Here is a 72,089-nt window from a genome sequence, read left to right as displayed (position 1 = left end):
ACTACTTATACTGCAGGTGAGGGGTTACTTACTTCCTGCGCTAAATTTTCTTACAATCCGATCGCTGGGTTTCCGGAGAAGAGATCTTTTCGGCGATCCTCTTACGTCTACGCTTTCTTCTCGCGGAGGGGAGCGTCCTCGTATCGGAGACGTCGTCGGAAGGTGCTCCTACGATCCTAGGGATGGAACCCTAGGTTTCTTGGGACTTGTGCGCCGAGAGGGTGCGGGAGAGAGAGAGAGAGGTCGGCGGTGAGGGTGAGGGGAAAGTTGTTGATCAATAATAAATCCCCACTTAACTTCCCTATTTATGTTAAGTGGTTAATACGTCCCAACTCAATCATAAATATAATTTCTCTCCTTTTCTTTCAGCACACCCCTGCTGGGGCCCCTTGGTTACTAGAATCATCTATAAGTCGTAGGGTCTAATAGGTCTCGGGTTCAATTCCCGCTTAGGCTGTTTTATATTTTTATTTAATTTTGCTACTTCTGCTACTCCAAAAATTCTATAAAAATATTCTAAAATTCCATAAAATAATAGAACATTTCTAAAATTTATTTGAGAATTTTTGGGCCTTATAGCATGAAACCAGGTGTGCCGGGACAACAAAGGAAGCAAGCCAGATGGTTGCACTAAACGCAACCAAGAAGGATGAACCCGAGTCAGATTCAGAAGACGATCAGGAAGCATACATGGTAAGAAACTTTAAAAAGTTTTTTAGATCTAATAAATTCAAAGAAATGCAGAATAAAAAGAATCCAAGAAATAGAAGAAGGATGCGTTGCTACCAGTGTCAAAAGGAAGGACATCTAAAAGAGGATTGCCCAGAACTAAAGAAGGACAAAATCAAAATTCCCAAGAAGCACAAGAACCTAAAAGCTACTTGGGACGACACTTCATCATCTGAGTCCGAGATTCAAGAATATGTCAGGCTAGCGCTGATGGCAAGCTACGAAGGGCAAAACACATCAGAACCTAGCATCGATGAAGGGGGAGTGACCTCAGATGAAAGCAGCGAAGCAGGGGGAGATTCAAGCTTCAAGTCTGATATGGTAAGTGAGGTATGCCTCTTACCCCCTGATCAACTTTACTTTGGTATTAAGGCAATGGCTAAATCCATGTATAAATTAGAAAATAAAAATACCAAATTAGAAAATGAAATTTTAGAAACAAAAAGAATTTTGGCAAAATCATGTCTTATAGAGGATTTAGATAAATCGAAAATTGAAAATGAAAAACTAAAAGAAGAAATAGAAAGATTGAAAAAGTCTAATGGTTCAAATATTTCTACTTTTAAAAATTATAGAGGACTAAAATGGTATTATAGATTTCACCAAAATCAAATTAGAAAAATATCAAAGGCCTATGCACCTAGAAAATATTTAATTAACCCTGTAGGAAGGAACCTCTATTGGGTTCCAAAAACCTGTTTAATTTAAAATTAAAATTAGACTTAGTATTTTCAGCAAGGAAATTAAACAACTAATTTCTTTATGAGCCTTTGTCTAAGGAAGTGGTTGTTGCTCCAATAACTAAGAAGACCTAGTGCCTCGCCACGACCTGGAAGGCAAGTATAGAAATGAAAAGTTTAATTGACTAACTGAAAAAGCATTAATTTAATTTACTTAATGCTTTAAAAGAGTTATTCAATTTGTGTTAGAAAATATTTAAAATTGATTTAGAATTGTTTTTTTACCTTAGACTTGTTTAAGAACCCCTATTTTTTTTATGTGATCAAAGAGGGAGAAGGATGTTAAGTCTAGGGGGAGGTAATATATTTTTTAATTGAAATATCTTTAGACTTATTTACAAATTAATTGTAAATTAACTGTTTTTATTGCATCTGTTTTACCCTAACTTAACTTGGGTTGCTCACATAAAAAAGGGGGAGATTGTTGGAACCCCAAGGTGTTTTGATGTGATCAAACAAGTTAAGTTAGGTCCTGCTTTGTCTAACCCTTATGTCTAAGTGTGTAGGAGTTTAGGAACACAGGAAGTCGAGCGGAAGACGCGGCTAGCGAGAAGGACGGCACGGGAGAGAACCGACGGGCTCGATGCGTCTGAGGGACGAGGTGACCGCGGAAGAGTACATCGGTGGAAGAGAAGAACGTGCGTGGCGTTCGAGGGACGAGAAATCGGGAAGGAAGGCTGCTCGAGGAGAAGGTCGGAACTTGGGTTCGGGTGAGCCCTATTCCGGATGGCCGAGATCACCCAAGCTAGCGGAGCTAGAGCGAAAGACCCGGACCGAGACGAGCTGAACCGGAGCAGAGGTCCGGACCGAGAAAAGTCAACTCTGTTGACTTTCCTGGTCCGGCACTCGGAACCATTCCGGGCGCCCGGACCAGTCTGGGGCGCCCAGAACCATTCCGGGCGCCCGAACCCGGATTTTGACCAGGATCGCATCAAACGCGATCTGATCATTGGGGGATAAAATTTTATCCCCCCAGGGCGCCCGGAACCCCTTCGGGGCGCCCCGACCAGTGCTATAAATATAGCACTGATCAGCACAGTTAAATCAACTCACTTGTAATCAGTTTTCTCTGTGCTTTCATTTATGTTCTTCTTACTTGTGTTGTCAACGCTGTAAAGAGGCTACTCTGCCCGAAGGAGATCATCAGATAGTGCGCTTACTTTCCTTGGATTAGCAATCCCCTGATTGCAAACCAAGTAAACCTCTGTGTCTGATTTACATTTTATTAGTCTCTCTATTTTGATTACAAGTTCTTTTAAATTAGTTGAATATCCGAAAAAGGTTTGTGGTTTTTTTTGTAGGGCAATTCACCCCTCCCCTCTTGTCGGCCTCCAAAGGGACCAACAAATTGCACCAATAGTTTAGTGTTACCTGGTTTAACATTTTTTTTAGAGACAAACAAGGGTGGTCGAGTTGGTATTTGAGTGACTACTTCATTGAGCAAGGGTTGATTCTCATAGGGTGGTCCTGTCTAGAAGCGGTGAGAGGTGAACTATCGGTGAGTTAGCTTAGAGGTTGTCAACGTGAGAAGATTTCACCGGGCAAGTTACTTGGGTTGATCTACCATGGACTTGAACTGGCACCTATCCCGGTCTGTTAACCTTCGGACCCCGCCTAGGGATTCTCACCATTCATCGTATCACAAGGTTTATTTCCCTAAGGATTAAATATTCTCCCACCTAGGAGGTCATTTGATATGTGATTTACTTTCTTTATTTTCACTATGAGATCGACAATGAGGAATATTCAAAGTGAGTGAAATCACTTTTTGTTTCATTAGAGATGACTAGTGGCTACAATAGAGATGGAAATCAAATTACTTTTCTATAACCATATAGAACTCAGAGTTGAGAGCATTCATAATGGGAGCTCCTATTGTTGATGTAGCCATTGTGAGGGATCTCTCCCCCATGGGAGGGAGCTTCTTGCACTCTTTATTTTTTTAAAAAAATAATTTTTTAATTTTATTTTTTAATTTTTTAAAATAAAAATAATAAAAGTAGTTGAACAATGACTAATTTTTAATTCTTGTTTGGTTATTGTTTTTAATTTTTTTATTTAAAAAATATCTATAAATATATTTTCAACCTTTTATTTTTTCATTCATCCTATCACTCTCTACTTCTTTTTTACTTTTATTCTCTATTTATATTCAAGATAGATGAAAATTTCAATACTTCTTTTACAAATCTTTGAATTCTCCAAATGTGAAAGAAAATACATCTTCCCAAAATATTTGCATTCATCCAAATGTCCAATATCTTGATTTTTTTTTTCTCTTACACACAATACCCTCTAAATTTTCCAAATAATTCATATGTTCCATAATATCCTCCAAAATTTTCAAATTCCTAAGTTTTTAAAAAATTTTGACGAATCAGAGTAATGTCGCCCTAACTCCATTTGGTATATATCCATCCCAAGATTAGTCAGTCATGGGCAATCAATTTAGGATGTCTTCTCCGTTTTACGTATTTTCTTCTCCTCAACCACAAGTCATATTTTCGAATAAATCAAGAAGGGTTATTGTCAACACATCTATTAGCAATAAAGAACTTGCAATGTCATCATCTTATCTAGCAACTCAATGACCACCACACTCAACACAAGAAGTGCTTGAAGTTAAACCAGAGAAAGATGATTCAAAACAAATATTTTGGTCTCCTGATGAAGATGTGGTTTTTGCGAAGTCATGGACCACTATCAACAATGACACAGTTATTGGTAATGACTAGGAGGATCATGCTTTTTAGAAATGTATAACTGATTACTACAATAGGCATCGGCTTGCTAGAACTATGTCGAGAAGCTATCAGTGGCTAAAATCACATTATTATAAGTTTGCGGTTATGGTAAATGGATTTGCTATAACCTACAATAATTTTTGTGCTCATTGTCAAAGCGGTTGGAATGACGAGAATATGTTAGAGAACACACTGAATATATAGAAAACCAACGACAATAATAAGGACTTCAAGTATATGTATATGGAGGGTTATCAGAGAGCATGAGTAATATGCTTTATAATCAAGTGATCATTACTCTAGAAAGAATGCAAGGATATCCGAATCATAGGGGAACAGTTTGACATCAATTCTAAATATGAATGTTGATGTGGATGACTCTAAAGTCCCCATTCATTCGATAGAACAAAAGACAGTGAAGATGAAGGGCAAATCCAAAGTTAGAGAGGGTGACACAATGGAACAAAGCATCGACAAAAATTGGTAAGATATTAAAGAATATCAAATGCAAAAAATGATTTTGCAGGAAGCCAGGATCTTTCATAAGGATTATGAAATTTTTATGAAGAATACTAGTGAGATGACAGTAGGACAACTTCGTATACATGAGGAAATGATTGAAAAAATTAAATAGATATATAAGCTAGTGTAGATGTGTTTAAGTTGATCTTTATACATTATTATAATTTGTGTCTTTTATTTGATGTCTTGTAATATTTATGTAATTTATTTTGAAATTATTAATATTACTCAATATTAATAATTTATGGATTTAAATTTTATAAAATTTTAATTATATATAATATAAATATAATAAAAAAGTGTGAACCCCATAAGAGTATTGTTGAGAGGTTTTAAATAGTGAAGAGATAGTGAAGTTTTTTTTTTTTTACTTTTGATGTGATAGTGATATGACAATATGGAACACTTGGAGAGCTCCCTCCATTAGAGATGCTCTAAAGCACTTAGGGCATTTTTAATGGTTAAAGCTCTATATGAGTTTTTTTTATAGTCTCTAATATATCATCTCAATGTAATATCAAAAATATAAAAACCTATCACTCTCTCTACAATAAAAAAATCTCCCTATGACTTTTTTGTGGACCCTACATTATCAACTATTTTTGCAATATTAATTATTGATCTCACCCATATTATTAATTTTGATATCAAAGAGCAAGTTTAAAATTTCACTACCGCTCTTAAACTACAAACCTCAAACCTCCAATGGTTAGAGTTCTATATAAGCTTTTTTGTAATTTTAAATATGACACTTCAATGTCTCATCAAAATATAAAAACTTATCACTCTCTCCACAACTAAAAATCTTGCTATAACTTTTTTGTGAACCCTACATTATTAACTTTTCGATCCATAATTAATTACTTGTCTCACCCATATTGTTAATTTTGAGATTAAAAAGGAGGTTTAAAATTGTTTGATTATGATCTATGTATAATCTTTTATTATTTGAATGTAAATAACCACTTTGTTAAATTATGGAAATAATCTCTATATAGTCTTTTATTATCTAAATAACTATCTTAATTGTAGTCTAATAACACTCATGTACTCTTGTATATATTTCACCCAGATGAATAAGAATATATGCAAGATTTCTTACATGGTATCAAAGCTTAGTTGCAACCCTAGCCATGTCAACGCCCTAGCCATACCATCAACCTTCTTCCTCCTCCACCTTCCCGTCCTTCTCTCTCCTCCTCATATCAATGGCCCAACAAACCAAATTTCATCCTGCTGTAGTTGTTAATAATGTCAAGAACTTCATCTCCATTACTCTAGAGATGGAAAAGGAACACTATTCTTCATGAACAGAGTTGTTTAAAATCCATTAGCTAGCATACCAAGTTATTGATCATATTATTTCACCGAAATCGAAACCAACTGAGACGGAACAAGAAGAGGTTGTCGAGACTGAGAAAGCATTATGGTCGCGCTTGGATGCAATAGTCCTTTAATAGATTTATGATATGATCTCCACCGATCTCTTGCACACCATCTTGGAATCAAATTCAACTACACAGCAAGCATGAGAACGATTGCAAAACATTTTCCAGGATAACAAAACTTCTCATGTTGTTTACCTAGAAAACCAATTCACTCATGTTCAGATGGACAATTATCCTAACATCTCAGCCTATTACCAAGAACTCAAAATGTTTGTCGATCGACTCTCTAACGTTGGTGCACTGATTTCAGATCAATAATTAGTTCTTTAGTTAATTGCAGGTTTAAATGAGAACTACGATGGTGTTGCTATATTCATTCAACAGAGTGATCCTTTACCGCCATTTTATGAGGCGTGATCAAGGTTAATCTTTGAGGAAACCCGAAAGGCTAAACAAGTAGCTGTCGTCGCCAGCGCAGTCAGCACCGCCCTCCTCACCACCAACGATTCCATTGATGCTACATAAATATAGCCGAAGTTCGATATCACGTTCTAGTAATACATCAACCCACAATATTAATAGTCAGAAACGTGGTCAGAATCACCATAATAATCAGGAAAAGCATGGTGGTAGTAGAGGAAAAGGTCGTGGTAGCAGTAACCATGGCGGTGGACAGCAACAACAACGTCCAAGGTAATAGCAACAATAGTCGTACCAATGGGTACCATACCCATTGTCGGGGTCTTGGGGACAACAAGCATGGGCTTCTTCGCCTTGTCCTTACCCCACCTCATCATGGGCTCGTCCACCTCCTATTTGTTAGCTCAAAATTCTAAGCAATATTCCACCACATTCATTTAGTATCCTAGTGCCACCTCCTTCGAGCTAGGCACCTACTAACATTGATGCAATGATGCACAATTTGCCTCTTAATGTTCCTAATCAAAACTAGTGCATGGATACCCGTGCAACCTCACACATGACTGGATTTCAAGGTACTCTCTCGTCTTATTTTAATATGAGCAATAACAAAAATATTATTGTTGGCAGTGGACAAGAAATTCCAATTTGTGGTTATGGACAAACATTTCTTTCCCCACCTCATACCCCTTTAACTCTAAACAATGTCCTACACGCCCCTAACCTTATTAAAAACTTAATCTCTATGTGTCATTTCACCATTGACAATAATGTTTTCATTGAGTTTGACCCATTTGATTTTTCTGTGAAGGATTTTCATACAGGGATGCCACTAATGAGATGTGATAGCATCGGGGATCTATATCCTCTCACCACCACTACCAGACATCAATCCACCTCTCCATCACTTTGCAGCTCTTTCTTCCGTTTTATGGCATAATCGTTTGGAACATCCAAGAGCACTTGTTTTACTCTCACTTAGGAATAATAAATTTATTGACTATAAACCATCTTCATGCCTATTTGTCAATCTTGTATTTTTGAGAAACATGTTAGTTGCCATTTCTTGTTTTGAATTCTTGCACTACAAAGCCTTTTGATATAATATATAGTGATTTGTGGACATCACCAATTTTAAATTTTGTAGATCATAAGTATTAGATTCTTCTTTGGGATGATTACACTAATTTCTTATGGGTGTTCAATATTGGAAGAAAATCACAAGTCGCTTCCATTTTCTTATCTTTTAGTGCACTCATTCAAACCCAATTTGAGAAAAATATTAAATGTTTTCAGTGTGACAACGAGAGGGAATTTGATAATGAGTCATTTAAGCAATTTTGTCACACTAATGATATAATGTTTCATTTTTCTTGCCCTCACTCTTCTCAACAAAATGCCATAGTTGAACGTAAAATCTGAGCAATCAATAACGTGATTGGAACTCTTCTTGCTCACTCTTCTATGCCACCATCATTTTGGCATCATGCCCTCCAAATGGCAACATGCCTCTTAAACATTCTCCCTAGCAAGATACTCTCCAATTATTTCCCAACTTAATTTCTTTACCATCAGGATCCTTCCTACATACATTTATAAATTTTTGAGTGTTTGTGTTATCCTCTCTTTCCCTCTACCACAATACACAAGCAACAAGTCTGTTTCACCCCTTGGATTTTTTTGGGATACCCACTCAATCATAGAGGATATAAGTATTATGATTTGTCTAGTCTAAAAATAATTATCTCTAGATATGTCATTTTTAATGAGTTCAACTTCCCGTTTGCCATTCTGCACATTCTTTCTTTCTACTCCTATGATTTTTTGAGTGACGGTCTACATCCTCTTTTACACCATCATCTTCACAGTCTATTAGGGTTGCAAGGTTGCAAACATAGTCCCATATTGAAAAACACATGGGAAAGATTATGGGTTTATAAGAGGAAAAAGATATCTCCATTGGCATGAGGTCTTTTGGGTAGAGCCCAAGAGCAAAACCATGAGGGCTTAGACCCAAAGTGGACAATATCATACCATTGTGGAGATATCTAAATTCTTTTCGATCATACAATTGGTATCAGAGCCCTAATGTCTAAGCATAAGAAAAATTAAAATCAAGCACTTAAGTTCTTGGCCACATGTCTAACCATCTAGCTACTAGCTGATTGCCTAGAGGGTAACAGTTTTCACTTGGTTAGTCAAGTTAAGTTAATGATCTAGTTAGATTTGTCTAAGACAGGATTACTTAACCTGATTGATATATTTTTGGTATTTAACGCCCAGACTTATATCGATGTACTGATATAAGCATTCTTAAGTCCAGCCAGTACCCTATGTACCTCACACATTTCTAAATATTTTCAAACACAAGCAAGGTAGTCCTAGTGTGCTTGTGAGATGCTCTAGCTGAAACTAGGGGTACAAGATTTCTAGGAGGAAAATCCTATGCTAAACCAGATTTTGAAAAACTAACAAAATTTGGAACTTTGAAAATCGTTTTTTCCTAAGATTTTAAAGTTAAACTGATTTAAAGACAAAATTTTCAAGAAAAGATAAGTCCTATTCTACTAAGCACATCCCTATTTGCCTTCTAAGTGAGCTGAACTCAAGTTCAGGTAAGGGCTTTGTGAAGATGTCAGCTATGTTTGATTTTGACTCAACATAGTTGAGTACAATATCACCCTTAGCTACGTGATCTCTTACAAAATGGTGCTTCACTTCTATATGTTTAGTTCTTGAGTGATGAATTGGGTTTTTTGTTAGATTTATTGAACTTATATTATCAATTGAGATTTTTGTTTTTTGATATTCTAGTTGATAGTCTTTAAGGGTATGCATCATCCATAGTAACTGAGATGCGCATTCACCTAAGGTTATATATTCAACTTCAGTAGTAGAAAAAGCAACACAGTGTTGCTTTCTACTTGACCAACTACCAACTGACAGCTCCGGCAAACAACTACCATATGAGGACTGGGACGCAACACTGATAAAGAAAGTAGAAGCAAACGCAAAGGCTACCTGTATACTCCAGTGTGGTCTGACAAAGGAAGAACTCAACAGAGTAGGACCTTTCTCAAGTGCAAAGGAGCTATGAGAAAAGCTAATCGAGCTACATGAGGGTACATCAGAAACCAAGGTGAGTAAGCGAGATCTGCTTTTCAATAAATTATATAACATTAAAATGCAAGAAAATGAGATGGCTAGTCAACTCCACGCCCGGATTCAAGATCTACTCAACGGGCTTCACGCTATCGGACAGAAAGTGGAGAACCGTGATATATTGAGGTATGCTTTAAATGCCTTCCCAAGAAATTCTTTTCATGCCAAATGGAGATATTTAAATTCTTTTCGATCCTACAATTGGTATCAGAGCCCGGACTGCCAGAAGGTTTAACCGCCGACTGTGCATAAGAGCTATGGTCTGATTGAACCATGTGGGTACAATATTGACCTTGAACAAAAAAAGTGGGGGCTCCTATGTTCGGATCAAAAGGACCAGACACCAGGCAGGAAGTCCTAGTTGCGATTAGGCAAGAAAGTCCTAATAGGTCGAGTGGACCGAAGGGCAGGAAGACCTGGTGGGTCGAGGATCGGACGTGGGAAGCCTATGATCCTTTGTTTAAGGGGGGATTGTTAGGGTTCCAAGGTTGCAAACATAGTCCCATATTGAAAACACATGGGAAAGATCATGGGTTTATAAGAAGAAAAAGATATCTCCATTGGCATGAGGCCTTTTGGGTAGAGTCCAAGAGCAAAACCATGAGAGCTTAGGCCCAAAGTGGACAATATCATACCATTGTGGAGATATCTAAATTCTTTTCGATCCTACACAGTCAACTTAACCAGTACACCAGCAAGAACAAGAGTCCACTATCATCCAACCTCCTCAACTAGCTCCATTCACCCCCACATCTCAGCATGAGTCCAACAACACTTCCCCACAGCCAATCCCACCTAGCCCACGCCATAACCAAACAAGTCAAGCTTTGTCTCAGTCCATTACACCCCGCACCATGCATGGGATTATTAAGCCCAAACGTCAATTTAATTTGACGTTATTGGTTACGTCATCGCCTGCTCCCCATAACCCGAAAGCTGTCTTGTCCGACCCAAATTGGAAAGCAGCCATGTCAAAAGAATATGATGCTCTTATTAGCAATAAGACATTGGAGTTGGTGCCCCGCCCTACTAATGTTAATATTATTTGTTCAATATGGATTTTTCATCATAAAAAGAAATTTGATAGTTCTTTTGAACGGCACAAAATCCGTCTTGTTAGTGATGACAAGTCTTAACAAGTTGGTATGGATTGTGATGAAATATTTAGCCCCATGGTGAAACTAGCTACTATTCAGACTATTCTCATTATATTTCTCAAAATCTTGGCTCAATCATCACTGGATGTTAAAAATGCATACTTGCATGGTTAGTTACATGAAATCATCTACATGCATCAGCCATTGAGTTTCAAAGACCTCGTCCATCCAGAGTATGTGTACCTATTGAAGAAATCTCTATATGGACTCAAACAGACCCCTCGTGCTTGGTATCAATGATTTGCTGAATCTATCTCCACTATTAGTTTTTTTATAGTAAATCTAATCACTCTCTATTTATTTATCAACAAGGAAATCACATGACATATGCTACGGATGTATTTGAGGGCCCAAGGGAATTAGCGAGAAAGGAGAGGGCATTTTGGTCATTCTACGATGGTAGGGCTTTGTAAAAGGGAGGGCTTCGATGAGGAAAGGGGGCTAGGGTTTTTGGCCGCTGCCTCAGAGAGGCGCTTGCTCGCCTCACACCGACAAACCTCCAACACCTTATCCCTCATGTCGATGGCACATAGTGCACGTAGCCTCGTTGTCTTTGGCTACCGTTGCCTCGTAACAAGCCACCACCATCGATAAGGCACACCTCTAACTCCCCTTCCTGCTAAGTTCTTGACGCCCTACACCTCCTCATCGGCAAGCCAATAGCCCTACGACTATGTTGTTGCCTCTCTCTCATGACAGACGTTTTCTTCTCTATTTACCACCTCATAGGTCGATGCCACTACACCACCTTCACCTCTCCACCTCCAAGGGCACCCCCCTCGTGCCACTGTCGGTTGACACTGCCCTTAGGAGCGCTGTTATATGATGCTGACTCCCTTCCCTTTCACTTCCTCACCACAGTGACCAGTCACCACCGTTGGTCATGATGCCCTGAGCCTTCTCGCTCTGCTGATCTCGTTGATTACATTGTCTTTCATTCTACCACAACCTTTGTGCGCTGTGTCCTCCTTCCACATTGCAGTCAACATCATCACTACTGGATCAGATCTTTCGACACCTTGCCTTCAAATGTAGCACCGATTCGACCTCTAAATGCCACTGTGATCCTCTCTCTCGACCGATCCAGCCCTCGATCCGCGTTGTCATACGCTTTTGATGAGAACCAGCCTTCTCCAAGTTACCACTGCCATGCACCTCGCTATTGTGTTCCAACTTTAGAGTCGATATGGTATTCTGGCCTTCGAGCCGATATTGTGTTCCGGCCTTCGAGCCGAGACTATGCTCCAATCTTCACGTCGTTCAACCTATGTGTCGTGTTCCGGCCTACATGCAGCTATCATATTTCGACCTATGTGTCACTTTTCGGATCTATGCCACATTCGGCTCCGTGTCGTTAGATCCAACTCCTCATCCGACTCACATTTATATATTCTTCTGGATCACGATATCTCAATGTTATGACCAGCTCACTGGTCTACTAGAGGGCGCCCTCTATGATAGGGTACATTTTCCATACTTATTCTCTATGTACTTCATTATTCTATTATTTATTTGGCTCCTTATGTATTTTTGGAACCTGCCTCTAGCATCGGGGTACCAAGGACTGGGATAACCCGGTCATTGTCTACAAGCAGCATTGACTAGAGACCTTCTAACAACTTGGTCAATATAGAAGATAGCTCATCATTCCCTCCCCCTTCGGGTCATGGCAACTCGGTCAACATTCCAGCCACATCATTTCGGTCGTTCCGTCCTCTCAGCTTTCGGATAGGATCAACATACATTCTTCTTTATGTTGATGACATTATTCTCACTATGTCATCTGATGCTCTTCGTCAGTCTATTATGTCCTTCCTTGCTGTTGAATTTGCTATGAAGGACTTGGGCCCTCTAAGTTATTTCTTGGACATTGCAGTTATATGACATGTCGGTTGGTTTTTTATTTGCCAACATAAATATGCTGAGGAGATTATTGAACGAGCCGACATGACCTCTTGTAAACTTGCAACCACGTCGGTGGATACTAAAGCTAAATTGAGTCTCTTTGGGATCTCTCTATGAAGATCCTATTAGTACAGTAAGCACCAATGATCAAACTTAAGTTTTAATTAATGACAAAAGAATTAAAATTAGATGTTGTGTTATCTAACTTTGTTACCAAGTAAACAAGACTTGACACCAGGGTGAAATCCAATTAAGTTTGTTGGACCTGATAGCTGATGAGAAGTCTAGATAGGTTAAAGAGTGATCCGATATCTAGTAAAGTCCGATTGGGTCTGTGAGACCTGACAGTTAGCCGAAATCCAATTGAGTTTGTAGATTTGATAACTGGAAAGAAGACCTGGTGGATCAAAAGAGAGTCAATCGATTCTTCATTGTAAATCACTAGAGGAGAGTGATCCAGTTAGGACGAGTCCTAGTTAGGAACTTTAGGCGGTGGTCAACTTAAATCCATTTTAAAAGTCTAAGCTGAGACCATGACTAGATCCTAGTTTCGGGAAGACAGAATCTAATTAATAATTATTTTTATTTCAATTGCAATAATTCTATTTTATAGGTTATTTTTTATATTGGGCTAACAAGTGTTTTGCAACTTAAGCATGTGCTTTACCTCGGATGAATATTGATCCGAGGTACCTCCATGGTAAGGGAGGTGCCTTGGCTTGGTCAGTTGAGTCTCTGTGTTCGAAGGCACGAAGGCGCCTCTAGAGTAAAGAAGGCGCCTCAATGCAAAAGGCGCGGAGACTCCTCCAGTGGGAAGGAGGCGCCTTATCTCGGTGGATAAGTTTAGAGGATAAGAAGCGAACTTCTCGTATTCGATCAACACTGATCGGAGGCGCCTCCAAAGGGATTGGAGGTGCCTTTATCGTCTTATAAAAGAAGCTGCCAAGTAATTATTTGAAGTAGAACTATTAACGTACTTTCTCAACCGTCTGACTACTCTGACCATGCAATACTACTTTGCCGCATTCAAGCCTCAACGACGCAAGAATGATACGACGCCGCTATGTGCTCAAACAATCCTAGACTTTGGTAACGTGTAGTTGTTGCTTGTTATTGTTGGTTGCTACTCGGAAAACCTAGAGGTTCCACTGTACAAAAATTTTGTACAAAGGTCTGAACCTTTTCCTAGCTACCATGCGTTCTTTTAAATTAAATTTTGGATCGCCTACGGAACTTAACACGTTTGATCCAAAACTTAATCTATTCGTTCTTTTAGGTTTTGACTTGGGTCTCCTGCGGAACTTAACACGTTCGACCCAAATCACCTTAAGTTATTAATTCCATTAAATATTAATTTTCATAATTGGTTCCCAGTACTGACGTGGCGAGGCACACGGCCTTCTTGGATATGGGAGCAACCACCACCGACTAGACAAAACCTTTTATGGAAAGCTAATATTTAATTTCCTAAAATAACTTTAGGTTAACCGAAAAGAACAATCAAATCACAAGGAAAAAATAAAACAAAAGAACACAACATCGAAAAACATATTCGAAATACTAGAATCATAAGCCTCTTGTATTTGGTATTATTTCCAAAAATAACTAGTATGATGCGGAAAGAAAAATTACTAGTTATACCTTTTAGAAAGACCTCTTGATCTTCTACCGTATTCCTCTTCTAACCTCGGACGTTGTGTGGGCAACGATCTTCCGAGATGAGAAACCACCAACCACCTTCTTCTCCTCCTAGCTAGGTTCGGCCACAACAAGGAAGCTTTACCAAGGATGAAGAACAAATCACCAACCAAGCTCCAAGGGATGCAAGCTTTCTCTCCTTCTTCTTCTTCTTCTCCAAGTAGTATCCGGCCACCACAAGAGCTCCAAGGGAGATGAAGAATTCGGCCACCACAAAGAGGAAGAAAGAAAGAGAGGATGGTCGGCCACAACACCAAGGAAAAGAAGGAGAGAACAATAGAAGTTGTGTCCCATGAAGGCACCCCTACCCCTTCTTTTATATTCCTTGGCTTTGGCAAATAAGAAAATTTATTTATAATAAAATTTCCTTAACTTTCTTTGATAATAATTAATTAAGAAAAATTTAATAAAATTTCTTAATCAACTAATCATGGCCGGCCACCTCAAATAGAAAAATTAGGAGAGTTTCAATCAACAATTAAAACTTCCTTATTTGTCTTTGGAAATTTTAAAAAATAAAATTTCCCTTTATAATCCCTTCATGGTTAATAAAAAGAAATTTCTATAATTTTAATTTTTCAATATGTGAATAATTTTTAAAGAGAAAAAATAAAATATCTTTCCAATCTACAAATAAGGAAAGAGATCTAATCTCTTTCTTTAATCTTTTGTAGAACCTTTTAAGAGAGATATTTTAATTTTAATTCTCTTTAATAAATTATATCTTCCACATAATAAAAAATTAAAATTAAAAAATCCTTTTTAATTTAATTATGGCCGGCCCTCTCTAGCTTGAGTTCAAGCTAGGGCCGGCCACCCTAAACCATGCTTAGGCCAGCCCTAGCTTGATTCCAAGCTAGCTTGGTCGGCCCCCTTTAGGTGGGTATAGAAGGTGGGTATAGGTGGGTATAGTACTCTATAAATAAGAGGCTACGATAGGGACCGAGAGGAGGAATTGGTTTTGGTCTCCCGATAAAATTAAGCATCCCGTGTTCGCCCTGAACACACAACTTAATTTTATCAATAATAATTCATTCCACTAGAGAACTATTATTGAACTACCGCACCAATCCCAAATTACATTTTTGGGCTCCTTCTTATTATGAGTGTGTTAGTCTCCCTGTGTTTAAGATATCGAATGTCCACTAATTAAGTGAGTTACTGACAACTCATTTAATTAATATCTTAGTCCAAGAGTAGTACCACTCAACCTTATCGTCATGTCGGACTAAGTCCACCGGCAGGGTTTAACATGACAATCCTTATGAGCTCCTCTTAAGGACATTATCAACCTAGTATCTCTAGGACATAGTTTCCTTCTATAATCAACAACACACACTATAAGTGATATCATTTCCCAACTTATCGGGTTTATCGATTCATCGAACTAAATCTCACCCATTGATAAATTAAAGAAATAAATATCAAATATATGTACTTGTTATTATATTAGGATTAAGAGCACACACTTCCATAATAACTGAGGTCTTTGTTCCTTTATAAAGTCAGTATAAAAGAAACGACCTCAAATGGTCCTACTCAATACACTCTAAGTGTACTAGTGTAATTATACAGTCAAGATAAACTGATACCTAATTACACTACGACCTTCTAATGGTTTGTTCCTTTCCATTTTGGTTGTGAGCTACTGTTTATAATTTATAAGGTACTGATAACATCATCTTCTGTATGTGACACCACATACTATATTATCTACAATATAAATTAATTGAACAACTACAAACAAATGTAGATAATTTGACCAAATGTGATTCTTTATTCAAAATAAATGTTTACAAAAGCTTAGGCTTTCAGTATACACTCCAACAATCTCCCACTTATACTAATGGCTAAGCTGCCATATCTTCTACCATACATCTGATTCCCATTCCTTCCACATGTCGATCGAACGCTTTCGCGGGAAGGACCTTAGTGAAAGGATCTACCAGGTTATCCGCTGATGCAATCTTGGCGATGACAACTTCTCCTCGCTTCACGATATCTCGTATCAGGTGGTACTTGCGTTCTATATGTTTACTTGCCTTATGAGCTCGTGGTTCCTTCGAGTTTGCTACTGCACCGCTATTATCATAATAAATTGTGACGATTTTGAGCAAACCAGGAATCACATCTAAGTCCATTAGAAAGTTCCTGAGCCATACTGCTTCTTTAGCTGCCTCAGAGGCTGCTACATACTCAGCTTCCATGGTTGAGTCCGAAACGCATTTCTGCTTAACACTCCTCCATGAAATGGCTCCACCTCCTAAAGTAAACACATAGCCTGATGTAGACTTACTGTTGTCCCTATCTGATTGGAAATCCGTGTAACCCACAGGGAGCAAATCGTCTGCTTGGTAAACTAGCATATAATCTCTAGTCCTTCTCAGGTACTTTAATATATGCTTTACCGCAGTCCAATGTCCTTGTCCAGGGTTACTCTGATATCTGCTGACCATGCCCACGGCAAAACAAATATCAGGTCTCGTACATAGCATTGCATACATAAGGCTTCCTACAGCCGAGGCATAAGGAACTGCTTTCATGTCTTCTATCTCCTTTGATGTCTTAGGAGACATCTCTTTAGATAGAGCTATTCCATGCCTAAAAGGTAAGAAACCTTTCTTGGAATCCTGCATGCTAAAACGAGCAAGGATTGTATCTATATATGAAGCTTGGGACAGACACAACATTCTTTTCTTGCGATCCCTTATTACTTTGATCCCAAGAATATGTGCACACTCTCCTAAGTCCTTCATATCAAATTGTTTGGACAACCATACCCTTACGTCTGATAATACCTTGACATTGTTGCCAATTAACAAAATATCATCTACGTATAGTACAAGAAATACCACCATGTTTCCGTTACACTTCTTATATACACAAGACTCATCCGGACTTTGAATAAATCCATATGATTGGATTACTTCATTAAACCGGATGTTCCAAGATCTTGAAGCTTGCTTCAGTCCATAAATGGACCGATTGAGCTTGCACACTAGATGCTCTTTGCCTTTTTCAATGAATCCTTCTGGTTGCTTCATATGGATGTTCTCTTCAAGACTTCCATTAAGGAAAGCTGTCTTGACATCCATTTGCCAAATCTCATAATCCATATGAGCAGCAATGGATAAGAGTATCCGGATAGACTTAAGCATGGCTACCGGTGAAAAGGTTTCCTCATAATCGATTCCCTCTTTCTGAGTGTACCCTTTCGCAACAAGCCTAGCTTTGAAGGTTTCTACCTTCCCGTCTGTCCCTCTTTTCCTTTTGTAGATCCACTTGCATCCAACGGCTTTTACACCATCAGGTGGTTCTACAAGCTCCCAGACCTTATTAGAGTACATAGACTCTATTTCAGAATTCATCGCCTTTTGCCAAGATGCTGCATCTATATCTTGGAGTGCTTCGTCATATGTCCGGGGATCAGGTTCATGTTTACCCGGGATCAAGTCCGAAGACTCTCCCAAAAACATGAATCTCTCAGGCTGCCTTACAACCCTCCCACTACGACGAGGCACTGTCTGTGGTTGTGTATCATGTGTGACACGTGTTGCAGTCTCTTGTGGTACTTCATCTTGTACTGTTGGTACTAAAGTAGACGTGTCCTCTCTTAGTTCTTCTAAAACAACTTTACTACTGGGCTTGTGATCCATTATATAGTCTTCTTCTAAAAACTGGGCATTGGTGCTAACAATGACCTTCTGGTCTTTAGGACTATAAAATAAACCACCTTTCGTTCCTCTGGGATATCCCACAAACACGCGAACTTCTGTACGAGATTCTAACTTATCAGCATCTGGTTTCAGCACATGTGCTGGACTACCCCAAATCCGAATATGTCTTAGACTGGGTTTTCGCCCATTCCACAATTCTGTGGGAGTAGAAGAAACTGATTTAGAAGGTACTAAGTTCAGAACGTATACTGCTGTTTCCAGAGCATATCCCCAAAACGAATTTGGTAATTCTGAATAACTCATCATCGATCTAACCATCTCCATAAGAGTCATATTCCTTCGTTCTGCTACACCATTCTGTTGGGGTGTTCCAGGTGCAGACAATTGGGATTGAATCCCGGCCTCTGATAAGTAATTCCTAAACTCTCCTAAGAGGTATTCGCCACCACGATCAGATCGTAGTGTCTTGATACTTTTACCTAGTCGTTTCTCCACATCAGCCTTGTATTCTTTGAACTTATCAAAGCACTCAAACTTGCGGCGCATTAGGTAAATGTATCCGTATCTTGAATAATCATCTATAAAGGAGACAAAATATTCAAAATCACCTCTTGCCTGGACAGACATAGGACCACACAAATCAGAATGAACCAATTCTAACACTTCTTTGACTCTATACCCCTTGGCCTTAAAAGGCCTCTTGGTCATTTTACCTTCCAAGCAAGATTCACAAGTTGTAAAATTTTCCAACTCTAATGAACTCAAAAGTCCATCGGCTATTAGCCTCTGAATTCTACTTAAGTTAATATGAACAAGCCTTAGATGCCAAAGATATGCTTGGTTCATTTCCAAAGGTTCTTTTCTCTTATTTGAGTTAGAAGATGAATTATAAATTTTCATGTTTTGCTTTGTGGGAGAAATTGGATTTAAAATATATAAATTGTCAACTAATGTACCAAAACAGATAATCACTTTATTTCTCTTAATAACTACATCGTTACTAAAGGAAACTGAATATCCATCTAAAAACAGTTTAGAAACTGAAATTAAATTCTTTCTAAAACTGGGTACATAAAGACAATTTTTTAAAACCAAACTTTTATTTCTACTAAAAGATAAGTAGACGTCTCTCACTGCAACAGCTGCCACCTTAGTAGCATTGCCCATGTAGACAGTAATCTCTCCTTCAGATAGTCGTCGGGTTTCCTGGAACCCCTGCAAGGAATTACAGACATGATCAGTGGCTCCCGTATCTACACACCAGGTGCTGGTAGATAACACCGCTAAACATGTTTCAACAACTAGAGATATACCTTTGTTATTCTGATTCCTACGAGGACAGTCCGCCTTCCAATGCCCTGACTGCTTGCAGATGAAGCACTTGCCCTTCGGCTTCTTCATTCCAGCTTTAGGTCCTGTACTCTGAGATTTATTCACTTTCTTTGCTGAACCAACTTGTTTCTTCTTCTTCTTTCCTTTCGGCTTAGAAGTAGAACCATTTTCAACATAGTGAATATGAGAGTTGTGATGAAACAATCCTTCTGCTGTCTAGTTCCGCCAATGAATATACCCTTTTGTTCATATTGTAATTCAGGCGGAATTGCTCAAAACTTCTAGGTAGTGTTTGGAGGATCATATCGATCTGGGTTTCCCCATCAATTTCTCCTCCAAGGATCTGTATCTCGTTCAGATAAGCCATCATCTTTAGGATATGATCCCTCACGGGAGTACCCTCTTGCATGGTGGCTGTCATTATCTTTCTCATGGCTTCTTGTCTAGAAGTCCTATCCTGATGACCAAAGAGTTCCTTGAGATTGTTCATAATATCATAAGCTGTTGGTAAATCTTGATGCTGATGTTGCAATACATTTGACATTGAAGCCAAAATGTAACACCGCGCCATCTCATCTGCTTTTATCCATTTTTTATGATATTCAATCTCCTCTTGGGTAGATTCACCAGTAGGTGCTTCAGGGCAAGGCTCAGTCAGTACAAATTTATAGCTTTCAGCAGTAAGGACAATGTCCAGGTTCCTTTTCCAATCTATGTAATTAGGTCCAGTAAGTCTATTCTGTTGAAGTATGATGGACAGTGGGTTGAAAATCATCCTAAGAATCATAAATAACTTTTGGTCAGAACTCTAAATTTAGAATAATATTGATTCATCAAACAATACTATTTTAAATTAACCAACACCTTAAAACACCGTGAATATTGTATGTCACGATAGTGTGGACGTATACAAATTCAGCATTTGTAAAAGGAGGGTTTAACCCATTAATTTTATTATCTTGTCAACCTAACTTTTTGACAAATAAAATTAATAGTTGGTATCTTTTGGTCACACAAATAATAGCAGTGACTCCGATGGGGAGGATACTATTAGATATGTCTAAGTGTATATACCATTATTTGACACTAAGTCCATTAATAAGATTATGCCCCTTCCGATGGGGAAGATCACACGCTCTTAATTAACTTCCTATAATCATCCGAAATGGAAGTCTGTTCTAGTGATCCACAAACAAGCTCATCCGATATGGAGGAAGGCATTCAGAGCCAACGCGCAAGCTTGTTTGCATCACTTACAAACCAGTAATGGAGACCATGAGATTTACTTAAAAATCCCTCTCCCACTTAGTTATTTATAAATGAGGAATTTTAACTATGCTAGCCTACTAAACATGTATACTAACATACACACACAGCACAATATAAAAGCAATAAATAGAAAATCTAATTTTCAACTATTATGGCTTTTATCTATGGTTGTCCTTCGTGTGTTGTCATCCCAAGCTGCTGCCATATTTGGCCACCGCCACCGGGTCTAGCTATGGCATCCATCTTGCTCCTTGTTCCGCTGTGCCTCTGGTCCTCAGAAGGTTCCACGCTTTGCAAGATTCGATCCGCGACATAAATAGAATTTTACAATTTTGATCCTATATTCCATAAAAGGAATGTACATGTATCTAGATCAAAATTAAAATCCTAATAAACTAAATACAGCCTCTGCTGTATTTTATAATACAATCATGCACACACATATAAATGCCCTTGACATGTCCAAGGGTCCAATCACACACATAAAACTATAAGACATAATAGTTAGATCATGCATCCATAAAGTTAGCACATCCTACTATTATCCTGCCTAAATTATGTATGGCATGTGCATAATTAAACTAATACCAAATACACAGAGGCAAAACCCTAGCTCTGATACCATTTGTTGGTTGCTACTCTAAAAATCTAGAGGTTCCACTGTACAAAAATTTTGTACAAAGGTCTGAACCTTTTCCTAGCTACCATGCGTTCTTTTAAATTAAATTTTGGATCGTCTGCGGAACTTAACACGTTTGATCCAAAACTTAATCTATTCGTTCTTTTAGGTTTTGACTTGGGTCTCCTGCGGAACTTAACACGTTCGACCCAAATCACCTTAAGTTATTAATTCCATTAAATATTAATTTCCATAATTGGTTCCCAGTACTGACGTGGCGAGGTACACGACTTTCTTGGATATGGGAGCAACCACCACCGACTAGACAAAACCTTTTATGGAAAGCTAATATTTAATTTCCTAAAATAACTTTAGGTTAACCGAAAAGAACAATCAAATCACAAGGAAAAAATAAAACAAAAGAACACAACATCGAAAAACATATTCGAAATACTAGAATCGTAAGCCTCTTGTATTTGGTATTATTTCCAAAAATAACTAGTATGATGCGGAAAGAAAAATTACTAGTTATACCTTTTAGAAAGACCTCTTGATCTTCTACCGTATTCCTCTTCTAACCTCGGACGTTGTGTGGGCAACGATCTTCCGAGATGAGAAACCACCAACCACCTTCTTCTCCTCCTAGCTAGGTTCGGCCACAACAAGGAAGCTTTACCAAGGATGAAGAACAAATCACCAACCAAGCTCCAAGGGATGCAAGCTTTCTCTTCTTCTTCTTCTTCTTCTCCAAGTAGTATCCGGCCACCACAAGAGCTCCAAGGGAGATGAAGAATTCGGCCACCACAAAGAGGAAGAAAGAAAGAGAGGATGGTCGGCCACAACACCAAGGAAAAGAAGGAGAGAACAATAGAAGTTGTGTCCCATGAAGGCACCCCTTCCCCTTCTTTTATATTCCTTGGCTTTGGCAAATAAGAAAATTTATTTATAATAAAATTTCCTTAACTTTCTTTGACAATAATTAATTAAGAAAAATTTAATAAAATTTCTTAATCAACTAATCATGGTCGGCTACCTCAAATAGAAAAATTAGGAGAGTTTCAATCAACAATTAAAACTTCCTTATTTGTCTTTGGAAATTTTAAAAAATAAAATTTCCCTTTATAATCCCTTCATGGTTAATAAAAAGAAATTTCTATAATTTTAATTTTTCAGCATGTGAATAATTTTTAAAGAGAAAAAATAAAATATCTTTCCAATCTACAAATAAGGAAAGAGATCTAATCTCTTTCTTTAATCTTTTGTAGATCCTTTTAAGAGAGATATTTTAATTTTAATTCTCTTTAATAAATTATATCTTCCACATAATAAAAAATTAAAATAAAAAATCCTTTTTAATTTAATTATGGCCGGCCCTCTCTAGCTTGAGTTCAAGCTAGGGTCGGCCACCCTAAACCATGCTTAGGCCGGCCCTAGCTTGATTCCAAGCTAGCTTGGTCGGCCCCCTTTAGGTGGGTATAGAAGGTGGGTATAGGTGGATATAGTACTCTATAAATAAGAGGCTACGATACGGACCGAGAGGAGGAATTGGTTTTGGTCTCCCGATAAAATTAAGCATCCCGTGTTCGCCCCGAACACACAACTTAATTTTATCAATAATAATTCATTCCACTAGAGAACTATTATTGAACTACCGCACCAATCCCAAATTACATTTTTGGGCTCCTTCTTATTATGAGTGTGTTAGTCTCCCTATGTTTAAGATATCGAATGTCCACTAATTAAGTGAGTTACTGACAACTCATTTAATTAATATCTTAGTCCAAGAGTAGTACCACTCAACCTTATCGTCATGTCGGACTAAGTCCACCTGCAGGGTTTAACATGACAATCCTTATGAGCTCCTTTTGAGGACATTATCAACCTAGTATCTCTAGGACACAGTTTCCTTCTATAATCAACAACACACACTATAAGTGATATCATTTCCCAACTTATCGGGTTTATCGATTCATCGAATTAAATCTCACCCATTGATAAAGTAAAGAAATAAATATCAAATATATGTACTTGTTATTATATTAGGATTAAGAGCACACACTTCCATAATAACTGAGGTCTTTGTTCCTTTATAAAGTCAGTATAAAAGAAACGACCTCAAATGGTCCTACTCAATACACTCTAAGTGTACTAGTGTAATTATACAGTCAAGATAAACTGATACCTAATTACACTACGACCTTCTAATGGTTTGTTCCTTTCCATTTTGGTCGTGAGCTACTGTTTATAATTTATAAGGTACTGATAACATCATCTTTTGTATGTAACACCACATACTATATTATCTACAATATAAATTAATTGAACAACTACAAACAAATGTAGATAATTTGACCAAATGTGATTATTTATTCAAAATAAATGTTTACAAAAGCTTAGGCTTTCAGTATACACTCCAACAGTTATTACTTTTATTTTCTTTCTACATATTATATTCTAAGATTGGTAGTTTTGTTACCAACCCATCTTTTGTAAAGAAATGATTTGATAGTGAATTACCCATCAGAAAGGTTCAAAGGACCTGAGTCTTAGAGTAGGAGTCAGTAAAGACTCTGAATCAAGTAAAATCGACTTGCATTCTTGTCTTTCAATTGTTCGCATTTTATTTTTCGTTGTGCACTTTATTTTTAAAACACAAAAAAGATAAGTTTTTAAAATATACATGATTCCCTCTCCCCCTCCCCCTCCCCCTCACGTGCCTCGATCCTACAGATCATACACATTATCCCAGTTTAGCGGGAGCATTGCAATATCTTACATTTGTGAGACTAAATATATCCTATGATGTGCAACAGGTTTGCTTACATATGCATGACCCAAAGGGTGAACATATGAATGCTCTCAAATAAATTCTGTAATACATTCAGGGTACTCTTGACTATGACTTACATTTTTACAAGTCTTCAATTTCTGGTCTCATCTCTTACACTGATGTTGATTAGAGTGGATGGCTCGATACCAGATGCTCCACCTCTGGATACTATATATTTTCTTGGAGACAACGTGATCTCTTGGTCCTTTAAACATCAACATACTTTGTCTCAGTCTAGTGCTGAAGCCGAGTATAGAGAGGTAGCTAATGTTGTCTCCAAATCCTATTGGATCTAAAATCTTCTCTTGGAACTACATTATCCAATTCACAAGGCCTCATTGGTTTATTGTGATAATGTTAGTGCGATCTATCTCTCAGGCAATCCCATTCAACATCAGCGCACTAAACATATTGAAATGGATATCCACTTCGTACTCAAGAAAGTTGCTCGTGGACAGGTTCGTGTCCTTCATGTGCCATCTCGTTATTAGATTGTCGACATCTTCACTAAAGGACTTCTGCACATACTCTTTGATGACTTTCGAGATAGCCTCAACGTACGATAAGCTCTCGCTTCAACTGTAGGGTTCCATTAGATTATGGAAATAATTTTTGTATAATATTTTATTATTTGAATGTAAATAAACACCTTGTTATATTATAGAAATAATTTCTGTATAACCTTTTATTATGTAAATAACCACCTTAATTGTAACCTAATAACACTCATGTATTCCTGTATATATTTCACTAGGATGAATAAGAATATTATGCAAGATTTCTTACAAAAATTTTACTACCACTACAAACCTCAAATCTTGCATCTTTTTAGGGTATCTCCAATGTAAGATCTTTAGAGAGTTTTGTGAAACCAAAAAGCTAAACAAAAAAAATTCAAATCATTGTGAGCATGAAGTCTAAGGTTTTTAGTTTAAGAGTAGTAGTGAAATGCAAACCTACATTTTTCTCTCGAAATTAGCCATGTGAGTACGACTAGTAATTAATTAACAATGAGGGGAGGGAAGTTTTTTTGAATGCGGAGAGAGTAGTAAGTTTTTATATCTTTGATGTGGCATATTAAAAACTACAAAAAAACATTATTTAGAGTTCTACCGATGGGAAATGACCTAATAATTAGAGCTTTTCTCTTCATCTTTATATTTCACAAACCTTTTTAAAAACTTTTCATGAGAGATGCTCTAATAGTTAGAGTTTTTTATTTAAAATTTTCATTTCACGAACTTCTTTAAAAATCTTCCATTGGATATGCCTTTAGTCAAAGGAAAGAAGTCAAGTTGAGATAATTTAATTATTTTTCTTATTCTCAAGGTATCTCTGATGTTTATAATTCTATATAAACTCTTTTTTTTTTTTTTTTATAGTTTCCAATATGTCATTTCAATATCACATTAAAGGTATAAAAATTCACCACTCTCTCCATAATAATAAAAAAAAGAAATCTCCCTACAGTCCTGAGGGAAATAGTGTAATGATTATACCCTCTAATGGATAACAAAAGGATATAAGATTCGAGTCTTAGTTATGATACAATGTAGGGGATTTTCTCTCTAGTGAGAAATGGGCTTAAAAATGCTGACCATTTAGATGAGCCTCTATGAGCACTTCCTAATTTATCCTGGTAACCAGTAGAAAACTTCCATGAGGTCGGACTGATCACCTCTAGGATTAGTAGGTTCGAACAGCTGGATACCTAAATCACCAAAAAAAAAAAAAACCTCTATAATTTTTTTTGAGTCCTATATTATCAACTTTTTTATGCATCATTAATTACTGGGCTCACCTGCAATTTTAATTTTGAGATGAAAGAGTGACTTTAAAATTTCACTATCTTTCTTAAATTATACACTTCAAACCTTATATCCATCCTGATTAGATTTTTTTCAGCATTTTATCGAACCACATAGGTAAGTTTTTGAAATTACCAAATCATGTAGGGTAGTTTCAAAATTACCAAATTATATACCCATTTTTCATTTTTACCCTTATTAGTCGACTAATTTTTTTATCAGTCGAATCGATTTTGCTCTTTGCCGAAACATCAAAATTTTGAGTAAATCAGTCGATTGATTTATTATTTTTTATATCAAACTCGATTTTAAGTAAAATCGACTAATGGATCAAACGACATTGGATTGACATAAAACTAATTCTTATGTGTTTGACTATCTCTCCTAATTATATTCATCCTCTAAAATATCAATTTGACTCAATATATTGAGAGTAATTATTTTTTTAACATGAATATGTTTGAAAAATTTAATTCATGTTCAAAAAATCATTTCTCTCAATATATTGGGTCAAATTGGTATTTGATGACATGAATATAATCAGGAGAGGTAGATGAACACATAAGAATTAGTTTCATGTCAATCCGAGGTCAGGTCTCTCAACCGATTTTACCTAATTCTGGCTGATGGATCAAACGATCTCGGATTGCCATGAAACTAGATCCTATGTGTTTGACTAGTTCTCTTGATTATATCCATATCCTTAAAAATCAATTTGACCTAATATATTGAGAGTAATGAATTTTTAAATATGAATTCAATTGCTCAAATATATTTGTATTCAAAAAATCATTACTTTCAATATATTGAGTCAAATTGACGTTTGAGAACATACATATAATCAGGAGAAGTAGACGAACATATATGAACTAATTTCAATCCGAGGTCATTTAGTCTATCAATCGGTTGATGTCGAAAATGGACTAAGAGTATATTTGACATTTAAATTTTAGTTAAATAATGATCTCATAATGTAATCGGATTACATGATATTAATATTATAATTTAGGTTATTAAACTTTATTATGATTATATTATATTATATTATATTATATTATAATTTTAAAATTATGCTAAATAAAATAATTAATATTATAATATAATCTTAATTACAGGCAGATAATCTCCTAACGTAGTCTTAGTCAAAAGGAAGGATGCGAGATAATTTAGTGATTTTTCTTGTTCTCATCACTTTTTCGTTCCAAGTAATAAATTTATCGTTTTACTCTCTCTAATTACTTATGCTTTCTTTCTCTCGTTTTCCCTCTTCTCCTTAACACTCAAAATACAGTTGTACGAGCCTATTATAGAAGAGATCCTGTTGTCTCATTTTCCCTCTTCTCGCTTCTACAAGAAAAGCTAACGGCAATTAAAAAAAAGGAAAAGAATATTTATCTAAATGTCGCCAAATAAACAATTAAAAAAAAAGAATAGTTCGAAAAAAAATCTAAATAATTATAATATGCAGAGCCCTTTAATTTTTGTAAGCACCAAATTAAATTTTAATTAAAACTTAATTAAACGTTATGAGGTATAAGAAGATGTTATTGGGCTGCAATGCAATAAGTGGGCCCGAGCAGCCCAGTAGTTATTGTGTGAGTCCGTGGACGCCGAGATCGGAAACGAGCGGATGCGAGGCGTTGGTGAGCTTTTTAATCCCCTCCCCTCTCGCCCCTCGACCCAACGATCTCTCCATCGAGTCGGTCCCAACCCTTGAAATCATCTCCTTCGTATCGCCGACTGCGCGAACCCCAGAAAACCTACCCGTCGCGTCAAGATCTCCGCCGATCTCCGTCGATTTGTCGGATTCCGATCGATCGACCCCGTAAAGCTCTCGCCTTTACCTTGCTTTATTTTTTGGGGGGCCTCAGATCGCAGATGCCCGCGGCCGATTCTTGATCGGCGCCGCCGCCTTGCGGCGAGGGAGGTTTTTCTTCTTTGTATGGAAACACGTAGCCGGAAGCGGGCGGAGGCCTCCTCGTCGGCGCCCTCTTCTCAGACATCACCCGTCACTCGCCGCGCCAAACGCTCCCGCACCGCCACTGCTTCTTCCCAGGCTCCCCCGGCTCTCTCTACGCGCTCACGCCGTTCCCAGAACCTTCCGTTGTCTCCTCCCTCCTTCTCGTCTTCTGCTGCTGCTGCCGCCGCCACTGTCACTGCCCCTCCCATGGACTCCTCCGCTGGAGATTCCGTCGGTCGTCGCCGTCGCAGCTCCGGCAAGAGTCACCAGTCCTCTGCTGACCGCGATCGGGATGCTGCCGACAGAGGGAAGGAGGCGGGGGCATCCAGGTCCAGAGACAGGGATAGGGACGCCGAGAGGATGTTAGGGTTGAGTTTTGATGGCGGAGGAGCTGACGATGATAACGATGGCGAGGGTAGTCTCGGTATCCTCCATCAGAATCTGACATCAGCTAGCAGCGCCCTTCAGGGGCTTCTTAGGAAATTGGGTGCTGGTTTTGATGATCTCCTGCCGCCGTCTGCCCTGCCAGCCTCTTCCTCACAGCAGAGTGGGCGGCTGAAAAAGATCTTAGCTGGTCTTCGTGCTGATGGCGAGGAGGATAAGCAGTTTGATGCCCTGAACCAGCTCTGTGAGATGCTGTCCATCGGAACTGAGGATTCTCTTGGGTCGATAGCGATGGACTCATTTGTGCCAGTGCTTGTGGGACTTCTTAACCACGAGAGCAACCCTGACATAATGCTACTCGCGGCCAGGGCCCTCACCTACTTGTGTGATGTCCTGCCTGCTTCATGCACGTCTGTTGTTCGATATGGTGCTGTTCCTTGCTTCTGCGCCCGCCTTCTCACTATAGAGTACATGGACCTAGCTGAACAGGTGAGTTTCTATGTTCCAATAGTATATGAGTATACTTGTCTACTGGCTGGACCATAATTTGTATGGACATATAAGGTAAATACCCTCAATTTGATTGTCCTTGATAACAAAGCATAGGGATGATGCCTAATGTGGTTCTGAAATCTTCATAGACACCCTTCTATTTAATTTTAGTGCTGATGGATTGGTTATGTTGCATGTAGCATCTACTTTGTACATCTGTTTCTCTGCGTATTAGGTCTAGGTTTAACATTTGATCTTCCTTATTAAAATGTGCATGAAGCTTAAACTTTGTAGTTTTTCATCTATCTTTTTTCCCTTTTTATACTTTGAAATGTTGGAAGCATACAGGTAGGATGAAGAACATGTGCTATGAACCAGATTACCTTTACTGCTTCCATTTAAGTTTCTCATATATTTTGCAGTCACTGCAAGCTCTGAAGAAGATATCACAAGAACACCCAACAGCTTGTTTACGTGCTGGTGCGCTTATGGCAGTGCTGTCTTACCTAGACTTCTTTTCCACAGGAGTTCAGGTAAAATTAAACCCTTTATTTCATACATTGATTACATTTTTGTTTAATTGCTGCTGGATTGTAGTGTTTCTGTTCCTTAAAATGTTTGTATTTTCTTACTTCTACATTCTGTCTATTTTTTATTCTTCTTGCTAGAGAGTGGCTCTCTCCACTGCAGCAAATATGTGCAAGAAACTCCCATCCGATGCAGCTGATTTTGTCATGGAAGCAATTCCATTGTTGACCAACCTTCTTAACTATCATGATGCAAAGGTAAGTTAAATATTTAATTTGTCATCACAAAAGAAAATAGTGTTGCTTCTAGGACCATGACAACTTATTGATGTTTATGTCAAAGGAGTGTAAGGCTCCCCCAGTTTTTTCATTTTGGTAAAATAGGTAATATAAGAAATATTATATTTCTCCCTTTTTGATAACGAAGAGAGTTCCAAAAACTTGTTTGGCACATCATTACAGAAGTTACATGGATATACATGTTCTGTGAACTTATTTGGTTTAGAAATGACTTACTTGATGGTCAATTAACATTCAATAAGGATTATTTAGTACCATTATGCATAAACCACAATAAAATATTATTTATTCTACTTCCATCAGCTCTTTATTTGTTATGTTTTACTTTCTTATCTTCTCATAATTCAAGATGTCATTTCAAAAAATTTAACCTACAGAATCCATTCTCAATGTGTTTTTTTGTTTCACTTTTTGAATGTTTCTATTTGCTGCTGAATCATTGCTAATTCTGATGGAAGGTTGTAGAACATGCTTCTGTTTGCCTGACAAGAATTGCAGAAGCATTTGCATCGTGCCCTGACAAACTAGACGAGTTATGTAATCATGGATTGCTTGCACAAGCAGCAGGACTGATTTCCCTCAGCAATTCAGGAGGACAAGTCTCTCTGAGTACTTCTACATATACGGTAGATATACTGCTTTGAATTACTAAGGAAGGCTTGATTCATGTTTATCTCACTATTATATATACTGTTTATTCAGGGTTTAATCCGTCTCCTTTCAACTTGCGCTAGTGGATCTCCTCTAGCAGCTAAAAGCCTTCTTCTTTTAGGAATTAGTGGTACTCTTAAAGATATTCTTCTGAGTTCTGCACTTGTTTCTGGTTCTTCTGTTTCACCTGCCATGACTAGGCCACCTGAGCAGGTATCTCTCATTCTTTACTTTTCTGAGAGCATTGCTGTTCAGTGTCCTTCACTGCTAATTCAGTTGACTAGAGCAATCAGCTGTTTATTTTACAAAATAAAGTTATAGAAACATGGCTAGACTGAAGAATATCAGTTACCAATGCTAACATAATTTCTCCATGTAGGATTATTGGAGTCTCTTTTACATTTAATATTGTATCGATTAATTTTTTGTGCAAATTGATCTAAGATCACAAATTTTTTTCTTTAATTTTTAAAGCACTTTTGTAATTTTGCCAATCATCTTTACTTTATTTTGATTTCCCACTCTTCAATTGTTAATTTGTATTGGTAAACTATGTAAGCTTGTTAAAGGTTGCTTATTTGCACACTTGGTGTTGGCAGTTAGGTTTAATTTGTGGAAAGTTATTCCTTACTGGCAAGGGAGCCTTGTGACCTCTGGCTCCAAATTCTGTAATTCTAGACCTGGTATAATTACCTCTGGTTAAAAATTCATAATAAAAGGTGCTTTGAGGGAGTTCAATCGTACTGACTTCTTTCAATTTAATTCCAGAGTATTGAAGCCCGAGAATTGACCATTTATTAATAACAACCAAGGTCTAAATATAGATTTGAAATGATCTAAGCATCACTGACTATTAACAATTTCCTATCTTGATTGAATTTCTTAGTGATTGGATTTTCTTAAAATTGACTTCTCTTTTGAGGAGAAAATACCTCTGTAGAAGAAACAGAAGTAATCCTTGTGACCTGTGGCTCCAAATTCTGTAATTCTAGACCTGGGATAATTGCATCTGGTTAGAAATTCATTATAAAAGTAATCAGTGATTTGAGGGAGTTCAATTGCACTGACTTCTTTCAAATTAATTCCAGACTGGCGTTTCCTGAGAATTGACCATTTATTAATAACAACCATGGTCTAAATATAGATTTGAAATGATCTAAGCGTCACTGACTAGTAACCATTCCCTATCTCGATTGAATTTAGTGATTGGATTTTCTTAAAATTGTCTTCTCTTTTGAGGAGAAAAAATCTCTGTAGAAGAAGACAGAACTAACAGATATCAATGCACAATAAACTATAGGGAAAAGGCAACACTTGAAAAGCCTAGATGGAAGATGGACAACATAATTTGACCCTTTGCTAGATTTAGTAGACATTTACATTTTCTCTGTTCTGATCTTCCTGAAGATAGATAGCATAGCTTGATTCTTTTTTGGACGTAGCCAAATCAGAACAAAATGTTTTTTATTCAATCTCTTGGTGGCTTTTAGGGGGAACATATGCAACACGTAATCATAACAAAATTGGATGTGTTACACAAATAATGAAAGCAAGAACAATGCCCAGAAGTGCCAGGACTCCCTCTCTCACAGCATGTCTGTATTTTGAGCTATGGATAGGCTGCTGGACTTGATGGAGGAGGGCATTGGCTTCTTGCACATTGGAAGTAGATTGAAACCCAATTTTCTACAAGGATATTGGATGAGTTCTAACTTTAGGTGTTCCAAGAACTTCTATGTGGTGAGTTTAGGTCTATGTCAATTTTTTTTTGGAAAGTTCAGTAAATTAGTATACAAAAGTTAGCTATGATTAGTATAACTTTTTGGGAGAACATATTGTTCTCTATTTTCTACTGATTGCTTTGGTTATCTTTGGAGTCTCTTAAGTATTCAAATGTACAATTGCAAAAATGGTGGAATTTTTTTGCTCTGTTTTCAAAGAGCTTCTAGGCCCTATAGTGCTGTCCAACTGGGCAGCCTTTATTAGTATCTTTCATCTTTTTTCATAAGTGATCGCTTAGTATCGCAATGGTGATGTTTTCTTTTTTCTTTCAGCACATGTCATTAACCTTTGGTTTGGATTTCTTTCCACCTTAGTTCTCCATTCTAAGGCCTCTATTCTAGACATTTTGGATATTAACTTAATCTAGTCAAATCATTTAGGTTTATGCAACAGTGAACCTTGTAGATGAACTTCTGCCTTCCTTGCCCATTGGAACAGTTTCTTTGCCAATGCTCTCTAATGTACTTGTGAAAGGAACAGCTACCAAAAATTCTCTTGCTTGCACTTCTAGCAAGCATGATGGATCTAGTGAAACTACTACAGAAGTATCAGCTCATGGGAAATTATTGCAAGAGCAACCTGAACTTCTGCAGCAATTTGGAATGGATCTGCTTCCTGTTATCATACAAGTACTGCCATTTTTTTGTCATTTGAACTATTTTTTAGAATCCTTTTCTGTTTCTCACACTTCCATTTGTTGTTGTTCAGGTGTATTCTTCCAGTATAAGCGGTCCTGTTCGTCATAAATGTTTGTCTATTATTGCAAAGTTGATGTATTTCAACTCAGCGGATATGATCCAGGCATTGCTTACTGTTGCAAACATATCTAGGTATAACTGTTCTTATGATTTAGTGTGAATATTGTATCTACCTGGAACTTTGAAGTTTTTCTCAAATATAGCCTAACCTTTAATTTTCTAAATAGTCGTACATACTCTTTTCATATTGTTACAATCATTGCCAAAAGTTGAATGCCACTTTAATTTTCCTTCCCTGTCATGTGACAATAGCAGATCACTTGGCTATCTGTCATCTTAAGTTAGAATATGTATCTTCTTCTCAAATATAGCTCAGCCTTTAATTTTCTAAATTTTTGTACGTATATACCTCTCATCATGTTTCAATTATGGCCAAAATCTGAATATCTCCTTAATTCTACTGACCTTCATATGAAGATTATTCACAATATGCAAGCAGATGACTTAGCTATTAAATCCTCTAAATTTAGAATATGTGTGACATTTGTGGCGCAACCTTCTATCCCCACATGTCATGCCACATCTAGATAACTTGTACATATTAGTGCAAGTCATGGAACACTATCCATTTGCTTACAATGAAATACCACATGGCAAATCCACATTGACATAATTAAGGTAACAGAGAGTTTTGGCCACAATTTTTAAGGCGCTAGTAATTTAACTTTTATTTTACTCAAGTGCCATGCCACAGAGTAAGTCCGCAAGCAAAGTAGGTGCACAATGAACAATATTTTTCTATAATTGAAATAAGATGGTAAGTATGTTTATCCAATCCAAATAATATGAAGGTTATATATTTAATTGGATTTTGAAAATTCACAATTATATGAAGTGGTTTACCTCTTATGATGTATTCTTAAACTTTCTTAATTAACAATTTTTCATATTTGCTAACTTGTTTTGAAAGTATAATAAATTTCATTCTACTCAATTGCAGTTTTATAGCTGGCATTTTAGCATGTAAAGACCCACAATTGTTGATTCCTGCTCTTCAGATTGCAGAGATTCTTATGGATAAGCTTCCTGGAACATTTTCCAAGATGTTTGTCAGGGAGGGGGTTGTTCATGCTGTTGATGCACTAATACTTTTAGAATCTTCAAGTGTTGTTCCTTCTCTTCCGCCAATCTCTGAAAAGGACAGTGATCCTTCTCCTGGAATACCTTGGCGTTCTCGTCGTAATCAACGACGGAATGGTGCTTCCAACACGGAAAATAACTCACCCTATGACTCAAAAGGATCTATATCAGAAGTTTCTAATTCTCCAACTACAAGCGAAGCGCCATTGGCAAATTTAAATTTTCGTTCTACAGTTAGTTCCCTCGCCAAGGCTTTCAAAGATAAGTATTTTCCAGTAGATGCCGATGCAACTGAAGCCGGATTCACTGAAGATCTCATTCGTCTCAAAAATCTTTGCTCTAAGTTAAATGCCATTGTTGAAAATGCAAAGAAAAAAACTAAAGGTAAAGCTAAAGCCTCTGGGGTGTACTCCTTTGATTTATCTGCTAGTAATGAGGAACAACTAAATGAAGTGATAGCAGAGATGCTGTTTGAACTTCAAAAAGGTGATGGTGTATCCACTTTTGAGTTTATTGGCAGTGGGGTTGTTTTGGCATTGTTAGACTATTTTACTTGTGGGACATTTGAGAAAGAGAAAGTTTCTGAAGCCAATTTGCCAAAGTTTCGGCAACAAGCTCTCCGAAGGTACAAATGTTTTGTTGCAACTGCTCTTCCTTTGGAACCCAAGGATGGTAGCAAAATTCCAATGAGCATTTTGGTCCAAAAGCTTCAAAATGCTTTATCTTCTTTAGAACATTTTCCAGTTGCAATAAGCCCATTGGCTAGGTCTAGTTATGGAAGTGCTCGCTTCTCCTCTGGTTTAGGGGCTTTATGTCATCCTTTTAAGCTGCGTTTATGCCGTGCACAAGGTGAAAAATCTCTTCGTGATTATTCATCAAATGTTGTGCTTATTGATCCACTAGCTAGTCTCGCTGCTGTTGAAGACTTCCTCTGGCCAAGAGTTCAGCGAAGTGATTCAGCACATAAGTCATCTTCATCAGCTGGCAATTCTGATCCTGTAGCTGCTGTTACTTCTGGATCTGCTGCTCCAACACCATCAACTCCTGGACACCGTCCTTCAACCAGGTCTAGATCATCAGTTACAATTGGAGTTCCAGCTAAAAAAGATGTTTCAGAAGTAAGTGCAAGTTCTTCTAAAGGGAAGGGTAAAGCTGTTGTGAAATGTAGTGCAGATGAATCAAGAGGACCACAAACAAGAAATGCTGCCCGCAGAAGAGCTGCTTCAGACAAAGAGACAGAAATAAAAACTTCACACAGCGAGTCTACCTCTGAGGTCTGTGCATTCTATCTGAAGTTGCAATATGTTTTTAGGGGACTTCACTTGGGACAGTTCACAATACATATCTAACATTTTTTACTCCCAAGCATAATCCCATACTAGACAAAGAGACGTAAATGTTAATGGTAAACTTTTTTTTTTATTATTGAGTTTCTTTGGTTTAATACAAATCTCAAATCAAATACATTAGCAAATGACTCTGTAGAAGGGTAAACCCGTAGCACAGGCATATAACTCTCTTAAAGCAGAAAAGGCAAATACGGGAGAAATGAGATTTATTAAATAATACCAGATTTTTGACCATGTGCACAAACCTTGTCCGAGCATTCACACAGAAAACATGAGCCATCAACCAAATAATGACTTACTAAATGAATGATCAACTCCTATCATTGCTGATCTGAAAAGAAAAAAAAATCAGCGATTCTAATCTGACACATGGGGTTTAGGTAACTGGCACTGTTCCCCCCTCCAGGGCAACAGAAAATAGAGATTAGGAAGCTATTGGGAAGGGGGTGTCGTGGGGAGAAGAGGCTGGTGAGCTGGATTTGCTCAAAGGGGTATAGCTCATGTAAGGGAGTGGCATAGAGAATCTCACACAAACTTATGAGGAAGAATTGTGATGGTTGGACTGCTTGGAAGGAGAAGCACAATTAAGAGATGGGATTGTGATTGGAAGCTCACGGAAATGTGATTGTCATTGTGGTTGCTTGTCGAGATGAGAACATAATCACTATGAGGAGAGGTTGGCTTATGGGAGAGATATGGAGATGGTACTGGGAACAAGATAAGGGTTAAAACCACCTTAATTTATCCCTTCAAACCAAACACAATCAGCTGGTCTCAAACTCAACCAAATAGTCAATAGGGCACTTGCTTATAATGATATTTGTTTAGTGCCAAGTTCAATCCAGTTCACTCTGGTCCCCTCTCATGAAGGTTGTTGTTTTTGTTGCTTTATGTTATTATCAATAAAGCTATGGAAGGAGGGACCCTCTGGAAGAACCACACCAGGGGAGATGAAATCACGAAGGTAGGAGAGCTAAGGCCCCGGACTGCGAACAACAATCATGAATTGGAGGAGCTATTCCAGATTACTTCCGGAGCATAGCCAGGAGTGGAGTTTAATCCTGAGTAGCTTCGAAAAGAGTCTGCTTTTCTAGAACTGACACCATTCCCTGTTCATTAAACCTAATCCATCTGAGCTCAATTTGTCCCCTCAATTAAGCCCAAATTTAACTCTACCTTAAAGCTTCCCTTGCAATCTGAAAATTTTCAAAGTCTTCCCAAATGGTCCTGCAAAACCTAATTTGATGAGAATCATCCATATCAACCAAAAAGGCGATTAGTTTCATTCATGGATCATTCTGATTATCCTGATTAGTGGTGCTACTATCTATTGGGATGTGCATCCTTCATTTTCTGTATGCAATTACTTTCTTGTGCCCTATTAGTGTTTAGCTTAGAGTTGTCAGTGCACTTTATCTAATCCATGACCGTCAGTTTGGCATTAAAAATCTGTGTAAAATAAATGAATCTTTAAATGTACTCAAGTGTTCGTCAAAAATAGCATTTTTGATGAGACATGTTCTGAATCACAGTATCAATTACTTTAGTGGTTGCTTAACTAATTTCTTGCATATTTATGTTCTTCAATCTAATGATTATTGCTATTTTTTGTTCCAATTCTTTGTAGTGTTTCTTCTTTTTCCACTATTTTAGTTTCTTTTCCCCCTCCGATTCTGCCTAAATATTTTTTTTTAAAATAAAAATTAGCAGTGGTTTATGCAGGATGAGTTGGACATGTCTCCTGTTGAGATGGATGACACACTTATGCTTGTAGATGATGACATCTCTGATGAGGAAGATGATCATGAAGAGGTGCTAAAATATTTCTATTTTACCTTTTTTATGAATAAATTTGCCTCATTTCTACTGATTGAAGTCTAAGTTTTTGTATGTCTAGATGTAACAAACTTCAAGATAAAGAATTGAAGTTGTCATACTCTGAAGAGAATATTTGTTGATTCTATCTAGTAACTTTCATGTCTTATTATTTAGTTGAATTATAATGATGCTAGAAATTGTTACTCTTTCAGGTATTGAGAGATGATTCTCTTCCTGTTTGTATACCCGATAAGGTACATGATGTCAAGCTTGGTGATGCCTCTGATGAAGGTGCAGCTGATTGTTCAGCAAATGATAATCAGGTAAAATCAATATCCACCTTGAATGACAGGTCTGCCACCGAAAGAGCCACAGAATCTTCTGAGTTTCGAAGAGGAAGTGTGTTCGGTTCAAGGGGAGCAATGTCATTCGCTGCAGCTGCAATGGCAGGCCTTGCTTCGATAGGTGGAAGAGGTATAAGAGTTGGCCGAGATTATCGTGGACTTGCCTCGGGTAGTAGTTCAAGTGACCATCAGAACAAGCTGATATTCACAGTTGGGGGAAAGCAGCTTAGCAAGCACTTGACTATTTATCAAGCTTTCCAGCGCCAACTTAATATGGATGAGGACGACGATGAGAAGCTCAACGGATCTGAATTCCCTAGTGATGACAATAGCTTCTGGAGTGATATATTTATGATAACATACCAAAAAGCTGATGGGCAGGCTGACAAAACTTCACAAGGATGTTCAAATTCTTCGAAGTCTTTCAAACCTGCATCTACTTCTGATTTCGTTAGTCACAAAAAATTTCAAGGAATGTCCCTTCTTGATAGCATCTTGCAAGGGGAGCTTCCTTGTGATCTTGAAAAAAACAATCCCACATATAATGTATTAGCATTATTGCGTGTCCTGGATAGCTTAAATCAATTGTCAGCCCATCTGAGAACCCAGGCCATTACTGATGATTTTGCAGAAGGAAAGATTTCTAATTTGGATGAAATTTATAGAAATGGTCCGAAGGTATCACCTGAGGAGTTTGTGAATAGAAAGTTAACTCCAAAGCTGGCTCGGCAAATGCAGGATGCTCTTGCCCTTTGTAGTGGAAGCCTTCCTCCATGGTGCTACCAGTTGACAAAAGCATGTCCTTTTCTTTTCCCATTTGACACCAGGAGGCAATATTTCTATTCAACAGCTTTTGGCCTTTCTCGAGCATTGCATCGACTTCAGCAACAACAGAATTCTGATAATCAGAATTCAACTAGTGAAAGAGAGGTTCGAGTTGGCAGACTGCAAAGACAAAAGGTTCGTATAGCCAGAAACCGTATCTTGGACTCTGCTGTAAAGGTTATGACAATGTATGTTAGTCAAAAAGCTGTCCTTGAAGTAGAATATTTTGGTGAGGTAGGCACTGGACTGGGCCCGACATTGGAATTCTATACCCTTTTAAGTCATGATTTGCAGAAGGTTGAATTGGGTTTATGGAGGACCAACACTACATCAGAGAGTTCTGTAATGCTAATCGATGTAAATGGAACAGATAGTAGAGAGAATGATGATAGTTTACAAGAAAAGAAAGCAGTCAATGATTTGCCTGTTGGAAGACAGGATATCGTACAATCTCCTCTTGGTTTATTCCCCCGTCCTTGGCCTCCTGGTGCAGATGCTTCAGATGGTAGTCAGTTTTCAAAGGTTATAGAGTATTTTCGTTTGGTTGGTCAGACTATGGCAAAAGCTCTACAAGATGGCCGACTTCTGGATTTGCCACTTTCAATGGCATTCTACAAACTTGTATTGGGCCAAGTAAGTCACTACACTGAACCTCATATGCCAGTTATATTATATGCAAATCAACCATTTGTTGTTTAAGATGAACTTTTTAACACAGGAGCTTGAATTGCATGACATTCTCTTATTTGATGCTGAGTTTGGAAAGATATTGCAAGAATTGCAAGCCCTTGTACTCCACAAACAATTTCTGGATTCAAATGCTGGTAATAATCAAATGGCAATTGCAGATTTACATTTCCAAGGTGCCTCAATTGAAGACCTGTGCTTATATTTTACCCTTCCTGGTTATCCTGAATACATTCTTAAAGATGGAGGGGAAAATATCATGGTACAAACTAGAAGAATTGGGTTAATTTGTTTCTTCTTTCAATGTTCGTGCCATCTGATGAATTTTTAATCATTGTTACTTTTAGGTTGATGTTAACAACTTGGAAGAGTATGTTAGTTTAGTAGTTGATGCAACTATTAAGACAGGCATTATAAGACAGATTGAAGCATTTAGAACCGGTTTCAATCAGGTAATAGCTTCTGAATGCTCATTTCTTCTGTGTTCTTTCGGTTTTAATTCACTGATAGGTCTTTACCTGATCAAGGCGGTTGAACAAGATAAGATCCTCCCTAAAAATGGCGAGGGGTTCAAAGATTGGACCATCTGATAAAATTGTCAGGCTATAAGATCCATGCTTAGATATTTTTTTGGAAATTATGGCTTTTATAATTTAATTAAACATTGTCATTATAATATCAGAAAGCATGATTATTCATATAATGAATAGATGAACAATGCAACATAATTATTAATGTGTTGTATTTTATTATATTTGGTGTTAATTTTCAATATCTAGATTATCATTAGCATGAAAAACCTTTACACTATTGTGATCCTCACGAAGTATAATGAAAACTTTTTGGCAAAAAATTAAAGGGGCACCCTATTTTATCAAAAATATCAAAGGGGTGCCCCTTTTTGAAAGTTATTAATTTTATATATCACTTGAATCTTTTTGCACAGTCGATAATACTACATAACCTCCCCTAATAGCATTTCCTATTTTTTTTCAGGTCTTTGACATCTCCTCTTTACAAATATTTTCTCCACATGAACTTGACATCCTAATCTGCGGTCGGATAGAACTGTGGGAGGTAACTTATCCTTGCATAGCAAGTAGGCGGTAAAGTTTGATGATTCCTCCAAATTGCTAGGAATTAATGGAATACCAACTGTGCATTCTGCAGCCTGACTCTCTAGTCGATAATATAAAGTTTGACCATGGGTACACTGCTAAAAGTCCTGCAATTATTAATGTAAGTTCAATTGTGACTGCTTTTCTTATAGTTGCTTTTCTTTTTGCCATTGTTTTTATTTATATTTTGATTTTTTATTTCTTGCAGTTACTTGAGATAATGGGTGAATTCACAGCAGAGCAGCAGCATGCTTTTTGCCAATTTGTAACTGGTGCTCCAAGGCTTCCACCTGGTGGTTTAGCAGCATTAAATCCAAAGCTGACCATAGTTAGGAAGGTAATTCTAAATCTTCACAAACATGTTTGAGATAAAACCTTTCGGCATATGACGGATCTAAACTTGCTGCTTCTTTGCTGTGTTTCATCTGTCAGCTTTCTGCAGCCGCAGTTAACCCGACGTCTAACGAGAATGGGGTCTCTGAATCGGTGGATGATGATTTGCCTAGTGTTATGACCTGTGCAAATTACCTCAAACTCCCACCCTACTCAACTAAGGTTTGTTTCGTAGTTAATTTAATCTTCTAACCGTTGAATACTCCTTACATTTGTTTCCTGATGGAATCCTTCTGCAGGAAATCATGCACAAAAGAATCCTTTACGCCATCAGCGAAGGCCAGGGTTCCTTTGATCTCTCGTGAGCTTGAAACAAGATCAACAAAAGATTCGGTATCATTGTGTCAACTGCTGATTTTGGTGGATGTCGCTAATGCCAGAGGATTTATTATCAGGCCGAATCGATTATATTTTGTTTTGTATATTCTCATCTATAGATGTAATTATCTGACTATGCCCCGTTCTTCAGTGACGACACTTTTCTGTTTTCCAGAAAATGCAAGTTTTTCACAGCTATTAACTGATTCAACGCTTCAAGAATGACTGCATCTTATATATGGAAATAAAGGGGGTTGTTCTCCCTTTACATGGTGTGAAATCGGCTATATTCAAAAGTTGTCGAGGCAAGTTATACATTGTGTTTATTAACTGGTAAGTGTAGTTTTGCCTGTAAGTCTTCAAACTTTGCTTCTCAACGTTTTGTTAGCGTCAAAACACTCGGTATAAACAATTTAAGAGCTAATCTGAAGGGTGATCTGATAGACAGTAAAAAATACTGTAGGGTGTTTTGCACTAATAAACGTTGTAGTGCATAGTGATAAAATATTTAGATAATGGATTGGGAAACGAAGCCCTCTCGTTTTTCAGTTCATGATAAAAGAATTGCCTCTGTCAAGAAAGTTCATTTGAGTCTCAAATTCAACTCCTACTCCAGGCACCTCAAGTATTTAGGTGAAATGCTCACTCATCAACCGATACCATAGCCAACACATAAGAGAGGAGGGTTTTTTTTTTAATAGAGATAACACGAACAATCTATTTTAGCGATATGAAACGATAAAGATCATGTATAATCCTCGGCTGCATGACTTCGTTTCATCATGAATATCTAATTGATCTACAGCCAAATTCCATGAGTCATTACAAGAAAACAGAATGCAAAGGGTGACGATATTCGGCATTATAGTATTTACCAGGCAAAAACAACTACCCCGATTAACTTAATAGGTAGGTTAACAATCAGATGCCTTCAGCTCCAAGACTTGACTTCTCTCCCTTACAGTAGATGGCCTGGAGACGGTAAGCAGCATATCTTCAAAACCACAAACCTTAATCGAGTTACGGTTTTGATATCCACATGGAAGGGGTTAAGTACTCGAGTGGAGAACCATTATCATGTGCGCATGTTATGTTTGCAAACCGGGCAAAATGTTCCCCACTTGGTTAACCATGAATCCACACACACCAAATGGAAGTCTGCAAAAGTGCTTAGAAATGTTACTGAAATAAGGGGTCTAATAATTATCAAAAAGGTGCAGATTGTAAAAGAAAAGACGGGATGAAATTATGAAATAAAGCCAAGAAAACAACTAGAGTGATGAAGCATTTCAAGACCTCATTGAAGCAGATGAAGGTTAAATTAAGTTTTCTCTGGCTTACCTGATGGATCGGTCTAGCTTTTATAACTATTATATTAAAAGCTACAAAGTAGATTAATCTCGAGAGATAAGTTCTCAAAAGCAGAGTAAAACAAGTTTCTAGAAACAGATAGATTTTTATTTGACAAAGAACAAGTAAAGCTTATAAATTTGCATCGAAGCATAATTACTAATGCTTACCATGTTGACAAGGCAGAACTCTAAGAGACTCTCCATCTCTGTAATCTTCAAGGCAAATAGCACATGTCTCGGCTGTCTGTTTGCTACTTAAAAAGGCAGTTCTAAATGTGAGGCAGGGAAGTAGCTCAACTGCTTCTCGTTTCATGCTAGCTGGTGAGTTTTGTGCTCGTTGTCGAAGAAGCCGACAGTTTCTAGCCAACATGAATGCAGCAAGTACTATTATTATGAATACTAGAGATACAAATGATATAACCAGGATGGTTCCAGCAGCTTCATCCATCGAGGATCCTATGCAACATTCCCCTTCTTCACCTCGAGCATACTTCATCAGAGTCTCACCTGCCATCTTTGAAACAAAAATTGCATGGATATGTATGCCATCAGAATCTCCAACCACTGCAGCAACAGAAGCATGCAAATTCAAGGAGTTAGAGGATAAAAGAAACAGATATGACATAGAAATTTTGCATAAAGGAAACATCTAGAGAAAGCAATGTTTTAAAAAGTGGTTTATGTCTAGACTGCCTTGTGACAAGGAACCACATTGCATAGCTACACGGTCCTGTGTGCTGTTGTCTTCAGTAGGCAGGACCAAGCATTCTCACACGTTACCAGAATCTGCGGACACCCAAAAAATTGAGACCGTGGTTCATTTGAACCAGCTTAGATTGAAGTAAATAGAACAAACAAACAAATATCACTTGCCTTCATTTCTTCTCAAATAACAATGACTTATGTGATGTTTTTTCACCTTCTCAACCGTTTAGTTCTTGTGATTGTGAGGTGATTTTTTAAGCTAAGTTTTTAACATGGTAACTTGTAAGTGTTCATTTATATGATTGCTTTGCAAGTTTTATAGTATGCATGATACTTGCATATAGCCAACCCGGAATAGTTGGGTTTTATGATGATTAAGACAAATTTTACAATGTCTGGTCATATATATTTTATATAGCATTGTTGATTGACTAGGTTGATTATATATATATATATATATATATATATATATATATATATATATATATATATATATATATATATATATATATATAAAGCATTTTTATCATAATTTTTTTAATTAATCTGGACTGCATATGTGGGATAATAGGTCAAGCAAGCATATGCCACCTACATAGGTTTTTTGAAACTTTGCTGCAAAGCAATTCAAATGGCTTGGAAATTGATTATCCACCCTTAATATCACATATCAAGTTGTGAATCACTGTGGTAACCATAACAAAGGTTTACCAACAATTTCGGTCAGACTCATGTATGACTATATAAATCAGCTTTAACATACAATCCTTATGCTTAGCACAACCAAGGCAATAATAATAACAATATATATATATATATAATCTCACACATTCAACTCTTGTTAATACAACCATTTAACATACAATCGACAATCGTGCATCTAAATATTATACAAACCCAAATCCTTATGATTAGCACAATCGAGGATATTACATATAATCTCTCTCTCTCTCTCTCTCTCTATATATATATATATGACCAGACATAGTAATCACATCAAAAAACTATTCTGTTGACCTGAACTTCTAGTGAATCCTCTTTTGTTGTCATTCAATTGAGCCTGTCAAACCAATATCATCTTGTTGCCAAACAATTGAGATATTCGCTAATGACTTCTATAAGCTCGTTTCAACTTCTCAGAAGATTAGTTCTTACCATTATGAAAGAGCAAACAAGTGGGGATAACAATTTCCACTCATATTTTGATCAGAAGTCGATTCCTACAAAATGGCCACATTTTCCATTGACTGATATTTAGTGTACCACACAGACTTGATAAGATGCATCTCATGGACCTATTACAATAATCTCCTATCTACATCTCATAATAGTGTAAGCTAACGATTCTGTTGCTCCCAAGCTGTTCTACTGATCAAGATATGACATTAAGGGTCAAACTATAAGTGTCATTTTGTTGTTGTACCAAACTCCAAGCAGATTCTCCTCGAACTTGACATATCTTGAGGCATTTTGACATCCATTAACCAGCTTGAGAAGATAGGTTCACTAGCTAGCTAGGGACAAAATACAAATCTATACTTTAGATCATTTAACAAAATCTGCAGACATTCAAAGACTTCAAAGTGCCGAAAACTTGCTAGTCGATTATCAGCGTAAATTGATGGAAGAATAAAAAAGGTGGGAAAAGAGGGAATTTTAAGCAGATATTTATGGAAGAGAGACCACAGCAGATCCATCGAAGAAAGAGTGGGAAAGAAATAGGCACATTAGGCACTTACTGGAGTACAAGCTGCTCTTCTCCTGGTCGTCGAATATTATGGCAGCCCCAAATCCCGCATCCTGCGCATTTCTGACCTTCTCCTCGAAGTTGCAAACACCCCTGGAAATCAAGACAAACCTCGAATCTCCTCCTCCGTCACCGTCGCCAAGAGTCGTCCAGTTGTTCTCGATACCGGAGCAAGCGTCAAGGGGTTCCGCGACGCGCAGCGAGCCGCAGATCCCGGATCCATCGACCGGAACAGCTGAAAACGCCATCTGCAATTAGAGAATTCTTCCCGCCGCCCTAACCCTAGCACGGAGAGAGAGACAGAGAGGAATGAAGTATCACCAAAGCGTGCAGGAGCGTCTAGGAATGTGAAGGAGAAGGGCTTGGAGCGCAGGTGGACGAGCGCGGAGGAGGGGCGGGTCAGGGAGGAGAAGCAACAGACGAGGAATAGGAGGGAGTAGGGGAAGAAACTGGCGGCGGCAGGAGAGGCGGCGGTCAGGTCACGATTGGGGCGTAGCCGAAGAGTCATCGGAGGGTCATTAGAGCGGGACTTGTACCGGCTCTTCTGTCGCCGTGCGTTCATCGGCGGCGAGCTTGACGTGTCGCCATCGGAGCGAGCGCAGGTGGTGGTGTCGGCGAACCCGCATTCGACTCTACTAACCCAAGTTCGAGTGGTCGATTAAGAATAAAGTAGTAGTTTGGGGTTGGAAATTAATAATTCCAAATTATTAATGATTTGTAATTTAAGTAAAAATTACTGGACGAGTTCATAATTTTTTTTATTCAAAATATAATTTTTAACGGTCTGAATTTCTTTCGATTTAAATTTTTTCAATGTGTTTTTGAATTGATTTTTTTTCCTTTGCCAAACCAATAAACTAAAAATTGATTAAAATTATCATAAACTTATTATTGTAGAAATTTAATGATTGTTATGATAATATTTTATAATAAATTTAAGTAAATAAAATAATTTAAATAAAATTGAAAAATATTAATTAAGTTGATAAAAAAATTTATATAAAATATTTTATGTATAATAATTTTGACTAATTTAAATGGAAGTCAAAATTAGAAAAATCGACTACACTCGTCCTCAGCGTCCCCGAGGAAGTAAATCACGGATGACTACTAGTTTTTGAATAGTGATTAACATATGAGGAAGGTATTTACCTTAACTATGTCAAAATTTGAATCCTAAAGCTCATAATGATAATATCTCATGTGCTAGTCATTACAACGTCCTAGGGACAATTTAAATGAAAGTGTTTCGTTAAATATAGGTCGGAGATTATCTCGGTTTCATTCACGCGTGCGCGTGCGTATATATATATTGATTCTGTCGGGAAGTTGAGAAGACGAACCTGTCGGAATGACATGTCTGGAAAGTTGACTATATCCCCATGACCCTGCTGATGAGTTGTCTCCTGTGTTGACCAAGTCGTCCGGAAGTCCTCTGGTCAACAATCCCTGCAATCAGTGACCGGGTTGCCCCGATCCCTGGTACCCCGATGCTCGAGGTGGGTCCCACGAACATATAAGCATCCACATAATAATAGGACAATAAAATAAGTACGAAATGAATACAACGACGTACCCTGGCCCCGAGGGGTGCCCTCGGATGGATCGATGAGTCGGTCGCGCTGCTAATCGAGTTGTCCTGACCCAGAAGAATGGATGCATCTGAGCCGATCGAAGAGGAGCTAGATCTGGAGGTGACGACATGGAGCCGAATACGACATGGATCTGAAAGGTGATACAATCGGAGTACAGCGGCAACACGACCGACATGTGACATCGGCACCCAGGCCGGAATATAATAACGATGCGCGGGCCAGAACACGACACACAGGCCGGATAATACCAATAACACATAGACATAATATCGGTGCAGATAGCGAAACACGTCGGTTCGATGGTCGACACCACATCGGCTCGCAGGCCGAAGGTCATCTCGACTCAAAGGTCGGAGTATACGAACCTAAGCACCCAAATGACAGCTGCCCGGAGGCTAATGACGACCGCTAGAGGTGGCAGCGACTATCGCTGGAGCCGACACCTGCTGTAGGTGTTGGCGGCAGCGACGGGAAGCACTGGTGGTCGTTGAAAGAAGTGTCGATGCTCGCTGGGGGCGTCGGCAGTGGCATCCGTAGTCGCCGGAGGCGGCGTGAGGCAACGGTGATGGCCGCCGAGGACGGCAGCGCCCGCCGGAGGTAGCGGCAGCGGTTGGCTCCTGCTGGAGGCAGTAGCGCCCGCCGGAGGCAGCGGCTGTGGGAGAAGGTGGGAAAGGAGAAGGCAGCGATTGTAGGAGGCGGCGCCGACCGCTGGAGGCAGCGGCGTTGGCCGCAGGAGGCTGCGCCGGCCGTAGGAGGCGGCGGCGTCGGCCGCAGGAGGCTGCGGCAGCCGCGGGAGGTGGTGTCGCGTCCGTCTGGTGGTAGCATCACGAGGAGGAGAAGAGGAGCCGCGGCGAGGGCCGGCGAAGAGCAAAGTGGCGAAGGCGAGAGAGCCCGCGGCAACGCGCGTAAGCAAGGAGAAGAGGAGGTGCTTGCGGCCGGAGGGAAAGGAGAGGAGGCGGAGGCCGACAGCCGGCGTCAGCGAGAAGCCCGAGAGGGGGAGGAAGATGCCTCTCCTGGCGGCTCACAAGCACCCATCCTCCGTTTTTCCTCTAAACAGTGCTTCTTTAAAAGCACTAAAACCCTAATGTCTGAAATGACCCAAATGCCCCCCTCATATATCCTAGCCTGCATCCGGATCATATATATATATATATATATATATATATATATATATATGTGTGTGTGTGTGTGTGTGTTAGACCATCTTATTACTCTTCTAGTAATATATTAAGTTCGTTCTCGGGGTTATGGTATCGTGATAGGATATTCAGATTATCATCTAGGTATCCGTAGTTCGATCCTCAGTTATGGCATAGTTGTAGGAATTTTTCCTCCAAATAGGGAGAGCAACCAAAGGATGTTGTGGGCTTCTTGGCTGGTCGCCGCATGTACTTCTCGATTTATCCTGGTGGCTGGTAGAAAGCTTCCATGGAGTCGGGTCGGTCACCCCAGGGATAGTTAATGAGGCTAATTGAGATTATCATTTTTTTAGTAATATATTAAGTTCGTCCTAGCCACCCTTATAGTCCGCCCTCAAGTTATGTAAAAGGAGATAAATCATGAGTTTAGCTTATAATCGACCGCCAAGTTGGCTAGTGGTGGGAGAGATTTTTTTCCCCCGAGGGCATGTACCCACTAGAAATTGATCCCTTACCCTATTATAGCAAGTCTGTCACCCTCTATAAAATTGGACATCCCGTGGAGACTTAGACAATCTTACTACGAAAATTGATGTCGGAGTTACATGGAATCAAAATTGTTGTTAGTTGGGTTAGTTAGGTTGATCTGCTAGGTTGTCTGAGTTCTTATGGGACATTGCTGGTTGAGTGCTGAGTCCTCTCGAGTGTTGTGAGGTTGGAGCGACTTGAGTGCTTTCCAAGCCCGAGTGGGAAGCCAAGTGTTACTCGAGTATATTGTCGAGTCATTACATCGAGTGCTCCTGAGTGGCAAGCTAGCCAGTGTTGAGTGGACGAGTGCCGAGTCGACCGAGCTACTGAAAGGATGTCGATTGATTGTGTCGCCCGACTACCGAATCGGCCGAATTCGAGTGGGTGTCATTGAAGAGTGCTAAGTTAGGAGAGAAAGATAATAAGGCTTGCATTTGATAGAGTTTCCTTAAAATAATTTTATCTCCTCCAGCTATGTTTTGAGGTTATGTTGGACGTTTGTTTCTTAGGATACAATGGTAAAATCATGTCCACAACCAAACATTGATTATTCATGGTGAACCAAGTTAGTACCCGAACATTATCATAGGAAAATTCCCAAGCGAAATGCATGACATAGAGGAAGAAATTGTTGGGGATGAAAGTGGATGAATTATATATTCTATGTATCTCTTTCTACTTAAGATCATAACTTCTTTATATAGAAGCTCCATCCCTTAGTTGTATTGAATGCTAAGTAATGACTATTCAATGCCCTAAGCATAATGGATAGCCGTTGGCTATTAATGGTCGACTGTTTCTGTCAGGGTGGTTACAGATTCTCTATTAACATCCGACGACTTCAGATCGACATATTATTCATCTATTACACACTTGAGTATGTAGCAAAAAGAGGATTTGAAAATGTTGACTAATTCACTTAGGTAAAATTTAACATAACTCACCCGACATTCAACATGCATAGGTCTATTCAATGGTAGAGGCATAATGATAGTCATTGACTTCCTAACCGGCCCAACATTCAACACACATAGTTAGTTCATGCTTGTACCCGAATGTCAAACCAAGTTAGTACCAAACATTGATTATGTTGGATCAAGACACATGTGAGAGGAGGGGGGGGGGGGGGGGGGGAATCATGTGGTTTTAGAAAATTGACTTTTTTGGTTTTGAAAAACAAAGTGCATAGCGGAAAATCAAACATGGTCGGTTTTACTTGATTCAGAGTCTTCGATGACTCCTAATCCAAGATCCAGGTCCCACAGATCTATCAATAGATAATTCACTAAATGCCTTTTACGGAACTGCCAGAAGAGATGATCGAATACAAGAGATAGGGACAATGTAATAGCCTACACTTCCCCTTTTTAAAGCAATAAAAAAGTGCAACACTTAAAAATATTACCAGCAATTAAGAGTGCTCGTGTGTTACTGTCGGTCAACCGGAGATGATTGGATGACTCGGAGGAGCGGCTTGGTGGTAGACAGACTTCTATGAAGCAGCAGTAGGAAGCAAAGCAGTTGGAAAGCCGATTGGATGCGTAGAAGCTTGTGTAGGAGTTGATGTTGGTGCAATATCCTTTTGGTCAAGGTTGACCAGGTTGACTAAACTTAAGTTAGCGCAAGCTTGAGTCTTGATGTTTGGGTTTCGATGTTTGACAATACATGAAGATTGCAGATGCAATCGTCCGTTCGGGGAGATTGTTGATCCGGCGGTAAGAACAGGGGACCCCCATTTTGAGGGGTCAACGCCACGTGGAAGTCAAAGGGTCAGGCGGTCCATCGGATAAGGAGGGACCGACCGGACTCATGAAAAAGGATGGGCCGACCTCCCGGCCGGCCGACCGGTGAATAACCGATGGCAAAAGGCGCCCCGACAGGAGTCGGGGTTCCGACGCTCGATTGAACAGTAACGAAGGGCCGAGCGGAAGTCATACTTGGCTGTAGATATAAGGTAACATACTGCTAGCAGTCCCTACATAGCACCTTATCGAGGATCTCCCCAGCATACCGATGCATATGGAGGACCGGACGTGAGAGTGCCGGCCGGCCGGACGGGAGATGAGGGCCGGCCGGCCAGACGCCCTGGCATGGAGTAGGGAGAGAAGGACAAGGAACCTTTTATGACAGCTGTCAAGTCCTATGATTAGGCCATACTTCAAATCTGGCGGCAAGGTGTTCTGCTGTCCCATCGAAGACGTGCCTGGACTGTAGCAGTATGGTGTCAGGTAAGCCTTATGACAAACACATACCGAGGTATGGGCTAAGGACACGTGTTTGCCTCGGTAGGTGTGCATGAGCTCTTTCCCCGCTCTATATAAGGAACCTTATACTTCGCCGGAGGTACGCGTTCTACAATTTTGGAGAGCCACTTCTTCACTATTAGCTTGCCTGACTTGAGCGTCGGAGGGTCGCCGCCGGGAACCCTTTCCCGGCCCGACTTCTGTGTAGGTTCGCCGGAGGTTCGTGCAGCCAGTCGAAGACCCACGTCAGCAACCGGAGAGCGCCACGTGCCCAGCGTCCGTTGATTCAGCTTTCAGACAGGATCAATTTGGCGCCGTCTGTGGGAACGCTCCTGCATCCGAACGGAAACAATGGGCGAGGCTGGACGACAGCACACGGTGACGCTTTCCACGGAGGAACTTGATGCTCTGATCAAGTTGAGGGCCGCTAAGCTTGTGGAACAAAAACAGAAGGCACCAGCCGAGCGGCCTGAGCAGCAAGCCACATCAGCATTAGGTGGCCGAGCGGAAGCACCATCGGCCACGGTTCCATTCCATCGAGCTCTCTTCCGCACTCCTCCTAAAGCTGCAACAGCTAATCACGATAGAGGGTCTTCGTCATATGAGGTACCAATGCGGGATAACAGAAAAGGCAAAGCCCCCCGAGTGGACACCTCGCTCGAACGGGTCAATCGTCAATTTTCAGAGGCTATTCTACGAGACCCTCTGCCCAAGCACTATGTGCCTCCGACGATCGGCAAGTACAATGGAACCAGTGACCCGGATGATCATTTGGGTAAATTTGATAACACTGCAACCCTGCATCAATACACAGATGGGGTGAAGTGTCGAGTTTTCCTCACCACCCTCTCCGGATACGCTCAACGGTGGTTTCGGAGGTTGCCGGACGGATCTATCACAAGCTTCAAAGACTTCCGTACGGCATTCCTCCACCACTTCGCAAGCAGTCGGCACTATCAAAAAACCAGTGTTAGTCTGTTTGCCATCAAACAGGAAGCCCGCGAATCGCTCCGAGCCTACATCCAGCGGTTCAACAGAGTGGCCATGGACATTCCAACGGCCATCTCGGAGACCATGATGAATGCCTTCACACAAGGCCTCGTGGATGGGGATTTCTTCCGATCACTCATTCGGAAGCCGCCCGGAGACTACGACCACATGCTACACGGGGCTAACGAATACATCAACGTGGAGGAAGCGCAAGCGGCCCGGAAAAAAGAAACTCCAGCCGAGCGGGCTCCTCCTGCCGAACGAAAGCCTCATGCTGCTCATCAGCCACCCAGAGGACCACAGGCCGAAGCAATTCGTGCTCATCCAAGACCTCATGTCCAAGAAGTAGCAGCCGAGCGGCCCAGGACAAAGAAGAGATGGACCCCAATGTTCTGCTCCTTCCACCGGACGGACACACATAACACCAGGGATTGCCGTAGTCTTCCTCTAATCTCCCACCCCGTTCCCAGAGGCGGTGGTCGTCGGTCGCCATCAGCCGACAGGCGGCAGAGGCCTCGTGAAGCCGATCGGACGGTAGCTGACAGACGACAACAACAAACTCCTGAGCGGCATCGCTCTCCGAGGCGGGAGAATCTCCGGATGTCTAGGGAACATCCCCGACCGTCCGCTCGGGAAGAAGAAAATAGAAGCAATACTTCCCGGGGCGAGATCAACATCATAGCTGGTGGGCCGACCGGAGGAGACTCCAACCGAGCAAGAAAGGCGAGCGTCCGGCAGCTCCAGATCCATGCAGTTGGCTGCAGCTGAGAGCGGGCGAGTGGACCCAAAATCAGTTTCGGGCCCGGGGACTTGGAAGGAGTTGAAGTGCCCCACGACAACGCTCTGCTCATCAAAGCGGTAATAGCCAACTACACTATTCACCATGTTTTTATTGACACAGGAAGATCGGTCAACATTATATTCAAAAAGGCGTTCGATCAACTACAAATTGATCGGGCCGAGCTCCTGCCCATGACGACCCCCCTCTATGGGTTTAGGGGCAATGAAGTCCTGCCGGTCGGACAGATTCGACTGACTATCTCACTGGGAGAAGAGCCGCTCAAGAGGACGCGGACAGCAAACTTCGTGGTGGTCGACTCCCCCTCATCATATAACGTCATTTTGGGACGACCGGCGCTCAGCGAGTTCCGAGCGGCCGTCTCCACCTTCCACCAGAAGATCAAGTTCCCCGTCGAGGACAAAGTGGGAGAAGTACGGGGAGATCAACTAGCAGCTCGGCGATGCTACGTCGAGATGGTCCGAGCAGAAGCCAATTCCGCTCGAAAGTCGCCACGGATCGAGGTGAACGCTATAACTGAAAAGCCTCCCTCTCTAGTTTATGAAGAAAAAGAGGAAGTGCAGATTCACCCGACCCGATCGGAGGCCACAACGTTCGTTGCGTCTGACCTGAAGGCAAGCCAGAAGCAGGAAGTGATCAAATGCCTCCAGAGAAACTGTGATGTCTTCGTCTGGTCGACGCACGAGCTGCCCGAAATTTTGCCGAGCATAGCGCAGCACGAGCTACATGTCCGACCGGACGCTCGGCCGGTGAAGCAGAGAAAAAGGGATTTCAACGCCGAACAGAATGTTATCATGCGGGCGAAAGTTGAGAAGCTTTTGGAGGCCGGCCATATACGCGAGGTTCAGTTCCCGAGCTGGCTGGCGAACGTAGTATTAGTCTCCAAGCCGGGCAACAAGTGGAGAGTGTGCATAGATTTTCGGGATCTCAACAAAGCTTGCAGAAGATTTTATCCTCTGCGCGGATCGATCACCGGTGGTGGATTCCACCATGTGCGGTGATATGTATGCTCGACGCTACTGGGGCTATCATCGGTGCTTGCTACTGTGAAGATCAAGAAAAGTCGACCGTTCGAGGCGGCACCTATTGCTATAATGTAATGCCGTTCGGATTGAAGAACGCGGGAGCCACATATCAGCGGCTGATGAACAAAGTGTTCAAGGAGCAGATCGGACGAAATCTGGAAGTATACGTGGACGACATTCTTATCAAGTCCGTCCGAGCGGCCGATCTCTTCGAAGACATGGAGGAAACTTTTCGAACACTACGAAAGTATGGAGTCAAGCTAAACCCTCAGAAGTGCCTGTTCGGAGCAAAAGGAGGACGTTTCTTGGGTTATATAGTGACCGAGCGGGGTATCGAAGCAAATCCCAGCAAGGTTAAAGCTCTACAAGATATGCCGCCTCCAAGAAATCTGAGGGAAGTGTAGCGTCTGACCGGTCGGATAACTGCTCTGTCTAGATTCATCTCCAAGACCGCCGACCGGAGCCTGCCCTTTTTCAAAATACTGCGCAAGGCCACTAAATTTCACTGGGACGAAAAATGCGATCGGGCGTTCGAAGAACTGAAGGCATATCTGAATTCTCTGCCTGTGCTAGCCAAGCCAGCCGTAGGTGAGCCTCTTTGTATCTATTTATCTTCAAATGAGCAAGCAGTTGGCTCGGCATTAGTGAGGGCGAGCGGAGAAGAGCTTGTATATTTTCTGAGCCATATTTTAAAAGATGCTGAATCTCGCTACACTGGGCTCGAGAAGTTAGCCTTTGCTCTGGTCCTCGCCGCTCGGCGCCTTCGCCCATATTTCCTGGCGCATACCATCATTGTCAAAACTAATAGCCCGCTCGGACGAGTATTATTGAATCCAGAAGCGTCCGGACGGCTTATTAAGTGGACAACGGAGTTGAGTGAATTCAACATTCAATATCAACCCCGCTCGGCAATCAAAGCGCAGTCCTTAGCAGATTTTGTGACTGAGGTGCAGAATTCAGAGCCGGAAGCTATGTGGAGAATATATGTGGACGGATCGTCCACTCGGCTAGGAAGCGGGATTGGAGTACTGCTGCTCTCTCCCCAAGAAGAAAAGATGCACTTATCCGTCCGGCTGGATTATAGAGCTACAAACAATGAAGATGAGTATGAAGCCCTCATAGCCGGCTTGCAGGCAGCTCGACATGTGGGAGTCGGACGGGTGACTATACATTCAGATTCTCAGTTGGCTGCTCAGCAGCTCTCTGGTACCTTTGAAATTAACAACGCTCGGCTCAAGCTCTACGCTGAAGCCTTTGAGAAGCTTAAAGCCAATTTTAGAGAAGTCATTGTCCAGAAGATACCCAGAGCAGAAAATCAAGTGGCCGATGAGTTAGCCAAACTCGCGAGCTCAATAACGCCGGTCGCCATCCAGCAGCCAATTGAACAAGTATCCTTGGTGGCGCACGTTGACCGGATGGAAGGCCTCTCGTTTCCGAGCGACTGGCGGACACCCATCATGGAGTTTCTCCGCTCGGGTGCCACACCGTCCGATCGGGATGAAGCCCAGTTACTAAGGAGGAGAGCCGGTCGGTTCACACTCATTGGAGATCAATTATACAAGAAGACTTTCTCCCGCCCACTGTTGAAATGCGTGAGCTCGGAAGACGCGGCGTACATCCTCCAAGAAGTGCACCAAGGATCATGCGGAGGACATCCGGGCAGGCGATCACTGGCTAAAAAGATACTGCTGGCCGGATACTTCTGGCCAACTTTACAAGCAGACGCTGCTCAGACCGTCGCGACGTGCCTTTCTTGTCAAAGGTACCATAACTTCTCCCACCGACCGGTAGAAGAAATGAAAGCAGCCACTGTGTCCTGTCCCTTCGACCAATGGGGAATGGATATTGTGGGTCCATTCCCTATGGCGACCGGGCAGCGAAAATTTTTACTAGTGGCAGTCGATTATTTTTCCAAATGAGTGGAGGCCGAGCCGCTAGCCAAGATCACCGAGCAGATGGTCAAGAAGTTTATCTGGCAGAACATCATTTGTCGGTTCGGCATCCCCCGTCGACTTATTTCTGACAACGGGCGGCAATTCACAGGAAAATTGCTCGAAGATTGGTGCAAAAGCTATGGCATCGAGCAACACTTCACGTCCGTGGCATATCCCTAGAGCAACGGTCAAGCCGAAGTAGCCAATCCGGAGATTCTTCGCATTTTGCGGGCTCGGCTCGACCATATGGGAGGAAGCTGGGTGGATGAAGTACCAGGCGTCTTATGGGCCATCCGAACGACTCCGAAGGAAGGAACTGGCGTCACGCACTTCCATCTGGTGTATGGCGGTGAAGCGGTTATTCCTGTCGAAGTTGGCGTCGAGTCCGCTCGGATCCAGAGTTATGATGATGACAACGCCGAGCGGAGAAACATGGAGCTGGATTTGGTCGAAGAAGAAAGAGCCAAGGCGTCCGTCCGGCTGATGGCGTACCGTCAAAGAATGAAGCAGAATTACAACCGGCGCGTAATCCCCAGATCATTCCAGGTCGGCGATCTTGTCTGGAAGAAAGTGAAGCCGGTCGGCGACCTCGGCAAGCTAGAAGCTCCTTGGGCGGGCCCCTTCAAAATCATCGAAAAGCTCCGCTTGGGCGCTTATTATTTGGAGGATGAAGACGGGCGGCAGCTGGACTGACCTTGGAGCGCGAATCATCTCCAACCTTATCGAGCTGGGTGAAAGGTGCACTGATGTAACTCATTTTTGTGTATATTCTAGTCGCCCATGTCCTTGTAATGCAGGAAGCAAAAATGATTTAAAGGATGGCTAATGTGTTCGCCGAGCGGCTGTGTTAAAGTTAGCTTTTAAGGCCGTCGAGCTTCGACGTTAAATATCGAGAGACGAGCCGGCGTCTATAAACCCTCCGAGCGGAAGACCGTCGAGCTCCGACGTTAAATATTGAGAGACGAGCCGGCGTCTATAAACCCTCCGAGCGGAAGACCGTCGAGCTCCGACATTAAATATCGAGAGACGAGCCGGCGTCTATAAACCCTTCGAGCGGAAGACCGTCGAGCTCCGACGTTAAATATCGAGAGACGAGCGTCTATAAACCCTCCGGCGGAAGACCGTCGAGCTCCGACGTTATCGAGACGAGCCGGGGCCTATAAACCCTCCGAGCGGAAGACCGCCGAGCTCCGGCGTTAAATATCGAGAGGCGAGTCGGCGTCTATAAACCCTCTGAGCGGAAGACCGTCGAGCTCCGACGTTAAATATCGAGAGACGAGCCGGCGTCTATAAACCCTCCGAGTGGAAGACCGTCGAGCACCGACGTTAAATATCGAGAGATGAGCCGGCGTCTATAAACCCTCCGAGCGGAAGACCGTCAAGCTCCGACGTTAAAAATCGAGAGACGAGCCGGCGTCTATAAACCCTCCGAGCAGAAGACCGTCGAGCTCCGACGTTAAATATCGAGAGACGAGCCGGCGTCTATAAACCCTCCGAGCGGAAGACCGTCGAGCTCCGTCGTTAAAGATAGAGAGCCGCGTCATAAACCCTCCGAGCGGAAGACCGCCGAGCTCCCATGTTAAAAATCGAGAGAGGAGCCGACGTCTATAAACCCTCCGAGGGGAAGACCTGAGCCGGCGTTAAATATCGAGAGGCGAGCCATCTATAAACCCTCCGAGGAAGACCGCCGAGCTCCGGCGTTAAAAATCGAGAGAGGGCCGACGTCTATAAACCCTCCGGCGGAAGACCGTCCGAGCTCCGGCGTTAAATATCGAGAGCGAGCCAACGACTATAAACCCTCCGGCGGAAGACCGCCGAGCTCCGGCGTTAAAAATCGAGAGACGAGCCGGCGTCTATAAACCCTCCGAGCGGAAGACCGTCGAGCTCCGACGTTAAATATCGAGAGACAAGCCGGTGTCTATAAACCCTCCGAGCGAAAGACCGTCGAGCTCCGACGTTAAATATCGAGAGATGAGCCGGCGTCTATAAACCCTTCGAGCGGAAGACCGTCGAGCTCCGACGTTAAATATCGAGAGACGAGCCGGCGTCTATAAACCCTCCGAGCGAAAGACCGTCGAGCTCCGACATTAAAAATCGAGAGACGAGCCGGCGTCTATAATTCCTCCGAGCGGAAGACCGTCGAGCTCCGACGTTAAAAATCGAGAGACGAGCCGGCGTCTATAAACCCGCCGAGCGGAAGGTCGTTAGGCGCTGACAGTAAAATTCGACGTTCAAAGGCGAACAACCGGAGTCTGTAAATCCTCCGGACGGATAACTTTCTACAAGGTCTTACTCGGTTGTAACGGCCGACCCATGATCGGGCCTGCCTTAAGGGCGAGAATGAAGACATCGTGCGGCCGAGCGACTCCTTTATAAAATGTATTTGGATGCGAGAAAATTAAGACCAGCGCAAAAAGTTAAGGATTGGATGCTGGTCGAACAAACACATAACAAAAGAAAATATTCACTCACGCCGAGCGGCGGACAGAAAAAATTTATAATATTCGCCCCGAACGGCAGGCGTACAAAAGATGACACTTAGAGAAATTACATAAACCCCTCATTCACTATCATCGAAGTTAAAGAGAAAGTCAGGGATGGAGCCCATCATGGCCGCCAAATCTTCGGGGGGGGGGCGGGGACGGATAGCTCGGCGGGTATGTGGCCCTTGGTCTTCATGTAGTCCACCGCCACTTTGATCGCCTCTTCGAAAGTTAAGGACAGCTTATCGCTAAACCTTTCGCCAAATTCGTCCGAGCAGACGAATGCTTTGCGCACCTCCGCCGACCGACTGAGCTCCCTGTCTTGATACTCTTTAAGAGTAGCCTTGGAAGCGTCAAGGGCATCTTGAAGGTCCTTCAGAGCCCCCTCTGCTTAAGCCCGGTCGGGCCGCTTGGATCTCCTTGGGGCGCAGCTGCCTTACCGGACGGCGCACCGGTGGAGGAAGAAGGACGATCACCCAATCGCCTAAGACGCCGCATGGTTCGTGGAGGACTGGAGGGCGGCACGTCAGAGGTAGCCCTTGGAGAGCCACGCGGTGTGGGTGTACTCTCTATAGAGACCGTCCCGGATAGCACTGGAGCTTCATCGCCCCGCTCGGACTGCGGCTCATCAGATGGAGTTGGTTGAGAGGCTAGCTCTGGCCGTCTGCGCTTCCGAGTGGCTAGGGGAACGTCGTCGGCCGAACGGCCCTCTACCTCGACTTGAGTAGAAGGCTCGAGATCGCCAGCAGCCTCGCCGAGAGAGGCAGAAGCGTCTAAGGCTTCGGGGACACTCTGAGTCCCCTCATCCTCTCCGCTGGCCAGACCAGTTGAGGCCAAGCTCCGCTCGGCGATCTCCTTATTCTTGGCCGCCTCGATCTCAGCGGCTCTCAGTTTCAGCCGCTCGGTAGCCTTGGCGCGCCACATGACTTCGGCTGTAGAAGCAAAAAATAAATCAGTTAGAACAAAAGAAACGGGAAGATAAGAGAACTTACTCATGCTGCAAGGTAGATCGGCTGGGATAGAAGACAAGCCGAATATATACAGTACTCCCGGAAGGAGCAGCTTGTCGATGTGATAGCGCTGGCCGACCAGCCGATCGGCTGCATGAAGGTAGGCCGGATCACCCCTAAACTTGCCGAGCTCCGGTTGCGCTGGCATCGCCGTCTGCCATTTGATACGGAAGGCTGGTGGCTCGGGGAAACGCATGTAGAAAAAATGCTCCTTCCAGTGTTTGTTGGAGGTCGTCATGTTATCAAAAAGGATGAAACCTATCCTAGATTGGAAAACAAAAGTACCCCACTCGGCTTGCTTGGGATAGTAGAAGTAGTGGAACACTTTGGGGTCTAATGGGATGTTGTTCAATTTAAAGAGAACTACCACCCCGCTCAGCAGCCTAATGGAGTTCGGAACTAATTGGCCGAGTGGGATGCGAAAGTAGTTGCAAACTTGCAAGAAAAACTTATGGGGTGGAAAGCATAGCCCTGCCAAAAATTGGTCTCGGAAGAAAAGAACGGTGCCGGGCGGCGGTTCATGAGGCCGATCGGCTGGGGTGGCTATTACTATATGGTGGTCGGAAGGGATGTCATAAGTCCGAGCGAGGCGCAGCGCGTCCTCCTCGTCAAATCGGCTCTCCATGGTCGTGTACCAAAGACCAGGAGCACCGGTGGTCGACTGGGAAGTGCTAGTCATGGGCGAAATGCAGTAAGAAATTCGAGGCAAAAAGAAGGGTTCGAATGAGAAAGAAAAGGTGGTAGACTTGAAGGGGACAACTAACAGAAAAAAGAAGGAGGGAGCGAGGAAAAGGAAGGCTTACGAGCAAAAGGGATGATCGAAAGGGGCCTCGGGTCCATCGGGGAGCTGAAACGCGAGGTCGCCGGAGCAGAAAGAACAGCGGGAGGTCGAAGGTCGATGAAGAAGAAGGCAGCGGAGAGAGGAGGCCACGAGATTTATAACGTTAGCCTCGTACGGCCTTAGCCGTCCGATTCAGGTCGTGAAGAACGAGGTCATCATCCAGCCGTTCATTTCAAACGGCGGCTGTCCCATCGGAGGTGACGCCATCACCATACCCTGACAAAAGTAAGATCGCCACGTGTCAGCAGGATACGGGTTACATTTAAGGAGCGCCCCTTACCGCACGCAGCGCACGTGAGGGGCAGTAGAGAAGAGGATTCGGCATGGATTCCAAGGGAATACAAGGCACGGGCAAGACACCGCCGACCGGATGAGCATCCCTATGCTTGGCCGAGCGGAGTAGTGTAGCGGCCGTTGCTCAGTCAGATCGGCAGTCCAGTCAGTCGGACTTCGCCTCCTTCGACTAGACTTGAGGGGGAGGCAAGTGATCCGGCGGTAAGAACAGGGGACCCCCATTTTGAGGGGTCAACGCCACGTGGAAGTCAAAGGGCCAGGCGATCCATCGGATAAGGAGGGACCGACCGGACTCATGAAAAAGGATGGGCCGACCTCCCGGCCGGTCGACCGGTGAATAACCGATGGCAAAAGGTACTCCGACAGGAGTCGGGGTTCCGGCGCTCGATTGAACAGTAGCGAAGGGCCGAGCGGAAGTCATACTCGGCCGTAGACATAAGGTAACATACTGCTAGCAGTCCCTACATAGCACCTTATCGAGGATCTCCCCAGCATACCGATGCATATGGAGGACCGGACGTGAGAGTGCCGGCCGGCCGGACGAGAGATGAGGGCCGGCCGGCCGGACGCCCTGGTATGGAGTAGGGAGAGAAGGACAAGGAACCTTTTATGACAGCTGTCAAGTCCTATGATTAGGCCATACTTCAAATCTGGCGGCAAGGTGTTCTGCTGTCCCATCGAAGACGTGCCTGGACTGTAGCAGTATGATGTCAGGTAAGCCTTCTGACAAACACATACCGAGATATGGGCTAAGGACACGTGTTTGCCTCGGTAGGTGTGCATGAGCTCTTTCCCCGCTCTATATAAGGGACCTTATACATCGCCGGAGGTACGCGTTCTACAATTTTGGAGAGCCACTTCTTCACTGTTAGCTTGCCTGACTTGAGCGTCGAAGGGTCGCCGCCGGGAACCCCTTCCCGGCCCGACTTCTGTGCAGGTTCGCTAGAGGTTCGTGCAGCCAGTCGAAGACCCACGTCAGCAACCGGAGAGCGCTACGTGCCCAACGCCCATTGATTCAGCTTTCGGACAGGATCAGAAGCAGCAGTAGGAAGCAAAGCAGTTGGAAAGCCGATTGGATGCGTAGAAGCTTGTGTAGGAGTTGATGTTGGTGCAATATCCTTTTGGTCAAGGTTGACCAGGTTGACTAAACTTAAGTTAGCGCAAGCTTGAGTCTTGATGTTTGGGTTTCGATGTTTCACAATACATGAAGATTGCAGATGCAATCGTCCGTTCGGGGAGATTGTTGATACAATTTCCTTCTGGTCAAGGTTGACCAGTTAGATATGAAGAAGAGTCAAGTAGGTCAAAGGGTTGACCGGATACTTGACTGGGAAAGTTCTAACTGGAGGTTAAATAGTTGAAAGTCCTGGTGAGTGAAGTCAGGCAGTTGGGAAATCCTGGCGAGTGAAGTTAGGTGAAAGACCTAGTAAATGAAGCTAGGCAGATGGGAAATCCTAGTGAGTGAAGCTAGGTGAAAGTCCTGGTGAGTGAAGCTAGGCAGTTGAGAATCTTGGTAAGTGAAGGAAGGTGAAAGACCTAGTGAGTAAAGCTAGGCAGTTGAAAAATCCTAGTGAGTGAAACTAGGTGAAAGTCTTGGTGAGTGAAGCCGGGCAGTGGAAAAATCCTGGTGAGTGAAGACAGGTAAAAATCCTAGTGAGTGAAGCTAGGTGAAAGTCCTGGTGAGTGAAGACAGACACGTGGAAATCCAGGTGGGTCAAGGTTGACCAGACACCTGGTGTTAGGAAGTCCAAGTAGGTCAAAGGATTGATCGGATACTTGGCACGAGGAAATCTAGATGGGTTAAGGGTGACCGGACATCCGGTGGAAGTCCAAGTAGGTTAAAGGATTGACCGGATACTTGGCATGAGGAAATCCAGATGGGTCAAGGGTGACCGGATATTTGGTGGAAGTCCAAGTGGGTCAAGGTTGACCGGACACTTGGCAAGAAGAGAAAAGTCCAAGTGAGTCAAAGGGATTGACCGAACACTTGGTGAAGGAGACCTAGAAGGTCAAGATTGACTGGATGCTAGGCATGAGGTTCCAACAGGTCATGGTTGACTGGATGTTGAATTTGGGGACCCTAGACTTGGTTTAAGCAAGTCAAGGGGATGTCAATCGATCGATTGAACAGTGGTTCAATCAATCAACCGATCGATTGGAACTGTTCTGCGACAAGCAGCGACCCAATCGATCGGTTGATCGACTGGGAGCCTTTGTCACAGGCACAGAACGCTTCCCAATCGATCAGCCGATCGATTGGGCACCTCCAATCGATCAGCCGATCGATTGGGGGCTAGGTTTTCTCGCGCAATCGCGAGAAAACCAGAATCGATCGGTCGATCAATTCAGGCCAGTTCTAGAGAGTATAGAGTCGCTCTGAATAGTTTGACCGATCGATTCAAGCATCCCCAATCGATTAGCCGATCGATTGGGATTCAACCGTTGCGCAGGAAGCAAGCAATGGACGGCTAGGATGCCGCATATCTGACGTGACAATCGATTGGGAGCATGCCTAATCGATTGGGAGCCCTAGGAGCGTGATGTATATAGCCGTTGGCGAGCTTTTTCTCCGTAACACTTCTCCCGATCTTCACACACTCTTCCTCGACACTCACAGCCAGTTCTTGGAGGCTCTTGGGGACATGTGCTAGTGCACTTCCAAGGTTCAAGAGACAACAATAAGCAACAAGTAAGCAAGAAGAGAGGATTTTACACTTGTATTCATTATATTTTTCTTCTTATGTTGAGTGTTGTATGTGTGAGTGTTGTACGAGGTTTCTCCGCCTCCGGTAGTTACCGAGAAGGAGTATTTTCTTAGTGGAGAGTGCTCATGTATGTGGATCCTTGGATTAGTCACCTCATTTTGAGGTGGATACCAAGTAAATCCTTGTGTTACTATTGTAAGTTTGTTTCTTATTCATTCCGCTACATATCATCACGAAGCAAGCAACGATAAGCACGCCACGAGCTATTCACCCCCCTAGCACCAAATGACCCTAACAAGTGGTATCAGAGTGGGGTTGCTCTTTATCGGAATCATCGGCGGAAGGGGCAAACAGGCTAGAGGGTTAAGAAGTTGAAGCAAAATTCATCAAGTCAAAGAATTCATTAAGCACTCAACTTCAAGATGGAATTACGAGATGGACTCAGATTCGACACAAGGGTGCCTCCATCATACACATCAACAAGCTTCGATTCTTGGAAATCAAGAATTGAAAATTTCCTCATGATGGAGATAGAGCAATGATTTTCTCTAATAGAAGGTTTTGAAGCTCCGAAAAATTCAAAAGGCAAAATCCTCAAGAAGAGCAAATGGAGTCAAGAGCAAATTCAAAGGAGCGAGGCAAATGACAAGGTGACCAAGTTATTAGTCAATTTGTTGCCTAGCAATATCCTAAGCCAAATTGGAGAGTTTGAAGACGTCAAAGAGTTTTGGAGTAAATTGGAAAATGTTCATGAGATCCCCTCCATTGTACAAATACAAGAGGAATCCAAAGAGGGTGACTCATTGGAATAAGAGCAAGAAGAAGAGGACTCAGAGGTTGAGAGATGCTCAACATCCGAAGAAGAAGTCCAAGAAGCTCATCTCCAAAGGAATACAACAAAAAGGGCAAAGAGGGAGCATACTCTTTGTTACATTTACAAGATGAAGATGAAGAAGCCTCCACCTCTAGGATTGAGGGGGAGAGACATTCGTTGACACCGGACCAAGAAGAAGGAGAAGCTTCTACTTTTGGGTCAAGTGAAGAAGAAGATGGGGCAACCTCCACAACACAAGCAAAATCAAATGGAGGATCAAGTATCATCCCTACGCGTGAAGGTATAACTAGTTCAATTAAAAATAAAAATCATATTATATACTTTGAGTGTAGGGAATATGGGCATTACAAGAGCAAATGCCCTAATTTGACCAAGAAAAAGAGTCAACTGGCACTAAAGGGCAAGGAGAAGCCCAAGGAGACCACTTCCACAACAAAGAAGAGCAAGGAACACATTATGTGTTTCTTGTGTCATTGAAAAGGACATTATCAAAGCCAATATCCAAAGGGGAAGAAGTCGGTCAAAGTCAAAGGATGAAGCACAAGTAAAGGGGGAGCTTCCAAGATAAACCCCAAGGTATTATTTATTGAGCCTATCCCTTTAAATCATGGTAAAAAGTATGCTAGTTCAAATTTATATCATTTCAATGCCATTTATCATGAACATAGGAGGCATGATAGAATTAAGGAAATTATGTTGCCTATCATGCTAAAACTACCTCACCTAAGGTTAGGAAGGTAGATAACTACTTGGGCAAGAACACTAAGGATAGTAGATACAAGCTCAAGAATAGAAATGCTCAAGGATTTAAAGAAATATTCAAATCTAAGGACTTAAGGTTGGAAAATCAAGCTTTGGGGTTAAGGCTTGATAAAATTAAAAAGACCCTAAAAAGAATGAAAAATATTCTTAAGGGATAAAATGAGCATAACCTAGGGATAGGAACACAAAAGCCATCCTATGGCCATAGAGGTTTGGGATACAAACCCAAAGCCAAGAAGGATGCCCCTTCTTATTATAGGGTTCCATATAGTTATGGGACCAGCCCTAGGTCTAGGAGTTAAGTCAAGGATACAAGGGAAGTTATCCCTAGGAGTATCTTTACAACAACAAATGTGACTAAGACCTCTAAGAAGTCTAAGAAAGTCACTAAGAAAGTTGCAAGGGAGGCAATCCCTAAATTTGACCTAGTGGAAGTGACCAAGGCTTCTAAGAAGCCTAAAAAGGTCCTTAGGAAGGTATCTAGGGAAGTTATCCCTAGTGAGTACCTAGAGCATCCAAGGAGCACCAATAGGTGTTGGGTTCCTAGGAGCATTTTCTCTACCCCTTAGATGGGCTAGAGAGTGTCAACTCTAATTAGAAGGGTAGTTAACCCAACCTTGATGAAGTTGGCATTTGGAGAGCATTTTCAAGGTTACTCTACCCCTTAGATGGGCTAGAGAGTGTCAACTCTAATTGGAAAGGTAGTTAACCTAACCTTGATGAAGTTGATATTTGGAGAGCATTTTCAAGGTTGTTGTTAACCTTTGAAAATGAAAAGGACTTATTTTTACTCTTTGGAAGAGTAAAATGTGCTAAAATTTGAGAAATTGAACTTAATTTAAATTGGCATAATCAATCAAGAGTAAAAGAAATACCAAGTTAGGTTTTGATATTTTCTTAAAGGAAATATGGGCAATCTAGGCTTAATTTTAGGTTTAGCTAAGGATTAGGAATATTTAGATAGTTTATCTAGGTATATTTTATTTATGCAAATTGCCATGATTGTTTGTCCATTATATGCCATGACATCATATTTTGCATTCATGATTATTATGAAAACACAACAAAAATAATATGACATGCCATACATACATCATGTAGCTATAATATATTTTCTTTTGAAAATTATTTCTATTCTGATGTATGCCATAAATCATCATGCATTATGTTAATTTTCTTACAACTAAGGACAAATGACATTTACTAACGAGTGGTGAATCCCCTAACAAGTAGGATCCTAACAAGTGACATCCTAGGTGGATGATCATAACTCTTAAAATGCCTAGATAGATGTATATGATCTCTAGTTTAGGGTAAAACCAAAATCTACATCTCACAAAGACTATAAGATGACTTGTATGTGTTTTAGTGCACATTAAATACAAGTGAGATGTTAGGATGATGAGCAAGACTCAAGATGTTGATTTAGTATTTTTTTTAGTCTTGATTTCATCTAAACACATAATTATGTGTACTTCAATCATTGGGAAAGCTAATATACAAGTCATATGCATTGAGCCCAAAGAACATGGTTGGAAATTAACTTTGAAAATAATTTCAAAATGCTTTTGGAAAACCTTGGTGAAGACTATCTTTTGATAGTAATCATCATTGAAAAGTTAGACACAAACTAGAAGAAAATATTGAAGTTTTTATAAGTTTTCAAGTTTGTGCCAATCTTTGAAAATGGAAAGTATTTTCATAAAAGAATTATTTTTCCATGATAGTACATACCCTAAGTAATGTCTACATAAATTTTCATGTTTTTTTAAAATTTTGTAGAATTTTTATGGTATTTCTGAATTTCGCTGAAATTGAATTTTAGGAAATCAGAAATCCAATCGATCAGCTGATCGATTGGAAGGTCTCAATCGATCAGCCGATCAATTGAGAATGCATTTTCCATGACCAAAGCATCGCGGAATTAATCAGCCGATTGATTAACCCAGGCTAGATCGATCAGTCGATCGATTTAAGGGTAATTTCTACGAATAGAAGCTCGTGGAATTGATCAATGGATCGATTGAAATGGTTTCGATTGATTGAGACCCAACTTCAATCGATTGGGAGTGCTGATTTTAGCTGGGAATGCCTAATTTCAACATTTTAAATCATTTTTAGTCTAGGTAATCATCTATAACCCCTTGACACACATTTGTATACATTTGGGGGGAGTTTTCATGATAAAAATAAGGATGGATTGGTTAAAGAAGACTAAGTAGAAGTTTAGGTTGAGGTTTAGTTTCAATATTAAATTTTTGAACCTCAACACTTCTAATTTTGGATTTTCTAAAGGTTAAGGGATTCCAAGTCATTGTTGGTACAATGACAGAAGTTTGAAGCATATATTTAGGAGGAGCTATTCTTTAAAAACATGGAAATATTTTTCCGAAACCATTGAAGGTGGTAAACCCTTCATTTGGAAAAATGCTCAAGGTTGAGCATTAAAAAATAATGGAGAGCATATATCTTCATTGTTGAGTTATGGATGCTCTAGGATGAGCATTATAATGTGGATTAATGCTCAAGGGTGAGCATTTGATACAGTGAAGGGTAAGGGACCTTCATTGTTGGAATGATGAATGCATTAGGATAAGCATTGTGAAGAGGATTAATGTTCAAGGGTGAGTATTTGATACAATGAAGGGTATGAGACATTCATTGTGGTATTGTGAATAACGAATGAAGTTGTGAACAACGGTGAGTAACTTTTCAGGGGGAGAGTTTTTGATGTGTGCCAATAGGAGGAGAATGTAGGGTTAAGTTAGACATTCATTACCCAAAGAGGGAGTTTGCCCTCTAGGAAAGGGGGAAAATGAAAGAAATCCTCATTCATACTTTGGCATGAAAGGAAGTTGAGGTTATGGGATTAGCCTAACTTAAAGGTATTGCCAAACATCAAAAAGGGGGAGATTGTTGGTGCAATATTCTTTTGGTCAAGGTTGACCAAGTTGACTATGCTTGAGTCTTGATTTTTGAGTTTCGATGTTTGACAATACATGGAGATTGCAGATGCAATCGTCCGTTTGGGGAGATTTTTGATACAATTTTTCTCTGGTCAAGGTTGACTAGTTAGATATGAAGAAGAGTCAAGTAGGTCAAAGGGTTGACCGAATACTTGAATGGAAAAGTCCTAACTGGAGGTTAGGAAGTTGAAAGTCCTGGTCAGTGAAGCTAGACAGTTGGAAAATCCTAGTGAGTGAAGCTAGGTGAAAGACTTAGTGAGTGAAGCTAGGATGTTGAAAAATCCTAGTGAGTGAAGCCAGGTAGGTGAAAGTCTTGGTGAGTGAAGTTAGACAGTTGGGAAATCCTGGTGAGTGAAGCCAGGTGAAAGACCTAGTGAGCGAAACTAGACAGTTGAAAAATCCTAGTGAGTGAAGTTAGATGAAAGTCCTGGTGAGTGAAACCAGGCAGGTGAAAATCCCGGTGAGTGAAGCCAGGCAGTAGGAAAATCTTGGTGAGTGAAGCCAGGTGAAAATCCTAGTGAATGAAGTTAGGTGAAAGTCCTGGTGAGTGAAGACATGCACGTGGAAATCCAGGTGGGTCAAAGTTGACCAAACACTTGGTGTTCAGAAGTCCAAGTAGGTCAAAGGATTGACCGGATACTTGACACAAGAGAATCCAGATGGGTCAAGGGTGACTGGACATCTGGTGGAAGTCCAAGTAGGTCAAAGGATTGACTGGATACTTGACACGAGGAAATCCAGATGGTTCAAGGGTGACCGGACATCTGGTGGAAGTCCAAGTGGGTCAAGGTTGATAGGACACTTGGCACGAAGAGAAAAGTCCAAGTGGGTCAAAGTTATTGACCGGACACTTGGTGAAGGAGACCTAGCAAGTCAAGATTTACCGGATGCTAGGCATGAGGTTCCAATAGGTCACGGTTGTTTGAATGTTGAATTTAGGGACCCTAGACTTGGTTTAAGCAAGTCAAGGGGATGCCAATCGATTAACCGATTGATTGAACATTGGTTCAATCGATCAGCCAATCGATTGGCACTGTACTGCCACAAGTAGCGGCCCAATCGATCAGTCGATCGATTGGGAGCCTTTGTCACAGGCACAGAATGCTTTCAAATCAATCAACCCACCTCCAATCGATCGACCGATCGATTGGGAGCTGGGTTTTCTCGCGCGATTGTGAGAAAGCCTGAATCGATCGGTCGATCGATTCAGGCAAGTTCCAGAGAGCATAGAGTCGCTCTGAATCGTTCGACCGATCGATTCGAGCATCCCCAATCAATTAGCCGATCGATTAGGATTCGACCGTTGTGTAGGAAGCAAGCGATGGACGGCTGGGATGACGCAGATCTGACGTGGCAATTGATTGGGAGCATGCCCAATCGATTGGGAGCCCTAGGAGTGCAAGGTATATAGCCATTGTCGAGCTTTTTCTCAGTAACACTTCTCCCGATCTTCACACGCTCTTCCTCGACGCTCATAGCCAGTTCTTGGAGGCTCTTGGGGATAAGTGCTGGTGCACTTCCAAGGTTGAAGAGACAACAATAAGCAACAAGTAAGCAAGAAGAGAGGGTTTTACACTTGTATTCATTATATTTTTTTTTCTTATGTTGAGTGTTTTATGTGTGAGTGTTGTACGAAATTTCTCCACCTCCGGTAGTTACCGAGAAGGAGTATTTTCTTAGTGGAGAGTGCTCATGTATGTGGATTCTTGGATTAGTCACCGCATCTTGAGGTGGATACCAAGTAAATCCTTGTGTTACCGTTGTAAGTTTGTTTCTTATTCATTCCACTACATATCATTGATGAGACGAATCTGTCACATCCGCTAATCAAATTGTACAAATGTATTTATTCACTGAACCCCTTAATTTCGCAATAATGTTGTAGTAACGAGCCCAGGATCGATCCGAGGATCCAACGGTAGAATGTAATTTAGGATTATCTTTTTATTCCTATTTTTGGGGTTTTCGATATAAAATTGGAGTTGGGGGGATTTAAGCTTGAATCTAAATCTAACAAAAGTGAAACACAACAGTAAAGAAATTAATCTAAAACAAGAGTGAAACCTAAACAAATGAAATCTACTTGTGTGCCAACAATCAAACCATAATGCATTGTCACCCTACATTATAATTAAATCATTAACACACATCAAACTAAGATTGAAATAACAAGACTCAAGTAAATCTGATCTAAAGCAAGATGTAAACCCTAGCTCAGAATTTAAACCCTAATTTAAAACTTAACAACTAACTAAGCATCAAACAAGAATTAAACTAAATGTATCAATGAAAGTACAACTACCAAACATGAATTAAACTTCAACAAAACAAAGAAATGCTAAATTGCAATGATAAGAACTTAACAAACATAAAAGGAATCTGTTCTAAGCTGTAAAAACACTAATAAAACGAAATAAACCCTAACCAATCCAACTCACAACCAATCTAACAAGCTTCACACTCTTGCCGTCACACAAGAGTGCCTAAGTCGAAACCACCCAACTTTGGACCTCAGTGGAGACTCTCTACAGCATATCAGTTCCAGGATTGCTCAAGAACGTCGACGGACCACCCCCGACGAGCTAGAACAAGCCAAAACCCAAGAAAATGCCGAAAATCTGGAATCTGGTCTCTGGATCTGATGGAAGGCTGTGGAACGCGGATGAACGTCGAGTGAAGCTCAGGAACACCGGAAGACCACCTCCGAATGTTGCTGATGGGAATCGGAGCTTGGATTTGGAGGACCACCGCCAAATCAAGCTGGAAAAGGAAGATGCCGCGAGCCAAATTCCACCGGAGAGAACACCCTCCAATGGCTCCAGAAGATTGGGATGATGCCGCCGAGAAGCTCTCCACCGAGATTGAAGCTCGGGAGATTGAAAGGAGAAGGAAAGGGGCCGGAATCCGGAGAAATGCCGCGGGGACGAAGCTGCTGTGCGTGGAGGATTCGACGAAGAGGAATGCTACTGTAGCTTCTTAGATTTAAATCAGATCTGGATCTGAACAGACGGCTGAAGTGATTCCGGGCTAAATCAACGGTGAAAAGTCATCCAAAATCCCATCCGAAGCTACTGATGTTGATCTAGGGTCTGGATCTACCCTCCCGTAGGTCGGATCGTCCAGATCATCACTGGATGGTTCAGATCTGCCGATCTTCAATGAACGGCCCAGATTAATCCGGCTGGATCCATGGCTGGATGAACTCAGATCTGGATCAAAACTTCTGGATCTTCATCAATGGCTTAGATCTGCTCCTCATTAGGTTGGATCGGCCAGATCTTCAACAGATGGTCCAGATCTCACCTATACTTGATAAACGACCCATAATGCTTCAAAACTTGATCTTCTCGTTTGAACTCCGATTCGAGCCCAATTTCGGTCCAACTAGATCCAAATCCAAGATCCTTTGATGCCTACAAAATAAGAATCAAATATTAGCATCAAATAACAAAAAAAATATAATAATTTGTAATTAAGTCCAAAATTACATATTATGTACAAAATGTGATATAACCATGATTTAAACCTATAAAATCAACATCAAACCATGCATATATGAATCAAAATAATGCAGTAAAATCATGGTTATTAAATCCCCCACACTTAGTCTTGAACGTCCCGTGCAAGTAAAGAAAACTCAAAATCATCTCAATAGAAAATTTCCCTAGCAATATCTAAAAGATAGTAAAAAGAATTTAACTAAGATCATCTTAAGATCACAAATAATCATGAATACAATTCAAACAATAATCAGTAGGTATGGTAGTTTCAATCCAATTGAAAAATTAAGCAAGTTGAAATCTCACAAGGGATTTACCTATTCTAGCTCTCACACTCAAAATTGCATATACGTGGAGCTCACTCAATGTCACTCACAACATTTCACTACCATAGGCTTGCTTATTTTCTAATTCTCCACCACTATAAACATAGCATACATGAATCAAAAGGATTTAATCAACAAGAATTGAAAATTTTAAAATGGAGCAATAAGAACAATTTAAGTGAATGAAGTGGCAAAGGAAAAGGCTTAAATGAAGAAAATGAGAGAATGAGAGTATGGGAGGAATATACTTGATGAGTTGACCATTTGATGTGAAAAGAGATAAATACCATTTGTTTTTAACAATTCAACATATCAAGCTAACCTCCCCTTCAATTTGATGGCAAACAAAGAATCTTGATATTCTTTTGATACACTCTTGTGATGTGCCAATTTCCAAATTTTTCTTCTGTTTTCACTGGATTTTTCACTTCCACTCCATCACTTGAAAGCTCAAAAACAAACTCACATTAGCTAATGGAAAATAGCTCCCTCCCCCACACTTAAATTGTTGGCCGTCTCGGGCAATAAAACACCACATTGATTTCCAATGTCTCGATACTCTCTAAGTCACTGCTTTTCTTCTCTTTAAAATCTTCATTCTGAAATTTTTTTTTCTATTTTTGTTTTGGCAGATTCAAAATCAGGCTTTCGTTTCCCTGAATTCGTGATGTTACTAATCAAAAGTAGCATAGACATTTAGCACTCAACATGCACTTGATAATACATAGGTTTCATTTTTTCTGAATTCTTTTTCCATTTCAGAAACTATACCCTTAGTTTTCAGCTTCAAAACTGTAATTTCAGCAGTAATAGATTTCAATACAGAAATTGTGAATTGTCTTAACAACATTACAAAATCCATTTCCAACCTTTGCATTTCTGTTTTAAACTTGGCTCCACGATTTTGTTCACTTTCACAGCTGGTACCTCAAATCTGCAATCACTACTACTGATTCCAAAACTGTTCAAGACTAACTAGAATCCAAATCTTGATACTAAGTCTTTGAACTAATTTTCCAAACCTTATTGTTGAATTATTGAAAATCTATTGATCACAACTCATCAACACTTGAGATTTATTACATTCAGATTTAAGAGTCCAAGGAATTCCAGGTTTTGGATAATTCGAAGCTAAAACACTCATTGTCAATAAGAGAACAAAACTTAACTATGTTTTTCACTAGTATGAAAAGAATTCAACACAAAGCATTTCAAGCTAAACATCAACGGCAAATTTGTTTCTCTGCTGCCTCAACTTCTTCAGTTCTTCCCTTCTATATATACATATTTTTTTCTGTGGACAACTCGCATGAAGAGGAATGCTACTCGTCAATGAGATAATAAAGGCTTTGCTCAAGTATTTTACCAATATAAGAGCCCTCTTTCTCACTGAATTCAGTTCCGGAACTGAATCTTGGCACACCATTGATGTTGCATCTTCCTCTTGCTACTGCTTCTAAGTTTTTCACACTTTACTGCTTTTCACTAGCACTTCCTGTTTTGTTCTATTTCCTTGAGAATTAA

The 72,089-nt window shown here is 40.9% G+C and overlaps 2 protein-coding genes across 3 annotated transcripts; one reads left to right on the top strand and one right to left on the bottom strand.

Moving 5' to 3' along the window:
* Positions 1 to 27,671: 27,671 nt before the first annotated feature.
* Positions 27,672 to 41,066, top strand: LOC121996783 (E3 ubiquitin-protein ligase UPL3-like). Of its 2 annotated transcripts, none has more exons than XM_042550896.1 (17): positions 27,672 to 28,833; positions 29,259 to 29,369; positions 29,505 to 29,621; positions 30,122 to 30,289; positions 30,366 to 30,527; positions 32,477 to 32,725; positions 32,805 to 32,926; positions 33,795 to 35,208; positions 36,994 to 37,095; positions 37,314 to 38,903; positions 38,989 to 39,219; positions 39,305 to 39,409; positions 39,954 to 40,034; positions 40,128 to 40,196; positions 40,284 to 40,412; positions 40,508 to 40,630; positions 40,708 to 41,066. In XM_042550896.1, exons 1-17 carry the CDS (start codon positions 27,943 to 27,945, stop codon positions 40,771 to 40,773), a joined length of 5,730 nt encoding a protein of 1,909 aa, XP_042406830.1. In that variant the 5' UTR covers positions 27,672 to 27,942; the 3' UTR covers positions 40,774 to 41,066. The 2 variants fall into 2 exon arrangements, with proteins under 2 accessions (XP_042406830.1, XP_042406831.1); XM_042550897.1 differs by having other exon boundaries at positions 27,673 to 28,833; positions 37,006 to 37,095.
* Positions 41,067 to 41,534: 468 nt separating this feature from the next.
* LOC121996782 (receptor homology region, transmembrane domain- and RING domain-containing protein 1-like) lies at positions 41,535 to 45,257 on the bottom strand. Its single transcript, XM_042550895.1, has 4 exons — positions 44,912 to 45,257; positions 44,583 to 44,825; positions 42,307 to 42,702; positions 41,535 to 41,944 (listed from the first exon to the last, which is right to left on the bottom strand). The coding sequence occupies exons 1-4, from the start codon at positions 45,150 to 45,152 to the stop codon at positions 41,862 to 41,864; spliced, it is 963 nt and encodes a 320-aa protein (XP_042406829.1). The 5' UTR covers positions 45,153 to 45,257; the 3' UTR covers positions 41,535 to 41,861.
* Positions 45,258 to 72,089: the final 26,832 nt, after the last annotated feature.

This window comes from Zingiber officinale, chromosome 6A (genome assembly GCF_018446385.1).
Source record: "Zingiber officinale cultivar Zhangliang chromosome 6A, Zo_v1.1, whole genome shotgun sequence".
NCBI lineage: Eukaryota > Viridiplantae > Streptophyta > Magnoliopsida > Zingiberales > Zingiberaceae > Zingiber > Zingiber officinale.
Note: the sequence above shows the minus strand (reverse complement) of the source record. Positions and strands in the feature narration are given on the sequence as shown.

Bases quoted from the DNA above. Each gene is read 5' to 3' on its own strand.
- LOC121996782 (XM_042550895.1), bottom strand. From the start codon at position 45,152: ATGAACGCACGGCGACAGAAGAGCCGGTACAAGTCCCGCTCTAATGAC. The intron at 44,826-44,911 runs GTGATACTTCAT...TGGCGTTTTCAG, and splicing joins AGACGCTCCTGCACGCTTTG to CTGTTCCGGTCGATGGATCC. The intron at 41,945-42,306 runs GTAAGCATTAGT...GCACTTTTGCAG, and splicing joins AGTTCTGCCTTGTCAACATG to ACTTCCATTTGGTGTGTGTG.
- LOC121996783 (XM_042550896.1), top strand. From the start codon at position 27,943: ATGGAAACACGTAGCCGGAAGCGGGCGGAGGCCTCCTCGTCGGCGCCC. The intron at 32,927-33,794 runs GTATAACTGTTC...ACTCAATTGCAG, and splicing joins ACTGTTGCAAACATATCTAG to TTTTATAGCTGGCATTTTAG. The intron at 40,197-40,283 runs GTAAGTTCAATT...TATTTCTTGCAG, and splicing joins AAAGTCCTGCAATTATTAAT to TTACTTGAGATAATGGGTGA.